General features: G+C 43.4%; 2 protein-coding genes across 4 annotated transcripts; one reads left to right on the forward strand and one right to left on the reverse strand.

Moving 5' to 3' along the window:
* Window positions 1–20,413: 20,413 nt before the first annotated feature.
* On the forward strand, window positions 20,414–28,667 carry LOC139408838 (B-cell CLL/lymphoma 7 protein family member A-like). 2 transcript variants are annotated; one of them, XM_071153208.1, is made up of 6 exons: window positions 20,414–20,692; window positions 23,531–23,615; window positions 23,790–23,886; window positions 25,102–25,251; window positions 26,056–26,186; window positions 26,609–28,667. In XM_071153208.1, exons 1-6 carry the CDS (start codon window positions 20,601–20,603, stop codon window positions 26,675–26,677), a joined length of 624 nt encoding a protein of 207 aa, XP_071009309.1. In that variant the 5' UTR covers window positions 20,414–20,600; the 3' UTR covers window positions 26,678–28,667. The 2 variants fall into 2 exon arrangements, with proteins under 2 accessions (XP_071009309.1, XP_071009308.1); XM_071153207.1 differs by having other exon boundaries at window positions 20,513–20,692; window positions 26,603–28,667.
* A 2,418-nt stretch (window positions 28,668–31,085) lies between these two features.
* Window positions 31,086–60,672, reverse strand: LOC139408839 (CAP-Gly domain-containing linker protein 1-like). Of its 2 annotated transcripts, XM_071153209.1 has the most exons (20): window positions 60,577–60,672; window positions 58,184–58,403; window positions 57,595–58,082; window positions 57,345–57,469; window positions 56,884–57,085; window positions 56,453–56,650; window positions 56,206–56,309; window positions 55,939–55,999; window positions 50,615–50,719; window positions 49,974–50,135; window positions 49,627–49,722; window positions 49,369–49,426; window positions 49,124–49,221; window positions 48,522–48,596; window positions 40,604–40,710; window positions 37,233–37,289; window positions 32,524–32,611; window positions 32,154–32,372; window positions 31,866–31,978; window positions 31,086–31,720 (listed from the first exon to the last, which is right to left on the reverse strand). In XM_071153209.1, the coding sequence occupies exons 2-20, from the start codon at window positions 58,269–58,271 to the stop codon at window positions 31,486–31,488; spliced, it is 2,679 nt and encodes an 892-aa protein (XP_071009310.1). In that variant the 5' UTR covers window positions 58,272–58,403; window positions 60,577–60,672; the 3' UTR covers window positions 31,086–31,485. The 2 variants fall into 2 exon arrangements, with proteins under 2 accessions (XP_071009310.1, XP_071009311.1); XM_071153210.1 differs by lacking the exon at window positions 50,615–50,719.
* Between the last annotated feature and the right edge of the window lie 276 nt (window positions 60,673–60,948).

The raw sequence follows: 60,948 nt of genomic DNA on the forward strand, positions 1-60,948 counted from the left end.
CACAGGTTGTAGGTCTGTGTCCCGTCCCTGGTGCTGCCCCCATTCACGTCGACAGTCAGCAGCTCAGAGCAGACAGGCCCGCTCACCTGACCCACTGAGGCACAGACCCCCTCCTCTGCACACAGCTCTCTCTCACAGCCCTCTCTCGACTCACAGTGACGGCACCCTTCTGCAGTACAGGGCCAAAGGGACATGGCGTTGGAATGGCGTGCCCCTGCCCTGTGCACCACTGTGAGGTCGTACAGCTAAAGCTCTTCCAACCAGCGTACAACCTGCCCCTCTGGCTCTCTGAAAGACATGAGCCACTGGAGAGCAGAGTGGTCATTGCTTACAGTAAAGGGCAGGCCATCCAGGTAGTACTTAAAGTGTTTGATGGAAGCCACAATAGCCAGGAGTTATTGTGTTTGTTGAAGGTTTTTCTGAAGTACGCCATCACTCTCTCCCCCTCTGGCCCCAAATGGGCCAGCATCCCACCCATGCCTACATTGCTCGTGTCTGTGTCCAGGATAAAGGCTAAGGTGAGGTCAAGGGGGGCAAGCACAGGGGCCTTGATCAGTGCACGTTTGATGGTGTTGAAGCCTCCTCGCACTCCACTGTCCAAGTTCAGGGGAGTAGGTACCCTCCTTCCCCACTGGTGGCCCAAGGACACCTCTCTCTTCATGAAGTGGCACTTCTCGGGGTGGAGCTTCAGGCCTGCGGCAGCCACCCTCTCCAGCACACGCCGTAGCTCCCCCAGGACTGCCTGGAAGGATCTGCCATTGGCCAGGATGTCGTTGAGGTATACCAGACACTCCTGTCGGGGGATGCCATCCAGCACCCTGTCCATCAAACACTCAAAAGTAGCTGGAGCGTTGCACAGAACACAGGACCTTGAACTGCCAGTGTCCTCTGTTAGTGGAGAACGCAGTTTTCCAGGCAGTCCACTAGACTGTGGAGGTCTAGTGAGGAGAACCAGGAGGACCCTTTAATAACCAGGTCCAGCGACTCATCAATACGTGGTATGGGGTATGTGTCCTTCCTGGATACCTCATTGAGCCGCCTGTAGTCCGCACAGAATCTCAGCTTGCCCCCCTTCTTAGGAACCATGACGACTGGTGCCACCCAGGGGCTGTCTGAGGGCTCGATGAAGTCTGCCCGCAGCATCTCCAGCACAGCCTTGTCTGCCGTCTCCTGGCGTGCCAGCGAGATACGGCGGGGACGCATCTTGATGGCCCGAGCATCACCTGTGTCAATCTCATGCTGCTCCAGATGAGTCTGATCCACCTCTTCCACACTCAGTACAAAGCGGTCTCAACCGTCTCAACTGCCACAACCGTTCCTGCTGTTCGGGGTCAAGACCAACACAGTTCCTCCCCCATATCTCCCTCACTGCAGACAGTGTCCTCTCCTCTCCCATCTGGGATAGCTGGGCTGGGGGTGCAAGGCCCGGGCTCACGGAAGGATGTGTCATGGAGGTAGCTGGGGGAAAGTAACACACAGCCATAGGTGACAGAGGGGCTGTCACACACAGATTCTCTGTTTCTCACACACAGATGTGAGAAAGGGGGGCAGCCATGAGTCTCTGCTGCTTTAACAGTTGGAGTAAAGGGGTTGTTGGGTTGTGTGAATGTGACATTAGAGGCGGGCCAGGGTGACTGATGGTCCCCACTGGAAGCTCAGTGTGCCCCCATTTAGGTCGAACTGGCAGCCTGTGCACCTAAGAAAGTCCATCCCCAGGATACAAGGGTCCTGCACAGCCGCCACCCACACAGGATGATGCACAGTCCTGCCCCCTACTGTCAGAGTCATTATTCCCTATCAGGGGTGCCAGCTCACCTGTGACTGTACGGATCTGCACAGTTGTGGGCTCAAACTGAGTCCAACCCGGCACAATATCCAGACTCACCAAGGTCACTGTGGACCCAGTGTCCACCAGGGCAGAGCAGGGCACTCCCTCCACAGTGACAGGGACATGACAAAAGTCCCCAACACAGGTCCGGCCCACAACAACAACAGGCTCCATCCGCTTGTCCTCGTCTGCTTCTGGGGGACATGGAGCCTTGCTCACCCGTCCGTGTCGGGGGCTCCTCCTGGAGATGGTGGTGGTTGGGAAAGAGAGCCAGGGATTGTCGTAGAAATATTCGGCCAATAATATTTTGCAGATACTGGAACTTGTGAATTCAAATATACTTTATTAGAAAGTAACAAGCCGAGCTGGTCCATGGACCAACATTCTTCCCAGCTTCGGCACACACTTTTTATACAGTTTTCATCCTTACGTCACACACATAGTATCTCGTTTTTATGTTAATGACTCATCCCCTTTGGTTTTGGCCACCATTATCTTTTTGCCTTGCTGTTTCCTGAAATCCAAGATCATCTCCTCTGTTAAGTTGACGTTGAGTGAGAGAAGGCAGGTTTTGTTTAAGGAAGGCTGCAAGGATTTTTTTTATAATATGGGGTGTCCTTGTTCAGGTACTCTTTATCCTCCAACCAGGACTTCAGACTCTCGTGCTGATTCTGGTTGATGATCCCCTTTTCACTGTAACGATCAAGCATCAGATCGAAGCCAACTTCGTAATAGGACATTGTCCCTTCGGGAAACATATGAAAATATTTTGGGCTTTCCTAGGGGGAAAAAACATAAACAAATGAATATTAAAACTTTCTGTAAGAATGAGAAAAATCGAGTCATAAATGTCCTATATAAGAAGGACAGACAGGACAATAGTCACATGCTTCTTAACAGCTTCTACCCCCAAGTTATAAGACTCCTGAACATCTAATCAAATGGCTACCTTGACTATTTGCATTGTCGTCGTCGTCCCCCCACTTTACCTCTACCTACATGCACATATTACCTCAATTACATTGACTCTGTACTGGTAACCCCTCTATATACCCTCGCTACTGTTATTTTACTTCTGCTCTTTAATTATTTTTATTTATTTGTTCTTAACTGCATTGTTGATGAAGGGGCTTGTAAGTAAGAATTTCACTGTAAGGATTCTGTTGTATTCGGCGTATTTGCATTGTCTCTGAGCTGGTCCGAAGCAATAGGATGAGCCATGATGAAAGAGCACTTCAGTGATAATTCCACATCTCCACTTGCAAGTGTATCCGCCAGCAGCTTCCTATGAGTTGGAAGGCCATGCACAGTGTTGTTAGGAGATTGAAAACATTCTGAATAGGGAAGCAGCATAGATGGTAAGTATTCGATTCCTAATACAGCACAAGAATGGAACCTTTCACATTGTAGCAAAGTTAAAGGTATTTTTTACAAGTGAAAACTCTAAGAAGAAGAGGACCAGGCAGGAACCCTGCTTGAATTAAATCAAAGTAGTTGTCATGCCCTGGCCATAGAGAGGCTTTTATTCTCAATTTTGGTTATGCCAGGGTGTGACTAGGGTGGGCATTCTAGTTTCTTTATTTCTATGTTTTCTACTTCTTTGTTTTTGTCCGAGTGTGGTTCCCATTCAGAGGCAGCTGTCTATCGTTGTCTCTGATTGGGAATCATACTTAGGCAGCCTTTCTCCCACCTGTCTTCTGTGGGTAGTTATTTTCTGTTTAGTGTCTGCACCTGACAGAACTGTTTTGTTTTTTCACTTTGTTTGAGTGTTTTTTACCACGCTGCGTTTTGGTCCATGCCTTCCGACGAGAGCCGTCACAGTAGTTTAGTTTCTGTGTTTTTATTTCAGCCTTGGATGTGTATCACAGGCGGAAGGGAATCTATGGATTGCACCTATAATAATAGAGAATTCACCTGCAGCTTTCAGATGTCTTACTGTTTCCAGTGGTTAGAGCTCTCTTGTGATGCTGTGCGAGAACCCGCATTGTGAACATGTTCTCTCCTTTTTTGGTTCTGATTCAATGCTGTTTATCATATCATTAAGATTTGGATTCTTGTTTTGGAGATTTTCCATCTGAGTTTTTTTGTTGTGGAGTCCCTGCTTCAGGGAACTCTGGTGGGATATGGTCTGACTCCACAGCTCTTTTTATACGTCTTCTTTGGTCTGCCTCTGAATTCACATTTTTATTAAGCCGACGTCTGGTGTTTATGACTGAGAGGATAGAGATGTTGTACAATTCAAGTAAACACATCTATTTATACAATTTGTATGTCAATGCATTATGAATTGTCATATACATTTCTGGTCTTAATGTATTCAAGTGTAAAAACAATGCAGGGTCATTATAATTACATTGGTAGATTTGAACAATACCCATGTAACAAATATTATGCTAAATTACCCTTTGTAAGAACCAACAATTCCAAGGCTGTAGAAAATGGGTATTGCTCAGTTTGATCTGAGTAACTATAATTAATTTCCTTCATGGGACTGATATCATTGATATATTCCCCATCTCTCTTCCTGGCCCTTCCAACTATAGCATATTTTCCATGATTTTTCTCGAGTGCATCATAGGCCTTCTGGGTTTTAACCATTTCACTATAACCATGAAAGTTCCCTTTAATCTATGGGAATAGATAACGGGTATGAATAACTCCAATTACTCCACAACCATGGTTAAAGGTGCAATCTGTTATATTCATTAATTTTATTTAGGGACAGTTTATCAATCATCTTAATTTCCTAGTGTTCCTTCAGATTTTATGAAAATTACATATTTCAGAAAGTGATTTAATTTAAGAATTATTTAAACTATACGTAGACATGAGTAGGTGTACAGTACCTGGTCTTTAACATTGTTTCATAGATTCACAGCTTGACTCGTGATCTCATCCTCTGACCTGTTACATGTTGCCTGTGCTAGGGCATGGTACAGGCAGCTATTGTTCACGGAGCACACAGGAATTACTTTGCCATCTTGGATGATGTCAAAGTGACCACTGTATGGACTTTCCACTCCTTGGATTCTGTCTTTTGCTTTAGAGAGGATTCCTTTCTCACTGAAATAGGATAAATTAAGGTGCACCATTGGTTCTCATTAATGGAGTTCGAATTGGAGAGATCCTAATTTGGGGAAATTTGTACTATTGTTGATAAAGGTCTACCAAACAGTTTAAGACACATACCTCTGCACTTTGGTCAGTCGTAGAGTGATTTGGCCGGCTGAGCTGTTCGTTCCCGGGTAGGACTCCTCTGAGAGCGTTTTCCCATCTTGATCCACCATTTTGAACTGGATGCCTTTACCATGGAGCAGGTCACTGTTTGTGAGGACATAAATGTCCAGGGCCGAGGTTGGTTGATTAACCTCACCAATCTTCTCTGCATAGTCCAGAAGTTCTTTTGTTTCAGTCTCTGACAGAGCTTTCCCAGCCTTCTGACTGGCTGACTTCATATTGTGTTTATGCTGCCAGTCCTGGAAAAAGCCCTCCATTTTGTGTACATTGTCGACAACTTTTCCAGTGACTCCATTGACCTTCTTCTTGAATAGCCCCCCCACAAAAGAAGACATATGACCAGCACAAGCATCTGTGAACGCTTCGGAGACACTTTCCGAAATGGAGCTTAGAAACTGGTCATGTCTGTCTGGTCACATCTGGTCATGTCTGTCATCTTGGTCATACTGCTCCTTATTTTTTTGCTGCTCTTCAATTTCTATTTTTAATTTGTGGATAACTATTTAATTGATAACATGTTCTGTAGGAATTAACTGAATAATTTGGACCAAGGTTATGGTTTATCTATTTCTGCACTTATTTTGACTCGTTTTGCAGGTCAGTTGCATTATTGCATCCCTCAGAGAGTCTGCTGATAACTTCACTGACTTGGGATTTTGTGGCATCAGTCATGAGGCCAAGAATAAGATCTTTTGTCATAACTTTCAGCAAATTTGTTATTTGTTCAAGCTTTGAGTCAATCTTATAGTTGATGTGGTTCTGTAAAGCTCTGCAGTACCTAATGTACTCAGTGAGACTAAGATCTAGTTCGGCATTCTGTTTGACTGACGAAGTGACCGTGTCTTTGAAAGCTTTTTCTAAAAAGAATTTAAAGATGGCCCCAATTTCAGCATCAATGATGTAGTTAATTCCTGCGTTTACACACTGCTTCTCTACCTCATGAAATGTGTACTTTGTTGAGTGTTTTAGAGCCGTCTTCATGTTTGTAGTGATGATTTAATGATTTAATTTGCAACAGATGAGAGTTTCTTAGTACCATTGAGGACTTTATATGCTGTGATGGCAACTTTTTTAATGGCGCTGAACCCTGCGGAGAGCAGAGACATCCCAATGCTGATGCTTTTGGAGATGGCCCAATCGAATGTGCCAGATATCCCTTCAATCATGTCAGAGACTCCTTCACAGATGAGAAATAAGCCAATCTGGGTTGCAGAGCCAAACGACAGGGCACAAACCAGAATTCCAAGGATGACCTGACACATACCGATGAAGAAACAGATCAAAGCGTCAAAGCTGAACTCTGGCTTCTTTTTCACCTCAAACACAATGCTCAGGCCATTGTCATACAAGGCCGCGAGTTCATTTCCTGTGATGTAGTCTTGATTTTCTGAGAGACTGTACACTCAGGATACCTCTGTCATGGCCGGGCCTTCACCCTCAAGCTCTTTAAGTTTATTTACTGCAAGGTCAATGTTAAGTATCCAAGCTTGGTGAATGCTCATCCTGGAATCTATTTGCTTTAGAAAGTTGCGTTCTCCTTCATGATATGGTTCAAAGTTCCCTTTTGTGGCAATCTGAAAAGAAACCATGGTATTTGTGGTTTCTGACAAGTAAACATCCACAGATGTCTTTGCCCTTTCCAGTAATTCCTGTGCTTCTGTTTTGTAGCCATCTTTGCCCATGTTGATGGTGATGAAGGTTTGGTTGTACATTGCCACAGCACTGTAATAAGGGTCACACTCTTCAACATCTTTCCAGTAGGACTTTGCTTCATAGTCACACTTACTTTTGTTGCGGAGGTGCAAGTCTGTTCTGCCGGTAGCCTGCTTAATGTGGTCATAGAGGTTTTGACTTTTTCCATTCAGCAGCATGTTGCCCCTATTTGTGATATGCTCAAGAAGGTCTGCTTTAAGAACACTGATATCTTCGTGCTGACGGATGTGCTCCTCGTGAAGGGTAAGCCACAATGACCATGTTTCTTTCAAAGCATTGAGTGCAGGCTGGTAATCAAACTTTTTCTTTAAAACACTCAGGGACATCATTCGGCCCCATTCCTGACAGGTCATTACTCTCCTGTTTTGTGAAGTTGCCATGAAACTTGTCAAGAAATTCACAAAACGTGCCAAACAGGTCCTCTTTCATTTTTATTTCGAGAAGCTCATCTGTCTCCATATCTTTGATGCGTTGGACTTCGTACTCCTCTCTCAATTGTCTCATGATCTCCACAGGCTGGCCCTGGTATGCTGGGGCAAGGTTATCCCCACAGAGGATCATCTGGACCATGCCCGGGTTTCCCTTCCGACCAGTTCTTCCAAACACCTGTTTCTCCACTCTGCGACTGCCAGGGTAATGTGTCAGGAGGACGAAGAGGCCACCACGTATGTTGACATCCTGATCAACCTTGATATCAGTTCCACGACCTCCTAGGTTTGTGGCTATGATTACATGTCCCCCTCTGAATTTGGTTCTCTCAATGTTGTGTTTCTCACTGATTGTGTATAATGTGATGGGGGGATGTGGATTCTCGCCCTCTATTTTCTTCAGAAGCTCGCTTGCGGTCTTGACATCTTCACATACGACCAAGACAACCTGACCACTTTCTGCCACCCTCATTGCTGTCTTACAGAGGATCTCCATCCACTGGGCTTGCCCAGTGACCTGAATTGCTGGAAGCTCAACAACCTTCTTATGGCGATGAGCTGGTATTATGTAGCTGTCTGTTTCATAGTGCCTTGCAAGGAAATCTTTGTCGGCATCACCCCCTAATGTCCCAGACACACCAAATATCCCATTCCCTTTCAGGTACTTTTGAAAGTAATGGAAGTTTGAAAGGTAATTAGTCACATTGGACAAAGGAGTGGTTGCCAGCTGGTGTTTCATCTCCAGAAACTGCTGCAGGCCGTCCCCCCAGCGTTTGTTCTTCTCCAACACTCCACTGGCCTGGAAGTCCACTGGGATGATAGCATGGTAGAGATGCTTGTCTCCAACAGCTTCCAACGTCTGATCAATCATGTACTCTCTGCCTTGTGTCATCATGATGGCTTTCAGGGCGTTTTCCACAAAGACTGGTAACTGATTCTCAAGGTACTTCTCAAGGAAAGAGGGGATCACAAGAAACTCTGAGTTTGACTGAGAGCTGCCAGAATATTTGATTTTAGACTTCAGCTCAGAGACTGTTGCCTTAATGAGTTTGTCTTCAGGTATGATCTCGCTGGCTCGTCCATTCTCGAGGAAAAGCATTTTGATTTCCAGGATATCAGGGTTGTTGTGCAACTTTTTCTCCTCAACCAGCACGGCTTTATTGTTTGTCACAGAGTAACAGTCAATGGCCACATTATTCTCCAGTGCTTTCTCCATTATGGTGAGCAGATCACACTGTTGAGTAATTCCAACTTTGGCCATGAATGTATCAACAGTTATCCTGTTCTCCGTTGTATCGTCTTTCTCTGTGTTCTCTAGAGCATGCATGAACATGTCAAAATCTTCATCTGAATAGATACCCAACTCCACTCCGGCTTCCAAAATGTGAAATTCAGAGAATTCTTTAGATGTCGCTGGACCGATAACAGCTAACTTTGCAGCCTTGTGAAAATGCTGGATTCCAGTTGCCCACTCAATCTCTCCAGTATCTTCCATCTCAATTGGCTGACACATAGATACCATGGCCCATATGCTAGCAAGGACTTGTCCGAGCTGCCTCAGGCCACTTGCCTCGTGGGATAGAAACGTCACCTGAACTCCATTGTCCAAGGTCATGTAGTCCACTTCATCCACAATCACCATGTCAAACCTCCTCTCCCCACGTGTGGTGTCCTTCTCGAATTCCTGCCTCAATGCGTCTGCTGCAAAGCTGCCAACGGTTCCGTAAACTAATTGTTTCCTGTAAGCCTCCTGTAGCATACTATCCCTGCTTTCAGGGGAGCTTCCCTGTATTTGTGGTGGTGGCACAACAGAGGATGTGACACCAAACATGTCATACAGTTTCTTCCACTCCTCTTGGTCTCGACGAGCAAGGACTGGAGAACTGGTCACAACGTCAACCTTAGTGCCACGGATGGCCTGGATGGTGGCAAACATAGCCAAGATGCAAGATTTTCCTTCACCTGTGCCGATTTCCAGAAGGATACCTTTTTTCCCTGTTAACGTTGGTAGAAGGAGCATGAGCAGTGATGCCAACTGAGTGAGTCGGGGAAAGTAGCCTTCTTTTTCTCAGCAGTGAGCAGTGATTCCAGCGGAGTGATGCTAGGAAAGTAGCCTTCTATGTTCTTACCGTTTTGAGTGTAAATGGTTGAGCAGTCTTGCACAGCAATAGACATCCTTATTAGGACCTCCTTGAGAACAGCAAGGTCAGGGTTAGTAAAATCCAGTGACTTGATCATCTGCTTTGCTTCCTCTATCTTTACCTGATCCAAGTCCTCCTTTGCATGTTTTGGAAGTTCCTCTGTCATATATCCTAGAATTTCCTTCATTATGGACAATATTTTCTCTGGGTACTTTTCATTTTGCATTTCATTCACAATGGTGTCGGCATCCTTGTCCCCTTCTGCCTCAGCATACCATTGTAGAGAGTTGACAGGGTCTTTATCTTTCAGGGCAGAGAGAGTAGAGAGAAGATCCAGCTTGTTTGTCTGCACAGTATGAAGGATTGAGGTTGCTAACTCTTGGTTTATGCCTGAAACACCTTGCAAAAAGAGCAGAATTTCTGAAGGTGTCCAGATCATGTTGAAGAGAATTTGACAAAGGAGCCCCTTGTTTTTCTCTGACACCTCTGTGAACACGTTAAGAGTGCTCAGAACAAGTTGTTGAGCCACTGTGGGATTTGTGCTGTACAGCTGTTCAAGAAGACGGATGAGAAAGTTATACTTCTGGTCCCATTCAGGTAGTTGGTCCTCTTTACTGTCTGTGTCCGAGTCGTTGGTCAACGTTAACTCTGTCACAGCCGTGAGGATGCTAAACTGCTCAGTGAGCGATTGCTCTCCTTGGCTGATAGCACGATCTATGGTCAACTGACACCAGATCGACAGTTGAGGCTCTCCAAAGTATTTAAAGGTTAGTTCACTCTGAAGATTTTTCATTCGGTTTTCAAGCTTGTCCTCTTGCATGCCTTTGTCTTCAGTGATCTCTTATTTCTTCAGAAGATCTTCAAACTTATTTTTCAAGTCCCCTGGCTAGAATGAAATGGTCCCAACACAAAAAAAGTGCAAAGAAAATGAATATTTTAGTACAGATGCACTAAAAGATGTATGTGTCATACTATAAACACTTTTTCTATTAGTGGTGTTTCCATGTAAATTGGCAACTGTATGTAAATATGAAAGAACTGTATTTTCAGAAATATATCATATGTTTATCAATAAGTTAACACAACATTTATGTGAAACACAAAATCATTCATGCGAAATAAAACCCATTCTACAACCATTTATTTAATATCTCTTACCTCATCCCTTCTGATTGCTGCAGGGTCATCTTCTATCATCTGGTGTAGTACCTGTGTACGCTGGTGATGGAGCTGTTGTCCTTTTAGTCTCAGCTTCTGTCTCAGCTTTTCTCGTCCCTTTGACACCTTCTTACCCGAAAGTTCGCTCTCCCTTTCGATTTCTTGCTGGATCGTCCTCTCCCACTCCAGTTTCTCCTGGCGCCTCCTCTCCTCCTGCTGTTGTCTTCGTTGCTCCTCCTGTCTTCGCCGCTCCATCTCCTCCTGCTGCTGACGAATACGGTCTTCCTCTTGCTTCCCTGATGGATGAATAGAAATGACACCATATTCCCTTTGTAATGCACAGCGTTTGGCCAGAGACCATGTGGACATATAAGGTGGCATTTGAGACGTAGTAGCCAACAGCCAATGTTGTTCAAACAAAAATACCGATCAATAAGAAATATAGCAGCCCTGAGCCAATACTGCTATTTTCTGAACCAATACTATATTATTTGTATACTGTTAGGAATAGTCTTTACATTAATTGGCTCAGTTGCAAATGCTAGTTGCTGATATATGATGAATTGGTTTATGGTATATGGGTATATAGGGTATATGGTTTATTTCCAAAAGGAACATTTTGAATATGATAATGTAGCTCAGCAGATTTGTAAGAATTGACTTACCATAGTTTGGACATGTTGGACTATTAGACTCTGTGTCGCACAACAGCTGAATGAGTGAACGGCCACTGGTTTCTATAATAGTGAATGTTTGACTTCCGTCCTGCTTGTGACTGTTGAACTCATATGAGAAGGAGTTCCAACTGTGATTGTCATATCTTAACTTTAGGTAGCAATGGATCCCCCTAGAGTTGAGGTTTTCTTTTACACTACTACCCCTGCCATGCAACGTTCCACTGCCACTGCCACCTCCCTGGAAAAGAGAAAACCATTACCAGATATACATTTTAAATTCATAAATGTGTAAAGATTCATCTTCAGTGATCCAACTTAATGCTCATCAATTTTTGAGATTTGATCTCAAAATAAAATGTCCAGGTCTGATATTACACTGGTTTTCATTTTGACACAGGGACAATATTGATAAGCGCTCTGGCTTTTACTGCCAACAGCCACTTTCAGGTAGTCCACAATACTTAAAGGTAGTCTATACTCAGCAAAATGGCATTATCATACACAATGGGCGGACTTTATTCATTTTAACAAAATCAACAGAATTAAACTCTAACAACACTGCCATTATTAGTTCAGCTCTTCATAATGTTTACCTTCCTTTGTTGCATGCCAGCATTGGGAAGAGACAATTATCTAGGTTTATAAATGTCATGATCAGGTATTTCACAGAGCACCTTACACTCAGCAAAATTACATTACTGCTGTTATCAATTACCTTGCCATATTTAAATTCTATTGATTTTGTTGTCTGTAAGAAAGTTTCCCGTTCGCAACAGAAGTGTCACTACATTACATTACGTTTTTAACTATCATGATTTTACAGTGACTCAGATACTTACGTCTCCGAGAAGTTCATAGTGCCAAGTGTAAGGGGTTTGGTTCCTTATAGACACAGAGGCCCCCATTATTCAGAATCTGTTGGGTAAAAAACAGCCTTACACCAACCAGTTTTACACCGAATCATTTAAAATGTAATGTGTTAATTTATCTGCTGGACCTTTTCTCAAGTTATCATACTAGCAGAGAATATGAAGTAACACTTTAAAATGCACAATGCAGACCTATTACTATTCCTACTTATTCATTGTTTATTCATTCTCATTAATAAAAGTTTTATATATTTATTCATAATTTACAGTGGTTATCGACAGGATTATTTTGAATTTTGCAGAGTACAAAATGCCTCTTATAGGAGACATGAACTATCTAAATTTGTGTAGCTCCCCGCAGTCTCTGTAATCATCATTTTTGGGACATAAACATGTCAAACATAAAGTAGCAATAAATGTTTTCTTGAAAATGCTGTTTTTAGATAACTATGATGTGTAATGATGATATACAGTATATCTAATAGCATGACATTTAATATTGCTAATAGTTGTTAACATTTGAACAAACATGACAAGTATGGATAACTTGTGGTGAAGTCAGCATTAGTGGGACATCAGGTGTAGTGGGACATTTGTGTTTGAGGGTGCTGTACTATAGTAACTTTGCAAACCAATCACAACAAATATTATTGGGTTGTTTCTGCTTGTGTCCTCTGCATAAAACATTTCTGGTGTCAGCGTTACATCACTTTAGCGTGTGGTCAGGTTTCTTAGATCAGGTGACCCGTTGAAAACAAAAAAACCTGCCATTCTATGATACCTTGCGCTAGAATGATAAGTTTGTCATTCTGTCAATTATTATCATTGAACCATCTATCTTTTGGTGTTAAAATGAATAGTGATTTGAAACATAATAACCAGTCATGTAAACAGCTTTTATATTTTATGAAAATGAGATTTATATTACTGTCCCACTTCCCGTGAATGGAGTTTGAATAGTGAAACAGGTACCTTTTTTTAACTATGCACAAAATAAACCTTTAATCATTTAAAATATAAATTCCTTCATTAGATATTCTAAAGTACATTGGAATATGTTGTTGTAGTTGTTCATAATATCTCAATCTAGTCTAACTGCTAAATAGGCCAAGCACATAAACCGCATAGGATGAGTGGAAGGAATTAAAGGGAAATAAAAAGGGGAGGGAAAGAAAGGAAGGACAATGCGGAAATGTATTTGCACCGTAATAATTCGATATTAGGCTAAACTGGTTATTGCAGAAGGCAGATTATGCAGTAGTCATGTAGGCCTAAACACCTTACGCTGTTTATCTTAATCAGGGTTAGGGTGAAGGTTAGGGTTACGTGAAGGGTTAGTTAAAAGGGTTAGGGTTAGGGGAAGGGTTAGCTAACATGCTAAGTAGTTGCAAAGTAGCTAAAAAGTAGTAAGTAGGCTAGTTGAAAAGTTGCATATTAGCTAAATGTTGTCTGGGATGAAATTCGAACTTGCAACCTTTGGGTTGTAACAACTTTTGTTTTTACCTTAAGTTAAACCATCTGTCTTATGTAACCAGACTAAACATAACATATCATACTAATATCAGTGTCCCGGATTTTACATTGACTATGTTAGGCTAGTTTATGAGACCAGGCTGCCTGTAGAGGTGCTATCTTTATCAGCATCATACAAGCTGATAGTATTTCAACCACATTAAATTAGCCTCCAAGTCGAACTGAAATATTATCAGAACCATGTTGAGTCGTTTCTATTTCCATAAGACCAGTCCAACTGATAACTTTTTTTTTAGATGTATTGCATTTTATCCCGGTCCCTAAACGTCTTTGATCCGCGAAAGTAGCAGCAATGACAGAGAACTTTACCGATAGAATAGATTGAAGCTATTATTCTATCGATTTGTGACATTATTCTGGTGAGCAAGGGTTTATATAGTCTTCTAGGTTAACACATATTGACAAAAGAGAAGCTGCATGTATCTAATTATAAGTTAACTAACAAATAGTCTATCAAGATGTAGGAAATTATAGAGAGAAACATCTAAATTAGGCATAGAATCGTTCTGCCATCTCTGACTTTAGCCTACGGGCATTTTCTATATTAGTGGGTTAGGATCGGGCCTCAGATTGTCACTTTATCACATAGAGTCAGGCGGTTGCGGATGTGTACAGTTTGCTCACCTGCGCACCCCCAATGTAAGCACCTTATGCGGCGTTCTAGTGGTGTTTAATCTGCGCATGCGCTAGCACCAGCAGAAATGCCTCCCTCCTTCGTGCAAGTGAAGAGTTCGGCACAACTTAAGTTGTTTTCACATGCAAACTTTATATGTCCGAACTCAGAATCAAATATGCTTCCCAAAAATAACATGTTTTCGGTGGTAGAACGTTTATTTTGATTGGTAATTTTCGGCTGTTATCTGAGCGTCATCAGTTTGCCTGATTTCAGATGTGTCCATGTAAATCGTTTTTCTTGCAATGCATGTTAACGTTTTAACCGAACTACTATATTAATCTGACTATCCACAATAATCGCATTATTGTGTGCATGTAACTGTAGCCTACTCACTGACATGTACATTGAACAAAAATATAAATGCAACAAGCCACAATTTTAATAATTTCAGTTCAGGAAATCAGGAAATTTAAATAAATTCATTAGGTCCTAATCTATGGATTTCACATGACTGGGAATATAGAGTAAGCAGGCCATGGAAGAACTGGGACATTTTCAGCTTCCAGGAATTGTGTGAATTGTACAGATTCTTGTGACATGGGGCCATGCATTATCAAACTGAAACATGAGGTGATGTCAACTGATGAATGGCATGACAATGGGCCTCAGGATCTTGTCACGGTATCTCGCTGCATTCAAATTACCATCGAGTGTGCTTGTTGTCCATAGTTTAACTGCAACCATTGGGCACTCTGTTCACAATGTTGACATCAGCAAACCGCTTGCCCACACGGCTCCATACATGTGGTCTGCGGTTGTGAGGCCGGTTGGACATACTGCAATGTTGGAGGCGGCTTATGGTAGAGAAATTAACATTAAAGTTTCTGGCAACAGCTCTGGTGGATGTTCCTGCAGTCAGCATGCCAGTTACACACTCCCTCAATTTGAGACATCTGTGGCATTGTGTTGTGTGACAAAACTGCACATTTTAGAGTGACCTTTTAATGTCCCCAGCAAAAGGTGCACCTGTGTAATGATCATGCTGTTTAATCAGGTTCTTGATACGCCACACTTTTCTGGTGGATGGATTATCTTGGCAAAGTAGAAATGCTCACTAACAGGGATGTTAACAAACTTGTGGACAAAATTTGAGAGAAATAAGCTTTTTGTGCATGTGGAAAATTTCCTGAATATTGTATTTCAGCTAATGAAACGTGGGACCAACACTTTCCATGTTGTGTTCATATTTTTGTTCAGTGAAACTGAGGAAAGAAAGGAGGCTGAATTCATGAAAGGGGCATTTGGGAAATAATAGGTGTTTCAGGGTCAAGTAAAAGCTGTGCAGACTCCTTAAGTTAGGTTTTAACCCAGACCTTGGAATGTCCCCAAATACATTTCCCAATAGCATGGAGATGGTCTAGTAGAAGGTCATTGACACAAAATGGTAAAAACAGTGTTATCTACAAGCGTCGACAAAGTTACAAGTGCCAGGTGAAGTGGGACACTAATGTATTTCTAATGAGAAAATAGTGTCCCACTTCATCAACTTAATTAAGTGTCCCACTACAACTTAAAGCCACGCTTTAGCAAAAGTATGGGTCTGTTGTTGTTTTAGTGGTTGTACATAATACATGATCAACTTGTTTCATCATAAAAATGCCCAAATGCCCCTTTTTTGAAACTACATTGTTGGTTAGTTTCTCGGAAGTAAGCATTTCCCTGTAAGGTCTACACCAGTTGTATTCGGCGCATGTGACTATTAACATTTGATTTGAGATAAGACCTTAATTAATGAAATAAACATCACTTCAGTAGGGGTAGACTGATTTTGATTGTGTACATAATCATCTACCAGAAAGTGTCCCACTCATGCATATATCACCCTACACATAAATAGCCCATTGAAAACAATCCCGTTTCATCCAGTTAGTTTTCAACATAAATGAAAGCCTAAAAAATGAGTTGTACTTTGTAGAATAGCCTACACAGTGAACAAGATTTGAACTAACCTTTTCCTCTGCCTTCCCTCTTCTCTGTGTTCAGTCAGCGCTCTGAGAAGGTGAAAATAAGAAGGACTAAAAACACCTCTAACACAGTGAACTTTGAGACACTGCACAGCTTTTTATGTACTTTTCTCTGAAGCTGACCTTGACCTGACACAGCCAATAGCCACAGTGGTTTCACTTTCACACTTCAAAGACCAGCATCCTTGTTTTACTTTACCCATATACTTGAAGAGGAGAGATTACTGTATTTTTTACAGCTGTTTATGCCCTCTTGCTCTCACCATATATAAGTTTAAAGGATAACGTTTTATTAGAGGTTGTAAAAGGTATTGTAAATCATAAATTTTGCTCAACTGAGACATTGTGTGTTGGTGATGAAAGAAAGAGTGAGGAAAAAGTGTGATGAGAGTCTGGTGTAATCAATATGATTTTTAAACAATTGGAGAACCTGTATATCTCACTTTTTTTATTCCAAAAGATACTAAATTCAAGTCTGCATTTCACTTCTGTGAAAGGGCCTCTTAAACACACGACGTGCTGAAAGTAAACAGAAGTAAACGGTCCAGAAAGACACTTTAGCACTGTGGTGTAACTTTGTGGTGTAAAACACAGGTGACATGTGACCGTGAACATGTGATGTGATGAGGCCTCAAATAAAAAGCTGTTTAAAATAACCCACTCTGTTCAAATAAATGAGTTGTCAGCAGTTGAACCAATAAGAAAGCTCTCTCCCTGCCACTGTTCAATTAAAAAGTTAAGGGATAGGGCTTGATAAATGTAATCACTCAAACTCAAAGACAAAACTATGGAATAAAACAGGTCATATCTAGCTTTTTGGGAGCCCTAAGCAAGATTTGGTTGCCCACATCTCGTAGGCAAAACGTTTTAGTGGCCCCCCTCTTGGTGGCAGAGAATAAATTGTGCAGTAATAGTTTATGTCCGCCAATTCCACACATTTTGCCATGGGGTGTGGAGAAAATGTTGCAGTTTTAAAGCACATCTTTTGCAATTCTACATATTTTTTCATGGGGCAGAGAGAACATGTCGCAGTTTTAAAACTAATTTCATACGATTCTTCTCATTTTGCCATGACTTATGCCATGTTCATATGATATCTGAGTGACTAACAAGATCAATGTGGGCCCCGTAGAGGTCAGGACCCGTGCCTTGTGTGCCCGGTCAGTAACTGGGCCGTGATTACTACAAGGTTTAGATAACCGGCTAGACTAACTTACCTAGCAAATAGCAATCTGTAAAATGTTACCTGACAAGGGCTAATTGAGTTACTGTCAGTGACTGACTTAATATGAAAACTGCTGATGCACTACCAAATGTTGAAATTACAAGTTGTGTATTCTACTATCCCCCCCAAACAGTAAGCTGAGACCCTGACTGACTTCCTGGAGAGAAAAAATATATATGTTTGGGTTAAGGTATGCAAGGACTGACCATCCATGCTGTCAGTTATAGTTAACCCTTTAAAGCCTAATGTTACATACTGTGTATGCAATATTGTGTTTGAACACATGGTAAAGTGTCTGTACATGATCAATACATAAAAGGAAACCACTCTTCAAGAATAGATTGGAGATTGGCACTGAAAATATTTTTTAAAGAATCTTCTCCTCCGAAGTATTCAGACCCTTTACTCAGTGATTTGTTGAAACACCTTTGGCAGTGATTACAGCCTCGAGTCTTCTTGGGTATGACACTACAAGCTTGGCACACCTGTAACTTGGGGAGTTTCTCCCATTCTTCTCTGCAGATCCTCTCAAGCTCTGTCAGGTTGGACGGGGTGCGTCGCTGCAGTTATTTTGAGGTCTCTCCAGAGATGTTCGATTGGGTTTAAGTCCGGGCTCTGGCTGGGCCACTCAAGGACATTCAGAGACTTGTCCTGAAGCCACTCCTGCATTGTCTTGGCTGTGTACTTAGAGTTGTTGTCCTGTTGGAAGGTGAACCTTCGCCGCAGTCTGAGGTCCTGAATGCTCTAGAGCAGGTTTTCATCAAGGATCTCTCTGCATTTGCTCCGTTCATCTTTCCCTTGATCCTGACTAATCTCCCTGTCCCTGCCACTGAAAAACATCCCCACAGCATGATGCTGTCACCACCATGCTTCACCGTAGGGATGGTGCCAGGTTTCCTCCAGACGTGACGTTTGGTATTCAAGCCAAAGAGTTCAATCTTGGTTTTATCAGACAAGATAATCATGTTTCCCATGGTCTGAGAGTCCTTTAGGTGCCTTTTGGCAAACTCCAAGCGGGCTGTCATGTGCCTTTTACTGGGGAGTGGCTTCCGCATGGCCACTCTACCTTAAAGGTCTGATTGGTGGAGTGCTGCAGAGATGGTTGTCCTTCTGGAAGGTTCTCCCATCTCCACAGAGGGACTCTGGAGCTCTGCCAGAGTGACCATTGGGTTCTTGGTCACCTCCCTGACCATGGCCCTTCTCCCCCGATTGCTCAGTTTGGCTTGGCAGCCAGCTCTAGGAAGAGTATTGGTGGTTCCAAAGTTCTACCATTTAAGAATGATGGTGGCCACTGTGTTGTTGGGAACCTTCAATGCTGCAGAATTTTTTTTGTACACTTCCCCAGATCTGTGCCTCGACACAATCCTGTCTCCACATTCTACAGACAATTCCTTTGGTTTTTGCTCTGAAATGCATTCTCAACAGGTGTGTGCCTTTCCAAATCATGTCCAATCAATTGAATTGACCACAGGTGGACTCCAATCAAGTTGTAGAAACATCTCAAGGATGATCAATGGAAACAGGATGCACCTGAGCTCAATTTCTAGTCTCATAACAAAGGGTCTGAATACTTATGTAAATAAGGTATTTCTGTTTTTGCTTTGTCATTATGGGGTATTGTGTGTAGATTGATGAGAAGAAAAAACAATTTAATACATTTTTGAACAAGGCTGTAACGTTAAAAAAAATTTGGAAAAAGGGAAGGGGTCTGAATACTTTCCGAATGCACTTTTTATGCGTTTTATTTTCCATAAATAAAATAAACATTAAAATATTTTTTGTAGATCGTTGACAAAAAAAATGGCAATGAAATACATTTTAATCCCACGTTGTAACACAACAAAAATATGGAATAAGTGTGAATACTTTCTGAAGGCACTGTATACATTGTATTCTTCAAGATGCAATGGGTACATATCATTAGTTTATAAGTCCAAACATTTTTTGTAGCAACTGCTGATTGGCCCTTTAAACAGTGAGAACCTGCTGAAGTTGACAGCTGTGGTTGTTTGTGTGCTAATGAAGCTGAGGGGAAGTGAGAGGTGAAAAAGGAACACTTCAGTTTTGGGGTGTATGTTGTCATGGAGGTTATGAAAATGAAGAAGCGTAGGACCTTCACATTTGTATGTGCTGTAGACCTGTAGTTGACAGGAGGGTCATTTGTGTTATTATGACCTTATAAGGGAAGTAACAGGAACTTCAGCTGTGTGTTCTTAATGATACTTTGAAGTAAACATGAATGTGTTTCACTTCATGATCTTGATCTCATCTCTGACTTTATTCATTCCTCCATACAATTCTGGAAATTCTAGCCATAAAGAGACGTATGACATAGAAAACAAAATCAACATGAAATAAACTTACTGAATAATGGTCCCTATAACTGTGTACTAAGAAATATGTAAAGTCACAAGGCTGAAATCACATTTTTTCTTTAAAGTCCAAGACATAAAACTTTACTAAACCCCCAATCTTGATCACCAACCCAACCTCAAACCATTTTTTTTTATAACCTTCAATTGCCTTCACATTGTTCACTTTTTTACTATTAACTTTATTTACTACTGTGAGAAAACAGTAAATAGGGAGCGTTGCTTTGATTCTGTGAAAAACATAGGCAATTTGTTTCAAAGGGGTGCTCATTGGGTCCAATAGACTGAGAAGAAAATATTGTGCTGCTTATGTATCAAAAACGGTCTAATGGAATGTCTGCATATAAACCAAGGCACTCATTTGTGATCTATGCAATTTTGTAAAGGATGCCTCAAATAATTGTGGTATTTTTAAGTCTGGAAGACTATTGTGTGTGGTTCAAGTTTAACCTCGTTTATTATCTAGCCTATGCATAGAAACACGTACATTTCGGCATATACCTATATTGCCACAACATGAGATTTACTTTGTTGTTATACCAAGAGTATTTTTTTCCGGCAAATAAGTGTTAGGCATAGTTTTCCGCAGTTGAGTTTGTGTCGCTTTGTTCTCCTGTGTGGATCACAGCGGGGAAACAGAGCGACTCTCTGCAGCTGCGGCCTCTACTCGCACCTCTCCTCTCCACTCGGCGCAGGCGCGCTGGCTCTGTACTGAGCGTTTGCATTGTGTCTGAACTGCCGGTGAGCTTTAAAAACATTCTAGCCTTCCAACCGCGGCAATGTCGGGCAGGTCGGTCCGAGCGGAGACCCGGAGCAGGGCGAAAGATGACATCAAGCGGGTTATGGCCGCGATTGAGAAAGTACGGAAATGGTAAGAAAGAGGGAAAAAACACTCGTTGCCTAACATGAGGAAAAGCCTTGCTTGTTGGGGGTGGGGGTGAGGGGAGAGAACGAGCGAGAATGCAATTGAAAGACGGCAGATATTTTAAGGGAATTTAGGACAGATTCTCTACTCAGGTGCGCTAGGGCGCACTCGTGGTGTGCGCGACTAACTATCTCTAATCGTCTACAAACCAGATCCCAATGATTTTAGAGAATTTTCCACCAAGGTTTAATGTGGGTTGAACCCAGAAGCCATTTCGTTGCAGTCACATGAAGCCATTCCTTTTCCCTGGCCGTTGTAGTAGCAGAGAGAGAAGAGAGTCGACTGTTTCAGAACACCGACTCGACGCAAATCATTCAAAAATATACTTCGGGACTATAGGCTACGACTAGTGCGCTCTAGAGTCGGAGTACTTTTTAGACCGTCTGGAGTTTTAAATGAAGCGCTTCGAGTCGCCCTTTAGGTCAAATAGAGATTGCGCGTCAGGGCTGGGAGAGGGACTACTCATGTTTGACTGAACACGCAATGAGTCAGTCTCAGGGTTTTACAAATAACATTTTCAAAGTTTAGCAATACCACTGGATTACCTTTTTATTTATTTAAAAATAATGTTAATTAATTGCTTAATATCAAGGCACCATTTATTTTCAACAGTGGATTAGATTGAGTCGTTTACTTTCTGAATAAAAATTTAGATTCTGCGCTAGTGTCTCGAGTATTAAGTAAATCTGCTAAACAATTGAAAGCTCACTGTTAAAAAGCGATAGGAACATATTGAAGGCTATTTGCAAATTACAATCATGAAACCTTCAAGATGGAAATAATTAAAACATTCTAATAGCCTACTAAAGTTTGTTTTCATATTTGTTTCAATTGTGTCTGTACCTGTTGAATCAAAATTATTTCGACTTTCAATTGTAATAGGCCCACATTCGTATCGAACCACATACTAGTGCACAAATTCAATTACTGTGTTCTGTGTTCTGTCACTAATGGGGACACTACGTCACCGCCAAGTCTAAGGGTAGAGCTCTATAATTCTAGCCCCTTGGGTGCAGCCATAGAGTTACATTAGAAGTGCCCAGCCAAGAAGGCTCAATGTCATTGGCCACAGATAATTTTATGTCAAATCGCGTTATATCTACAGTAACTTTGATTGGACTGATCATGTCAACATCATACTTTCAAAATCTTAGCTAGCAGACATCATCATGAATCAAGTCGACAATCTACTGGCAAATCCTATTTAATCCTTGTCATATGAAGAGAAATGATAGATAAAACATATCGGTGCTCATCGGCCATTGGACATAAACATTACACAACAAGTTGGAATTCGCAAATTCAACAATGAGTGGTTTGGAAGGAATCAGTGGCTAACTGCAAGCATTGAAAATCAATCATTAGCCTGCTATTCAGTGTATTGTCTCTGTGGTCCCAAGTCTAAGGGTCTCTTTTCCTAGTTTAAAATTATAAACATTCAACATTGACCATGCTGTCAATGAAGCATGATTTGTGCTGCGCTCAAAACAACTGTTAACGCAGAACTGCGAAATCTGACTTTAGTGAGTTCAAGACAACTGGGAACTCGGAAAAAACTAGCTAAAACTAGTCAAATACATTTTAAACTTTCATCCAACTCGGAATTGTAAATCGGGAACTCGGGCCTCTTTCTAGAGCTACGACCTGAAGATCACTGATGTCATCATGATTCAACCTTTTTTTTTCTTCGAGTTCCCAGTTCTCTTGAAAGCACCATAAATCCAGAGAATGCCAGACTTTGATGACAAAGTTTGATGACAAATTTGCCCAGGAAGGACCGCCGTGCCACCTTCCTGTTCAAGTGAGCACAGCACAACAAGGTGAGTCCAAACATGTCTTGTATGCTGCTGCATAAATGATGTAATATGCCAGGGAGATATGTACACTGTAGCAAAGAAAGTAATACTAAGTAATACTTTGTCTCGGGCCTAACAACACCCATGCCAATATATCCAGCAAACACTGGCTTCTCGGGCATTATCACTTAAGTTAGCCTTTAGTAGCCCATGTGCCTCACCCTAATAATTTGGTCTATTTTCACCTCTTAATTTTGCCCACTGTTCTGACTTGGTGGTCCACATGTAGCCTATAACCTGTTTTTGAGAAATGTAATCATCGAATATTGTAAGAGCTTTCATTGTCTGCTTATACGCCCCCTTTATTTATCCTACAGTTCTTACTTGGTGTACAGGGAGAACACTGAAAAAAAACAAATAAGAAAGGCTCATGTTCTGAATTCTGTCGCCGTACATTTCAAAAGTGCTGAACAAATAGTTATATTGACTACGTCCGTCCTAGCTCGCTCATTAATGTCTTAATCGAAATTACGGATTGCCTCTTATCCGCTTGTTGCCCCCTTATGCCATAGTTTGTACATCTCAATTGTCAGTAGAAATCACATTTGTTTAAGCAAGTCAGCAATATCAGCTATGTTTTTTTTAAAAGGCAGTAAATGAAGCTAAATCAACTGTTTCGCTGCCAGACAAGGCTCCGTTGATAGCCAGGTGTAGCAGTGGTATAGTGCAATTAATGTGTTGTTTACCCACCAAGATTTACATGCTAAAATCACCACTGGGAACCGTTATTCTATTAATCAATCAATTAAATTGTATTTACTTTTATTACTATCGTCTGTGACTGTCTCCGTGTTCTTGTTTCTGTCTGGCTTTTTTCTTTATGGTGTTTTGCGTGTACCACTGGTCCAGTTGATATCACTAAAGAAACATTTGAATGTGAATTGAAGTGAACCATTCAATTAATTCTAAACCTGTGTGTGTCAATCAGGGAGAAGAAATGGGTGACCGTAGGAGACACATCCCTGAGGATCTTCAAGTGGGTTCCAGTGACTGTGCCCAAATCAGCAGATGATGTATGTAACCCCTCCTCCCTCCCTCACACACATACACACGTCAGCCGCATTGAAGTTCAGTAGATATGTCTTTTACAGGAATTCTCTAAGCACCTCTTCAAACTTCACAAACTCACATCACGTCACTGTGTTGTATGTAACCAGTATTTCTGCCCCCCGTCTGTTGTCTTGCAGAAGAGTAAGAAGAAGAAGAAGGGGAAGGATGAGAAGTATGGGTCAGAATTGACCACACCTGAGAACAGCTCTTCTCCTGGGATGATGGACATGCATGGTGAGTAATGCTCAATTCAGAGTCCATAGCCGCCATACTCTGACGAACGGTCCATTATTACAGATTTATAAAATGGGTGGGTCTAATCCTGGATGCCGATTGGTTACAAAGGCATTCCAGCTGGTGTCTATTCCACAAGTTTTCACCAGCTTAATCTATGATGTTAAAATGCCTATTTACTCTGTTCCATCTCACTGTGCAATCCATTGTCTCATCAGCCCAGCCAAGCAATTTATAAACTTGATCTCCACTATGAAAATTCTCACATTTCTTTTAGACTAGCATTTGGTTTTCACCACGGCGATTTGTATGAATCTTGCTGTCTGTCTCTCCGACATTTAAAATTCGATCTCTAGCTATCCCATAGTAATGAATGTCGGGATGAGACAGACAGTCAGTCTTCTGAAGTGATTGTGTTAGCTGTGTTGTTGGCTAGCTCCTCTGAACAACAGTGTCCTGACGAGACAGCACATTTTCTATGCCAGGTGAAATCGCGTGTCATTAGCTCATTCTTATGGATGTATCCAAATAAATGTCACTAGAAAGCTTAAACAAAGACAAATGCAGCTACTTTGCTGTTCAAGCTGCACGTGACCGTGAGTTAGCCGTAGTTGGCTGGCTAGCTAGCAAGCAAGGGATAAAAATGTTGCCAGCCAGTATGGCAATGGAACATTTAGAACGTCCATAGATACAGAACAACAAAAAGACTTAACGACTGGGTCGCGTCTCTGGCAACCGAACCAATAGAACAAACGACCAGCCGGCTTGGGTAGGAACCTTTTGTGTCGGGACTATATCTCATGGAAGGATGAAATAGAGTGAATATATTCAGTAAATTAATGTTTTTATGAAAATATGTCAATTATTTTACTATGTTAGTAACCCATCGTATTAAAGTGATAATGCCCAAGAAGCCGGTGTTTGGATGATATATTGGCACGGCTAGACAGCCGTTTCAGGCCTAACTACCCCCGTGCCAATATATCCTCCAAGCACCGGCTTCTTGGGCATTATCACTTAATTACAAACCTCATTTCATTGGCTGATATTTAGTCACGGCTGTATCTCACAATAAACCATGTGGCTCTGCAGCTTTGAACTCTGTGGGACACTTAACACCCGGTGTGTGGGTTGGTGTATATGTCTGTGGACCCAGAATGGAATTGAAAGTTAAACCAAATTAAAAGCCCATCTCTCTCTCCTTCTCTCTCTCAGACGACAACAGTAACCAGAGTTCCATCGCCGACTCCTCCCCCGTCAAACAGGAAACCAGCTGCAGCACTAGCCCCGCCCCTGAACCCTCTGCCGTATCCCATGGCGATAGCAGTGAGGCCAAGAGCGACCAGAGCCCTGGCAGCAAGAGGAGTGAGACTTGCGCACACACACCCACCACTACCAACAGGGGGTATCACGGACAATTGCCAACCCTGAAATCCCCTCCTATTGTGGCCCTTTCCTTAGACACTTCTAATACAACTGGATGGGTGAAGCTGATGGCAGGGTTTAGAAGAACAGTGTATATTCAATTCCTGTTTGGTTAGCTGGTTAGGCCTGAAGTCACAGGGCAGTACTCAGGGACTCAACACGCTGAGAGGGGGAGAGAGAAGGATGTAGAGAGAGAGAGAGAGAGAGAGTTCAGCTGTGACCAGACCCTCGGGGCTTCAACTGCCAACTCTCCATCTTCACCCCCTACTAACAAGGGACCTCTCTCAGCCTGGTGCAAAATAGAACTCTCGCTCTACCCCTCCCTCTTTCTCTCTACCCCTCCCTCTTTCTCTCTACCCCTCCCTCTTTCTCTCTACCCCTCCCTCTTTCTCTCTGCCCCTCTCTCTTTCTCTCTGCCCCTCTCTCTTTCTCTCTGCCCCTCTCTCTTTCTCTCTGCCCCTCTCTCTATCTCGCTACCCCTCTTTCTCTCTATCCCTCTCTAGTATCCCTACATGTAATGCTCCTCCCCAGTTATACCTTGGTTGCTGAACATTTGTAACTACTGCATATTACCAATAAGTGGCATCAATGGGTTTAGAATTCCTTTCCAGTATCCCATTAGACATTAGAATGTCTTGTAGCAGAATGTCTTGTAACTGATGGTCAAACGCAGTCATTCAACAGTACAGATCTGACAGGTTTACCAGGTGATTCATGTCGTGTGTTAATGTGTTTGTGGTGCAGCGACGAGCAACCTGTCCACTGAGGGCTCAGAGAGAGGACAGGGGGACAAGAGAGACAGCAGACCGACGTCCTCAGGAGAAAAGGACACCTCAGGAGACAAGGACACCTCAGACAGCCGCGAAGCCACTCAGGTACTCTGTTCTACTATACTGTATATTCTACTCTTCCTCCATGAAGAAGACGAGTGGCCTGAGGACCTCCAGATTATTCATTTAATTTTTATCCCGTCCACATTTCTAAATAAATAGATGAACCTATAACTTCATCAGCTGTAGTTGTTTGTGGGCGGCAGGTAGCCTGTCTGTTAAGTGTTGGGCCAGCAACCGAAAGCTCGCTGGTTCGAGTCCCTGAGCCGACTAGGTGAAAATACTGTCGATGTGCCCTTAAGCAAGGCACTTAACCCTAATTGATCTTGTAAGTCGCTCTGGAAAAGAGCGTCTGCTAAATGACTAAAATGTAAAAAATATATGTTAGCAGAGACAAGCTGGTACAGCCTTGTTTTAGCTAAAACACCCTTATCTGACTGTGTGTTTGTGTTTCTGGGCAGGAACAGGAGGAAGAGGCTCCTCCCAGTAAGAAGAGCATGCAGGAGTCTCCATCTCAGGACTACGAGGAGAAATAGACGTGCTGCATCCTTTCTATCTTCTTCCTCACCTCCCTTTCTTCCTCCCCCCGTAGCCCCTAACACTCCTCCGAGCAGAGGGAGAAAGGACTTTGTCTCCCTCCACTAAGCCTTCTTCCTTCCCTCCTCCTCTTCTTCCACACTCACTCCCTCACTAATGCCACGAGTAGTTCTATGAACCAGCCTGTTATCCCCTCCATGGCCAGGGGTGGCGCTGTGAGCCCAGCTCTTCCCAGAAGAGAAACACTGACCTGCACCTGTGACACAAACCCACTGACAATATGGGACTTCACATTCTACGCTGGCACCACACGCTAACAGAGTAGGATGGCGTTTCCCCTAGACAGTGATCTAAGGTTTAGTTTCTATGTCGTCGTCGTCCCCCCCCCCCCCCCCCCCTGATGGTTAAAATTAGGATGCAAGGGAAGGTAAACTGATCCCAGATCTGTAGCTCTCATCTTCTAACCCAGGAGCCACGTCAAACCTCCCCCTAACTCACCTTCGGTTGTTCCGGTGTTTGTTTAGGACAGTTTCCAGGTTGTTTAGTTTAGGGGTTGTTGTTTAGCCCAGGAGGGTCAATGCGCTGTTAAGGTATAATGTCACAAAAACGGCACGCTGTGGTTTTACTGCTGCTGTGCTGGGTGTGGATTTCTGTCAGTTTGTTATTTTAGCTTTATTTAACTTGCTTTTTTTTCTAGAGGAAGAACAACAGTGGTTCTGGTCACGTTTATTTTTTCGCGAGGACATGCTTGTAGCATACGTAGGTTTTATCGAAGGGTGTGCTTTGATTATTGTGGTATAACGTACTTGGTAGGTCAAACTGTTTTTAACTACTTTTTTATTGTACCATGTTTTTATTTGCCTTACGGTTTTAACATTGAGCTGACGCTAATGATTTTATTCCGCATTTACATTCAACTATAAACAGTTTCCGTTTCGCATTGGTTACTGTTAGAAAGACAACATGTACTGTACAAAACCGCATTCTGCAAATATCTCGAAAGAAGAATTGACTTTGAGGGAGTCAGCAGCTTCCCACGAGCCTGGGTGTCAGTCAGTTTCTCTTCCCAGCTTCTTTCCTGTCAAAAGGCATGACGACTACGAAAGAGTTGAGGAGTTAAGAGACAGAAACATGTGGGTGTCCGGGCTAAATTCCCACTTGGTCAACAGCAATGACCGTTTTTCTATGAGTCTTCATTGCCATCGCGGTGGTTGAAATGTACTACTACATGTATCACCTTTCATAACCTCCCCTCAGTGTCCAGTCTGTCTTGTAGTTCAAACTGTGGCTCAGATTCTCATTCAAGGTGCTCAGATTCTCATTCAAGGTGCTCTCTGTGGGTCGCAACCTAACTTCAGGATAGAGGAAGGTACGCATATTCGCACAAATCTGTCAACTCCACACACACACACACACACACACACACAAAAAATAAATCAGCCTCAAACCTATTTATGTATGTTTCATGTTCGGGTGACATGATCAATCAATAATCATTGATTCCCCCCCCCCCCCCCCCCCCCCCAAGAGCGTGAGCCTGTCTGACCGACTGTTTATCAGCGGATACACACATCCAAACATCAGTTCAATAGAGAGAAATGAAATGACATTTCAGTGGAGACAGAGGACGGCTTTAGCAAATACCTAATTTACAGTCCAGCAGAGCTGGTACTAGTGATGCTATGTAATTGACAAGAGAAGTATGTACAACATTCTGTTTTTTAGATATCTTTTATTATGTTTTAGCTTTCACTTGATTCTGATTGAACCGGTTAATGCTTCTAGTTTAACTCATATGAACTGTGTATATAAAGAGCTGAGAAAACATGTCAGATGCTTGTTTTCTTGGGACCATATTGTTTCAGTTTAGAATGATCTTGTACAGGTTGATGGTTTGGTTTGACTTATTTATTCCATCGCTAGTGCTCAGATTTGATCATGTCCAATGGTTTTGTTTTATTAATAAAAAGCCCCAAAATATTTATTTTACCCAGTGTGTTTCCTGTTGCCCATTGATTTCAGACGCATTACCTCAAGTACTAGGTTAAAGAACTCTTCGACATAGGTCATTTTCTTCTGTTTGAATTATATGTCAAAAGAACCAGTTCTCCCTACTCATTTATCTTTAATGCATATGCTTTGTTGCACTCCAATGAGAAACACAAAACTTAGAGGGAAGGCAATCTGAGGTAGCAACTGGTTTTCAGTGGGCACTCAACACTTCCCTACAGACTTCCCCTTCTCTTTTAGGGGCCTGTTTTTCAGTGAAACTATTTTCCTTCTGTTGTAGGGGAACTCATGAAAAATGGAGAGGGTTATTTCAGTTCCCCTCGTCCTGTCAGGGGTAATGTATCTGGGGATGAATTAATTATGAGCAGTTCTTGTACTTATTGGTCGGTGAGATGGAAACAGCCTGGTGTGGTTCGTAGGTTTGGGGGCAGGGGGGGCTGGTGGGGCTGAGCAGAGAGGAGTTTTGTCCAGAAACAATCTCTACTACCCACTGGACACACCGTGTAGATCTGAAAGGATGGATTGGATCGGCGTAAGCAATATGGTTGTTTGTTCCAGCCCACAACTCTACTGATTTTTGGACTATGACTTACATCATCAGATGATAAGAGGAAATCAACATTCTACAGGTAGAGTATTTGTTTTTATTGTATTTTTTTTTGTACACAACATAGAAAACCAGTACCGCTTTACAGTAGGGTCCTCATCTGTAAAGGGTTTATAACAGTCTACCGATTGAACAAAGCCTTTATAGACGATGCCTTAACGCTATTTGAAACATAGAAAACAGTGCACTAAACAGTCACGTCACTTAGTAAAGAGTCCACAATGTGCTTATAGAGTTAATAACATTACAAGTGCGTTACGTTTGTTCCCTGGAGTCGGTACATCGTTAACGTCCAACGTGCAGAGCAGAAAAATAAAATGCACGTAAAACATCCTTTTTGTTTCCATGGCACATTGTGCACATTTAGTTTTTCAGAAAACTTCTGATGGTTATTTACAAAGGCCGGTGTCATTGGTTAGTCACATAGATCTATCATACGTAGCTTTGTTACACTGGGCGATTCAATATGATCCAAACTGTGTGCTTCAGTACATAGCTCTAGTACACGTATATCTATTACAGGACAGGTCGTTTTTAAAAAGATAATACATAAAATACACAGGCAGCACATAAAAAGGTGACAGTAACTGGGTAGTTTTCTGTCTCGACATTTCTTATCAAATCAACAAGTTTGTTTTTTCATTTAGCATGGCAGTTTCTAAGTGGGTCCTGGATTCTAAGAGGGAGTTTTAAAGTGAGTAGTGCAACAACAAGTTAAGTGGCTGGCGTTCGGTTGCCTTAGTTCGGATGAGCGCCCGCCACAAGCACCAGGTTGATGTTCAGTAGGCATTAAAACAACGTGCGTTTTTTTGTGGAGAATTTCCCAAAATACCTCCTCAGTTCCAAAATGTCCTCTATCATTTTGTGCCTGCTGAACACAACCTGGTAGTACAGGTAGACTGTGTCCTGTGGTATTACCCTGTTCCCTTTGTGGAGGGGACATCCATAGGGTAACCCCCCCCCCCCCCCCTGTAACTATATTCCCCAGGTTGTTGCTGTAAATGATCAACTCACCTGGTAAAATAAGGATTAAATAAATAAATACACAGGTCAGGGTCTGGACACAGCACACTGACTCGGGAACGTGACATGTGAAAGACAGGAATGTGTTGGAGAAACATTCATCATTAATTGTGCTATTAGCAGTGAACCACTCTGGTGCATCCAGGCCCTTCACCTTCACGTACGTCTGCATCGTCAAATGCCTTCCCTCTTGCCCGGTTACATATAGGAAGTTTATTTCCTGTGAAAACTGAAGTAAAAAAACTAAAGAATTAACTAATAACAGAAGATGATTAGTTTATGAACTAATAACAGGAGATTATTCCTTTATGAACTAATAACAGAATATGATTCCTTCATGAACTAATAACAGGAGAATGATTCCTTTGTGAACTAATAACAGGAGAATGATTCCTTTGTGAACAAATAACAGAAGACTAATTCCTTTAGTTCCTAACATGGATATTACATGTCGGAGAGGGAGTTAGAGAGGAGAGGGAGGGGGGAGAGTTAGAGAGAGGGAGGGGGGAGAGTTAGAGGGAGGGGGGAGAGTTAGAGAGAGGGAGTGGGGGAGAGTTAGAAGGAGGGAGGAGAGTTAGAGAGAGGGAGTGGGGGAGAGTTAGAGGGAGGGGGGAGAGTTAGAGAGCGGGAGGGGGAGAGTTAGAGAGAGGGAGGGGGGAGAGTTAGAGAGAGGGAGGGGGAGAGTTAGAGAGAGGGAGGGGGGAGAGTTGGAGGGGGGAAGAGTTAGAGAGAGGGAGGGGGGAGAGTTGGAGAGTTAGGGAGGGGGAGAGTTAGAGGGAGGGGGGAGAGTTAGAGAGAGGGAGGGGTAGAGTTACAGAGGGGGAGGGGGGAGAGTTGGTGAGGGAGGAGAGTTAGAGAGGAGAGGAGAGTTGGTGAGGAAGGAGAGTTAGAGGAGAGCGAGGAAAGGAGAGTTGGTGAGGGAGGAGAGTTAGAGAGGAGAGGAGAGTTGGTGAGGAAGGAGAGTTGGTGAGGGAGGAGAGAAACGTTTGTGAGAGGAAGTAGTATAAGTAATAGGAGAGTCTTAGGTAGCGGGGGATTTTGAGTTACCTAAGGGGACTATGACAGTGAGTGACATACATAAATACGATATAAAAACCCAGAGGGAGTCTGGTCGGTGTTTGGCGGTCTGTGCAGGGCAGGGGTGGGATACTGTGGATGAGAGCGAGTCTAGAAGGTCTGATCATCTTGGCAGGACTCTGTGGAGTGACCAAAGGCCTCACAGATGTCGCAGTACGGCCGCTGGTCGGCTGGCTTGCCCTTGAAGGAAGAGTGGGGCACTGAGTCAGGGCTCTGGGCCTGGGTCGGACAGTCTTCGGTGTCATGGAGGTCGAAACAGTCACAGATATCACAGAACAGACGAGGAGGAGCCTTCTTGTCCTTCTTAGATCCACACTCTTCCAAACTAGAGAGGGAGAGACCGAGAGAGAGGAAGAGAGAGAGTGATTAGGGAAATGCAAAATATTGCATGTGTGACGGGTCTGTCAACAACTGTAAGTGAGGGCTAAGTTTGGGGTTTGGGTTCAGAGGTTATATGTTATAAGACTGACCCGTCAGTGCCGTCATTGCCATTGAACTCAGCCAGAACCATCTTCTTCAGCTTCACCTTCAACTCCTCGTTCTTCCTCTGCAGGTCCACAATCACACTGTTCAGGAAGTTAATCTAAAGGAGGGAAATAGATGGAGGGAGAGAAGAGAGACCACAGTCAAGTTTATATGAGAAAGAGTGAGGTGGACTGTGAGACAATGGTGGAAGTGCAGATATCTATCTATGCAAATTATATACTGTATAAGTGACAAGCAAATGATGCAATTTGAATACTAATTGCGAATCATACCTGTCCCTCTGCAAACTCCTTCTCTTCTCTCAGCTGGTCCAGAACTGCATCACCTGAGGAAGGCATTCCACTGTCCCCTCCCTCGGAGGCCTGCTGTCCCATGAGCCTCTGCTCCAGGCTGGTGACACATCCCTGTAGTTGGGCCTTGTCTCTCTCCAGCGCCTCAACGGCAGACTGCAGCGTCTTGGCCATGACGTTCTCACCTCGCAGCACCAGAATCTAGAGGGAGACAGAGAGACAGGTTTCAACGAATATAGAGATACAGCCGTTGTATGGCAGCCCAGAGAAAAAGCATAGGACCCAATGCAAGTTTTCTTGAATTTTTCATCAAAAGGCCCACAGTCTGCTAGAGTTGTGTGTGAATGTTTACCTCATTCCTCAGAGTCTCCAGCTCCTTGTCCTTATCTGTCTTCTGGAAGTTTCTCTCCTCCCCTGTCTCCTGGTTGGATAGAGTTTCCCTGGGGGGGGGGGGGGAACAGAGGAAGAGAACCGCTAAATACAGAACTCACAGACCCACACTGGGACTGGCAGGAGCAGTGCAGTACTGTGTGCGCACGCATACATTTCTCTTTGGGTACAGTGAGAAACTTCTGCCTGATGAAGGTCTCTGACTGCAATTTTTTAAACTTTTGATTTACAATAAATAATCAAATACTTCACACAATAGTTGTGATACTCAAGGCGTTGGAACAAGGATCACTAAAGACTAGTGAAGCTAGCCCTTTCTCAATAACAACACTGGGAAGTTTAGGGCCAAAGTTTGAAAGAACATCACAAATCCAGATGTTGAAATCCAACTTGACAAGAAAAGGCATTAGCAGGATTCAGAACACAGTGAATAACCTGTCTGTGGAACCCCAAGGTTGATGGCATTACACTGCCTGGGTCTCATGATCCAATACATCCACATGGAACAACAACCTTAATCACATGCTGACCACACAGCTCGCGTCGCATGCGTTGCAAAATAAATGTATGTTATTCAATCATTTTGCGCACATCAACGAGCATTTGCGTAACCAGGCGCTAAAATAGAACTTGGTTATATTTGTGAAGCTTCACCCGCTGCAAGTCCTGCCTCTCCCATCTCCTCATTGTTTTTTAGGAGCATATACCCACTTGGGAGATTGAACGATGAATTGAGGTCCACACTCCAGTCCAGTTGGTGGTGGTAATGCACCTTAAAGTTGGTTGCCAACCGCCATATAAAGTCCGAAGAAGAAGACGACTGAAGGTGGAGAGATTACTAGAAACTAACTTTTACCCTTTTATCTGTGGATTAATTAACGGAGTAGAGGACCTTGTGCATTTCAGGTAAAATACCATCCCAATGTTTATATCCCAGGACAAATTAGCTAGCAACAGCATGCTAGCTAGCTAAATTGACATACATGTTAAATGCTTTTCAACCTGTCCCCAAATTAATATAGTTGGTTCAGAGTTAGTTTTGATACTTCAACCTGCGTGTCCTGATGGCGTCTGGTGTGGGTGGACAAAATCAACATGCGCGCGAGCTCTCTAGTCAGCATGTTAATCACAAAAGATGTAGCTTGGATGTCTTCCCCTAAACAAAGTCTTTACTACAGATGCTAGTCTAGATATATAGCCTACTTTTCTAGGGATTAGTGCTGCTGAATAACGTCTCTTTTCTGACTGCCTGACTGTGAAACATTCACCTGAAAAGGTAGTTATCCCCTGATCTCTCCTGACTGATTAGTCCTGCTCTACATAACCTTCCTCAGGCTTTCATCATCTCTCTCTTGGTTTAAATAACCTTTCTGATGCCAACCTCCCACCTCTTCTGCTCCTCTCGTCTCCTCCCATTTCCTCTCCTGTCTTCTCCACCCCAACTTCTTCTCCTCTATCTCCTCTCCCCTTCAACATTCCTTTCCTTCCTTCCTTCCCTCCATCTCTCTCCTCTCATTACTAGTGTTAGTAAAGGGATGTACAGTGCTGTGAAAAAGTATTTGCCATTGATTTTCCCTATTTTTTGCTAATTTTTGATACTGAATGTTAGCAGATCTTCAACCAAAACCTAATACTAGATACAGGGAACTTGAGTTTACAAATAACAAATGGACACTTATTTTATTTATTTAATTAACAAAGTTATGCAACACACAATTCCCCTGTGTGAAAAAGTAATTGCCCACTTACACTCTATAACTGGATGTGCCACCTTTAGCTGCAATGACTGCAACCAAACACTTCCTGTAGTTGATGATCAGTCTCTCACATCGCTGTGGAGGAATTTCTGCTTTAACTCAGCAACATTTGTTGGTTTCCAAGCATGATTGGCTCGTTTCAAGTTATGCCACAACATCTCAATTGGGATTAGGTCTGGATTTTGACTAGGCCTGTCACGCCTGCGCTCGAGGGCGCCGGGCTACCCAGCATTGCGCACTCCTGCCACTATCATTACGCACACCTGCCTCGTCACACACATCAGCGATTATTAGACTCAATCACCTGTTTATTACCTATAATATTATTATATTTGTCAGTTCCCCAGCTCTGTTCCCTGCTGCTGTGATTGTTGTTTGTCATTGTGTATCCGTGTGCTGACGCTGTTTCTGACTTGCTCTCCCTGTACCTGCTTCTCGTCTCCGGTGTCGGTCCTTACAAGGCCATTACAAAACTTCTAATTTGTTGCTTTTTTAGCCATTTTCATGTAGACTTGATTGTGTGTTTTGGATCATTGTCTTGCTGCATGACCCAGCTGCGCTTCAGCTTCAGCAGGACAATGGTTCTGTTCTAAAATAGATTAAATTGTTTTTTTCTTAATCAATCTACACACAATACCCCATAATGACAAAGCGAAAACAGATTTTTTTTTAATGTTTTGAAATAACAGAAATACCCTATTTAAATAAGTATTCAGACCCTTTTCTATGAGACTTGAAATTGAGCTCAGGTGCATCCTGTTTCCATTGATCATCCTTGAGATGTTTCTACAACTTGATTGGAGTCTACCTGTGGTAAATTCAATTGATTGGACATGATTTGGAAAGGCACACACCTGTCTATATAAGGTCCCACAGTTGACGGTGCATGTCAGAGCAAAAACCAACCCATGAGGTCGAACAAATTGTTAGTAGAGCTCGAAGACAGGATTGTGTCGAGGCACAGATCTGGGGAAAGGTAACAAAAAATGTCTGCAGCATTGAAGGTCCCCAAGAATACAGTGGCCGCCATCATTCTTAATTGGAAGAAGTTTGGAAACACCAATACACTTCCTAGAAGTGTCCGCCAGGCCAAACTGAGCAATCGGGAGAGAAGGGCCTTGGTCAGGGAGGTGACCAAGAACCCAATGGTCACTCTGACAGAGCTCAAGAGTTCCTCTGTGGAGATGGGAGAACCTTCCAGAAGGACAACCATCTCTGCAGCACTCCACCAATCAGGCCTTTATGGTAGAGTGGTCAGACGGAAGCCACTCCTCAGTAAAAGGCACATGATAGCCCACTTGGAGTTTGCCAAAAGGTACCTAAAGGACTCTTAGACCATGAGAAACAATATTATCTGGTCTGATGAAACCACGATTGAACTCTTTAGCCTGAATGTCAAGCGTCAGGTCTGGAGGAAACCTTGCACCATCCCTACAGCGAAGCATGGTGGTGGCAGCATCATGTTGTGGTGACCAGTCAGGATTGAGGGAAAGATGAACGGAGCAAAGTACACAGAGATCCTTGATGAAAACCTGCTCCAAAGCTCTTAGGACCTCAGACTGAGGCGAAGGGTCACCTACCAACAGGACAACGACCCTAAGCACACAGCCAAGACAACACAGGAGTGGCTTCGGGACAAGTCTCTGAATGTCCTTGAGTGGCCCAGCCGGAGACAGGACTTGAACCCGATTGAACATCTCTGGAGAGAGCTGAAAATAGCTGTGCAGCGACACTCCCCATCCAACCTGACAGAGCTTAAGAGGATCTGCAGAGAAGAATGGGAGAAACTCCCTAAATACAGATGTGCCAAGTTTGTAGAGTCATACCCAAGAAGACTCAAGGCTGTAATCACTGACAAAGGTGCTTTAACAAAGTACTGAGTAAAAGGTCTGAATACTTATGTAAATGTGATATCTCAGTTTTGCATAAAAAAATAGATTTTCAAACATTTCTAAAAACCTGTTTTTGCTTTATCATTTTGGGGTATTTTTTAACAAGGCTGTAACGTAACAAAACGTGGAAAAAGTCAAGGGGTCTGAATACTTTCTGAATGCACTGTATACACTATCCAGACACACTGAAGTCAATCATTAATGGATATGGAAAAGAAACTGTACCAAGGCAGCAGATGCATGGTGCAATATGTTTACACTCAGTTATCTTCCCAAGGCAGCAGATGCATGGTGCAATATGTTTACACTCAGCTATCTTCCCAAGGCAGCAGATGCATGGTGCAATATGTTTACACTCAGCTATCTTCCCAAGGCAGCAGATGCATGGTGCAATATGTTTACATGCAGCTATCTTCCCAAGGCAGCAGATGCATGGTGCAATATGTTTACATGCAGCTATCTTCCCAAGGCAGCAGATGCATGGTGCAATATGTTTACACTCAGCTATCTTCCCAAGGCAGCAGATGCATGGTGCAATATGTTTACATGCAGCTATCTTCAAGGCAGCAGATGCAGGCAGCAGATGTATGGTGCAATATGTTTGCATGGTGCAATATGTTTACACTCAGTTATCTTCCCAAGGCAGCAGATGCATGGTGCAATATGTTTACACTCAGCTATCTTCCCAAGGCAGCAGATGCATGGTGCAATATGTTTACATGCAGCTATCTTCCCAAGGCAGCAGATGCATGGTGCAATATGTTTACATGCAGCTATCTTCCCAAGGCAGCAGATGCATGGTGCAATATGTTTTCATGCAGCTATCTTCCCAAGGCAGCAGATGCATGGTGCAATATGTTTACACTCCGCTATCTTCCCAAGGCAGCAGATGTATGGTGCAATATGTTTACACTCAGCTATCTTCCCAAGGCAGCAGCGAATAAATTGTGTTATAAATACTATAATGAATGTGTAATAAATGTGTTATAAATACTATAATGAATGTGTAATAAATGTTTTACCTGTCTTTCATGTCTTGCTGGTACTGAGACTTATGACTGTTCAGCTTCAGTTCCTCACTGAGAGAGATGGAAGGAGAGCAAGAGAGAGAGGGGGGAGAGAGAGAGAGAAAGAGAAGGGAGAGCGAGAGAAGAAGAAGGGCGAGAGAGGGAGAAAGAGAGAAGGGCGAGGGTGAGTTGCTTTTCAGTGTCAAGTCACCATTTGTGAGACTCAATAACAATCAACATGATTCATGTGTAGAGGCACTTTCTAATAAAGGACAATCAGAATGTGTGTTCAACATCAATGACAACAAATGTATACATAAATAAAAAATACATTTATAGCACACAGTATCTCTGCTTGGCTGTGATGTTGGTATGGGTATAAAGTAAAGGTTGTCATGGCTAAGTAGTGATGAGTGTAAAGGTCATGTCCAACTCTCAGTATGTGTGGCAAATGGGCCAGTCTAAATCACCTTCTGTGTGTCCAACTGAGGCATAATCACATTGACCACACTCTAAAGCATCAGTAACAGACACACACACACATTTAAAAATAATTGATTTGAATCCAGAAATAACATCACATCATAAAGGATTCAAATATTTCAAAGGTTGTTGATGCAAGGACACTTAAGGAAACTAAACACAGCTAGGCTGCCCATATCAGCTGAAACAGAGCAGTACCTTCTCCACACAGCTAGGCTGCCCATATCAGCTGAAACAGAGCAGTATCTTCACCTCCACACAGCTAGGCTGCCCATATCAGCTGAAACAGAGCAGTACCTTCTCCACACAGCTAGGCTGCCCATATCAGCTGAAACAGAGCAGTATCTTCACCTCCACACAGCTAGGCTGCCCATATCAGCTGAATCAGAGCAGTACCTTCACCTCCACACAGCTAGGCTGCCCATATCAGCTGAAACAGAGCAGTACCTTCTCCACACAGCTAGGCTGCCCATATCAGCTGAAACAGAGCAGTACCTTCTCCTCCACACAGCTAGGCTGCCCATATCAGCTGAAACAGAGCAGTACCTTCTCCACACAGCTAGGCTGCCCATATCAGCTGAAACAGAGCAGTATCTTCACCTCCACACAGCTAGGCTGCCCATATCAGCTGAATCAGAGCAGTACCTTCACCTCCACACAGCTAGGCTGCCCATAACGGCTGAAACAGAGCAGTACCTTCTCCTGCACACAGCTAGGCTGCCCATATCAGCTGAAACAGAGCAGTACCTTCACCTCCACACAGCTAGGCTGCCCATATCAGCTGAAACAGAGCAGTACCTTCTCCTCCACACAGCTAGGCTGCCCATATCAGCTGAAACAGAACAGTACCTTCTCCTCCACACAGCTAGGCTGCCCATAATGGCTGAAACAGAGCAGTACCTTCTCCTCCACACAGCTAGGCTGCCCATAATGGCTGAAACAGAGCAGTACCTTCTCCTCCACACAGCTAGGCTGCCCATATCAGCTGAAACAGGGCAGTACCTTCTCCTCCACACAGCTAGGCTGCCCATATCAGCTGAACCAGAGCAGTACCTTCTCCTCCACACAGCTAGGCTGCCCATATCAGCTGAAACAGAGCAGTACCTTCTCCTCCACACAGCTAGGCTGTCCATATCAGCTGAAACAGAGCAGTACCTTCTCCTCCACACAGCTAGGCTGCCCATATCAGCTGAAACAGAACAGTACCATCTCCTCCACACAGCTAGGCTGCCCATAATGGCTGAAACAGAGCAGTACCTTCTCCTCCACACAGCTAGGCTGCCCATATCAGCTGAAACAGAGCAGTACCTTCTCCTCCACACAGCTAGGCTGCCCATAATGGCTGAAACAGAGCAGTACCTTCTTCTCCACACAGCTAGGCTGCCCATAACAGCTGAAACAGAGCAGTACCTTCTCCTCCACACAGCTAGGCTGCCCATATCAGCTGAAACAGAGTAGTACCTAGCCAGTTGTTTTGCTATACTCTTGCAGGCCTGCAATCTGAAGGCCACGTACCGTAAGCCTATGTACGTGGCCCAGACTGCCAAATATCAAGCATGATATGAGAGGCTGATATTTAACACGTCCACACACACACTCCCAAAGGTTGTAACCTGGGAGAAGTGAAAAGGCACTCTACTCCTTAGAGAGTATACAATAAAATAACCATAGACTATATAATACAGACCAATCCAGTCAAAACACACACAAAGAGATCAGAGAACTGACTGGGTCGGATGCAGCTGTTCTCCCAGACGAGATGTCTCCGGCAGCACAAAGCTGCTCCCGCTCTCACACACACACACACACACACACACCAGCATACTCGCTCTTGCAGACACGCGCGAATGCACACGTCATGGAGGTTATGAGACCCATGGAGTGGCCATGTTGGAGGCAAGCGGTTCGAGGAGAAGAGGCTGTGATTATGTAACACTCCCTAGTCTCTGATGGACGGAAGGAAAGAGGAACACTTGTGTCTAAAAGGATGGAGGAAGATGAGTGAAGAAGAGGAGAGAATAGTGAAATCAGAACAAAGTGAATAATAAAGTAGTTGCTGTCATTCAGCCTGTCACGTCAATCCGACGTCAGAGACCGATGCTTTGATGACTCACAGGGGGGGGGTCATAGCACACACAAGTTAAACATGAAGGCATGCACACGCACATGTACACACATACACGTCCACTCATGCACACACACACAGACCTATAAATAGAACCCTAGGTCATGCATGACGCTCACCATAACAAAGAGAGGAGCCCAGTCTTTCTCCCGACATACTGCAGCTGTACTTAGCATACTGCTGTCTAATAAGAGGGACGTATTTCATCATCACTGGCTACTGGGTTTTAGGGATACATCAACAACCATTCTAATACCAGAAGACTACACTTTGCATATCATGATCCCACACAGGTGTCACAAACTGGCTTTAAGAGTGAACTGTACCCCCCACTCTCTCTCTCTCTCTCTCTCTGTTTGACTAAGCGGCATGAGCGAGTTAAATATATAAGTCTATGTCTTATTTGAGTAAGACTTTGATATGAGCCTCTCTCACGTTTCCCTGCACAGGCTTCTGATGTGCTCGTCTTTACGCTCACGCTGAAGCACCACAGAGCCACAGAGCATACAATCCTCCTGTGTCTTCTGGATCCAAAGAAGCTGACATGTTGGTCGACTGTCTATTTCGCGGGTCAGATTGTAGTCAATGCATAATTTGAACGCTGAATACCACGGTATCAGCTGAGGAACCAACCATCAGCCATACTCACATCCATGCATGGAATTCCCATTTTCCCTTGAACATTCCCTTGAACATTCCAATATGCTGGTTTCAGCCATTCACACACAGATTAGATCACCCCCGGAGAGCAAGCATAATAACCTTCGGTCGCACTCACATTTCCTTGCACAGATTTCCGATGCGCTGGTTTTGCGTGCTGCTCCGCTCCTGCGAGAGACTGAGTTCTTCCTGGAATTTGGAATTCTGCTGTTTCAGCACCTCGAGCTGGGAAATGATACACGGGTGGAAAAGAAGGATGAAAGGAGGGAGAGAGAGAGAAAAGAGAGAGACTTAGACACACAGTAAACAGTAAACAGATAAAGCCGTCTCCTCTTCACGCCTCTCTAACAGTCTTAGTCGCGAACATTAACAGGAAGACACACTGCCTTGTTACACTGCTCCACTGAAACAGCCGTTTCCTCGGTGCACAAAGACCAACACCATTACTCATCGTATAAAACTGTCTGCCAAACCTACGCACAGAGACATAAGTGTGTGAGGGATTAAATCACTTCGCCTGGGCGGCAGGTAGCCTAGAAGTTAAGAGGGTTGGGTCAGTAACCGAATGGTCACTGGTTTGAATCCCCAAGCTGGAAAAATAGTCCGTTCTGCCCTTGAGCAAGGCAGTTAACCCCCAAAACAACTGCTCCCAGATGTTGATTAAGGCAGTCCCCCGTGCCTCTCTGATTCAGAGGAGTTGGGTTAAATGTGTTAGACACATTTCGGTTGAATGCATGCAGCTAACTAGATATCTCCGTTTCCCTACTTCTAGCGCCAATGTCCATGACTAAGTATTATTTCGTTTCTTAATTTCCAGCTCATCAGAAAAAAATCATGTGTAGATAAACTGTATGTGAGACTTGGCATCGCCACTTAAATCACCATTTGGGAAGAGATGGATCCTCTGAGGCATTAGAGACCATGCAGAGATGATGATAATGACTGAAAAGATAATGTTCATTTCTAAAGGGACAGCAGCGGGGGGGGGGGGGATGAAACGATGAGCGTCCAAATCATGAGTCAAACTTTAAATCCTTTTAAGCATTCTGTTTGTTCTTACTCCCACTCCTATTTCTAAACAATATGGCATAAAAATAGCTAATGGGATGCGAAATCTTTGTTTCTAGGATTTTTATTCAAATGAACTATTGTACTTGTCAAGGCCAACATATCACAGAAAAAAATTTGGGCATCGTGACATCCAAAGGGGATGTTAGGTAAACAAGTGGAAACTTCCACCAGAGAAGGGAGGACATGTTGACGAGCAATAAACAACCCCTCTTCTGTTGCTATGCTTCCCCTGGACTAGAGTCCCATTGTGGCAGTGTACAGTATGTGTGTGCGTGTGACCATGTCAATAATTAATTTACTGGACATAAACACGGCTTCGGAATCAATGTTTTTCTTTGCTACAGTACTGCTGCCGGCACGGAATAAAAAAGTTCCCTGATGGATTGCCATGGTAAGTCATGTGCTCACGTGCTGTCTGTTCGATTGCCTTCTAACATAAAGTAGATATATTTCTAGTGTATTTTTTGTTTTTAATCTCCAATCATCTGGCTTTACATGTGAGTAACCGATCCATGGCAGATGCAGCGCAATCCTGAATGCAATCTCTTACTGTAAGTCATGTGCTGTGTGTCGTGTTGCATGTTAACATTTTGCCAAAGTTATTATCATCTCTACAGTATCTGTATCTGGTTGACATGTGAGTAACTGATCCAGGATGCTTTAAGAGTACAGATCTTCTCGGGTCCAAAAAGTTGACTCGGACCCGAACGGACCCGACGACAACCAGACCTAGACACAACCCGATTGGACCCAAGTGCCAAAAAAAATCATGTTTATCAGCCAAGTTGCTCTTCTGGTTAAGAAATAGGTTTTTATATGTTGACTAGGCCTTCTGTAAGTCAATAAATTCACCTTATTAGCATAAAATAAATATGCTAAAGTCTACGCAGAGCCGTGGTCGGGAGCTGTACTCCATGTCAATCTAACAGGACACGACCCGGACCGGAGAGAAAAGCTATTTGAAGACCTCTACCTTAAAGTGAGTCGGTTTACATGACAGAACCCTGAACTAGTCCACGGAGGTGTCACATACTAACAAACGCACACAACACGCAGAGAAGTAGACCTCCGTACTCTGTAGCCTGATTTGAAGCAGTCAGATTGAGGATGCTGCTCTGACACTGGGACATTTCACAGTTTGTTTGTGTTTGTGACAGATGTTCAACTAGTATCCTCAGAGGATAAGAGCACAGCAATGTTAGACCGGATAATCTAATAACATCCGTCTGAAGACAGACTCCATATCCATAGCATACTAGCATACACGCACACACGCAGACACACACACAGCCGACAGCATATAAACAACCAGACAGCAAACTTAAGCGCGCATCCTCAGTCCCAAAGGCCGCAAACGACCATCTCTCTTCCTGAAAATGCAACCATCTAAATCAGTAACCTCCTGCACTTTCAGATTCAAATCGTCCTCACTCATCCTCCCTCAATTACCACTCAAGAACAAATCCTCCCCGAACAGCTGGAATACAGCTTGAAATACAGGCTCAAAAAGAAAATCAGCTAAAACATCCCCAGTCCATTTGAAAGATGACACAAACATGTAAGAAACCTGCTGTGCGAGGAACAGAACAGCTGTGTTTACCTGGTAGTGAGAGTAGATTGTGCCTGGATAGCCCCGGTGCAGAGCAGCCACATCCACTGCTCTACCCTACAGCATGGTCCCTCTGTCAGAGTTCTCGCTCTCTCCCAGTACTGGTCTCTAGCCTGTCTGTCCCAGTGGCAGAGCAGTCCCTATCTCTCCTAGTGTCAATACTGTACCCTATCTTTCCCCAGTGGTCTCTCCCAGTAGCACACACACTAACGCAGACTCCCCATCAATAAACCATCAGCTCCCACCCCCTACAGTGCACACCAGAGAGAGAGAGAGAAAGAGAGCGAGGGGGAGAGGGAGGAGAGAGCGAGGGCGTGTGTGTGTTGCCTGGGCACACGCTCACTAGCTAGCTCACACACATGTGGCCGAGTGTACTAAAGTGAGGAGCAGCGCCTTCATTATGTAAATCCCAACAGGTTCCTCCTCCCTCACCCACCCTCTGCTGCTCTCTCTCTGACACGCACACACACACACACACAGTCACACACACACTAGGGTTGGGCGGTATCCAGATTTTCATACCGTCATACTGTTTCTGTAACATACCGGAAGTGCACAACAGGGCAATATTTATTTAAACTATACAGTACCAGTCAAAAGTTTGGACACACCTACTCATTCCAGGGTTTTACTTCATTTTTGACTATTTTCTATAAGCAAAGAGAAATGACAGTCCGTCATTACTTTAAGACATGAAGGTCAGTCAATCCGGAACATTTCAAAAACGTTGAAAGTTTCTTCAAGTGAAGTCGCAAAAACCATCAAGCGCCATGATGAAACAGGCTCTCATGAGGACCGCCACAGGAAAGGTAGACCCAGAGTTACCTTTGCTGCAGAGGATAAGTTCATTAGAGATACCAGCCTCAGAAATTGCAGCCCAAATAAATGCTTCACAGAGTTCAAGTAACAGACACATTTCAACATCAACTGTTCAGAGGAGACTGCGTGAATCAGGCCTTCATGGTTGAATTATTGCAAAGAAACCACTTCTAAAGGACACCAATAAGAAGAAGAGACTTGCTTGGGCCAAGAAACACGAGCAATGGACATTAGACCGGTGGAAATCTGTCTTTTGGTATGTGTGACGGAGAAGTCCGTCACTGGCCGTGGGCAGCGTTTGGTACACTAACACACACACACTCATCGCGCCTCCCTGCTCCATTATCAGCTATGTTAACTTGTGTGTCGACCCACATTGTTACCGTAGCTGATAACGGAGCAGGGAGGCACATTACCTTCCTCCTCTCCTGAAGCAACCAGGTTCGGGATAGGTAGTCCGCCGCAAAATTGTATTTTCCTGCCTCGTGACGGAAACAGAACCTGAAGGGCTGGAGCTCAAGATACCACCTGGTCATGCGAGAATTCCGGTCCTTCATGGTCTGGATCCAGGTCAGGGCTCTGTGGTCCGTGTGCAGGTTAAATTCCCTCCCAAGAGAAGCTTAATTAATTAGTGCTTGGTATGTTCTGATGGGAGGAGTTAACCCACTGTTCCCCGGGTGCCAAAGAAGTGGATGTCGATTATGGTAGCCCCCAGCACCTCTCGGATTCAAAGGGGTTGGGTTAAATGCGGAAGACACATTTCAATTGAAGGCATTCGGTGTTGCAACTGACTAGGTATCCTCCTTCATAAAGTTTCCCTCTCAGATATCAGCCAATCACAAAGGTTTCTTTTCAAAGCGATAAAATAGCCACCACTGGGTCTGTATGTTCAGACCAATACTGTTGTTTCATATAACTGACAAGCACATGCAGTATCCTACTAGGGCTGTGACAGTAATTGAATAACCGTGTAACTGACAGTTATGGTTGAAGCCCATCATGAAAATAAAATAACCATCAAAACCGTTTAAATAAGCCTACATTCATTTTAGGATTTAAAAAAAAAAGTGTTTTATTTTCTTTATTTTAATGTGGATAAACTTGACTAATGTTTATGGACAATTGTTTTGCTAACTTAGTCTGTGTATTAAATGTTATACATCTCCTTTTCTTTCCTACTGTCCTTTAATGCTCGAGCAGCTAAACTGCTACATGTGGGGGGGTGTGGAGCGCTATAGGCTTTGGCACTTAGAGAGTTAACTTAAGAGCTATAGAACGCACCCCATAACTGCAATGATGAGATCGATGTTCTTCTTTGTTTTTTGTTTCATTATCTCGCTGTCATACTGTGTTCAACCATGTACGATCTTTACCTAGCCACCTTGTTCCAAGAGGACCACAATGGAAACAAGACCCAGACTTTATGGTGTGTTATCCTCTATGATTTGACCAATTTACACATATGGTTTTTTGACGTTTTATGTGCGCTTGTGGTCGAATTTATAAACTAAACACTTCAGTAAAAAAATATTTTACTTTATTTTATACAATGCACATTTTCAGGCCTTTAATTAGCTAATGTTGTGTAAAATGGCCGCCAATCCTCTTCAACCTGGCATGGTATAATTTAATAAGGAATCTTTTCTCAATTTATAGACTAATCAACCCTAATCAGGCCCGGCCGTAGCCGAAATGCCGCCATAAGCAAGACCCCAAAAATGGCCTGCTCCTATCCCTGCAAAGTAGAACAGTAGCCTAGGCTATACAGTTTCAGCCTCCAATGCACTTTTGTGAATGCCCATGTGGTAGCCTACCATTTGTAAAACAGGCAATTTACAGTGTATCTCTGTCATTTGGTCACATGCATTTCTGTTGAGGCATGTATTAATTACAGTAATTTACCGTTCTCATTCTTAGAGTGGAAATGTTGTCTGCAGAGTTCACAACCTGCTACACTTGTGAGAAACACCTTCTGGTTTATTTCATACTATTATTTACGTGTTCCACGTGAGCAATGAGCATGTGTCTGGTTTCTCTGTCCTTGTTGTTGACGTAGCGCGCGCGCAAGCGTTGAAGTACCTGGCCTGCTTCTCGCAAATGTCAAATGTAGGAAAGTACCCAGCTGTGCTTTTCAGTCATTTTTTCTTCACCTCACACAGTAAATCAGCGAAGTTTTTTTCTTCTTCATCCATTCAAATTATAATAGTTCCTCACAGTATTTAAAAACATCTTTCCAACACTCTCCCCCTCGATAATCAGTGTCGCCGATGACTAGGTTATGGACATGATGCGTGTATTGGTTTCTATTTGAATGATTGTACATTTAATCTTCATACTATAACATAGCTGTGCCTGTCATACTTTCCTTGTCAATTCATTATATTATAGCCTACTTTCAGTAATCCATAAAGTAGGTCTAGTTTTTTAATACGTTTTAAGGAAATTTGAATATTTGCTAATGTCTGGCTTTGATTGACGAGTGCTTTTACGTGAGTTTCCAGAAAGTTTCCTAAAGTAGCATGTCTGGACTCCATCTCTTGAGTAAGTATCAAATGCTGTCATGATTTAATATTGTAAAAAGGCCTGTTTTCAGTAGGCTACATTATTTCTCTCATTACGGCGCCCTCTCTTTGAAGAATATATTCCAATGCTACGTTTTAGCAAAAACGTCGGGTAAAGTGGTATGAAACCCATAGGACTTCGTTTGAATGGTTTTGTGCATCGAAATAGGATCTGTATTAACTGTTTTTATATGCAGAAAATCCAACAGACAAGAACAAGGTAGGCTTATACTTTATTTTGACTCCGTTCATGTCTCAATATGAAAATGTGACAGATCCTCTCCAACCTGGCATTTCTTAATTGAATGATTAATATTTACCTTGAATAATTATACTGTAATACCATGATCATAAGGAAGTGTAATGACTTGTTTCAAATAGGTTTTATTAATAAGCATATCCATGTAAACAAGTGTACAAACAGAATTGATGACCTCCCCTTTTCTGAATAGTTATATCAGTGACGTGCACATTGGCCTGGCCAATTACCATAACCTTAAATTCCAAGACGTCACAGCCCCAAATCCTACATATGAGTGTGTACAAGTAATGTAATGTTCTGGTCAGCCATGCATGGTCAACACACACCCAAACTGACGCTGTGACTCACACTAACATGTGCATGATTACATCACAGCCTGCGGGTGCAGAGGAGAGGGAGGGGAGGAGAGGCAGGAAGAGCATCGCAGCACTTAGAACAGTGTGTGTTAGAATAACATTGACTGTGAGTTTGAGTTTGAGAGAGTGCGCGCTTGTGTGCGCTTGTGTGTGTGTGTGTGTGTGTGCGTGGCTAAGCACCCTCCACAAAACTAAAACCACTCCACCAGCGTCTCTATTCAAAGTGATTTTTAGAACATTTTTATAATCTCATTACATTGTAGCAGATGCTCTTATCCAGAGCGACTTATATGCATATATTTTCTTACTGGTACACCATGGGAATCAAACCCACAACCCTGGCATTGCAGGTCGCAAATTCTACCAACTGAGCTACGGAAGCACCTCATCTGAGCCCTCTTCATGAAGGACCTGTTTAACTTCTCCTTTTAGCCTCTGCCCGCCTTGCTAGACATCCCACCCTGCCTGGGTAGTTTTATTGGTATGGCAAACACTAAGTGTGAGCGATAGGAATTAGGGAGGGTTACTAAGGGTTCATTACTAGATTAGGACAGTAGAACAGTAGGAATGGCTCAGTTCAGATCTAACTGGAAATTATACCCACAGTCACTCACACTCACAAAGCAATTCACTCCACAGATTAAGTGTGTGTGTGCCCCTCTAATCTGTTTCCCTACAGTCATCAGACTGACCATCTGGAGCATACAGACACAGCTTGCCTGGCTGGGTCACTATGTCCAGAGAGAAGGGGGGGGGGAGCCAAAGGATGACAAAAAAAAAGAGAGCTACATCGACAGAGAGAGAAAGAGGGGATGGATGAAGAGAGCGATGAAGAAGAGAGCGGTAAATACCAGAGATGTCCTGAAAGAGGGCAGTAGAGAGCAATGGATCGATTGGAAGAAAGAGAGTGAAACAGAGAGAGATGAATGAAGAGTAAACAGAGAAAGAGAGAGAGCAACAGAGGGACAGAGGTAGATGGATGGAGAGAGGGAAGAGTCCAACAAAGTGACCAAGGTACTGAGAAAAATATGTAAGAGAGAGAGAGAGAACAAGAGATGACCAGGAGTATTTTATGCATAACTGGGTCTATGTGGTGACCAGTACTCAAACATCCATGCTGTAATACTCAAGTGAATATGAAGTACAAAACCCTTGGGCTATGCACGCACACACACACACACACACACACACACACACACACACACACACACACACACACACACACACACACACACACACACACACACACACACACACAGAGCTTAGATAAGCACACGTTATGACCACATTAAAGCCTGCTTTGCATCGGCGACATGACAAGCTGACTTTTCACCTGAGCCCTGCCCCCTTTTCCTCACCTGAGCCTCCAGCGATGTCTTCTCATTGGTCAGCTGCTCCACGGAGTGGGTGGTCCTCTCTGACGACTCAGCAGTCTGGGGGAGGGGACATGTTTAGTAAACATATAAAAATTCTAGAATTTATTTTGATCGATAACTAACTTTTGATTAAAACTATCATTTCACATCTAAAATATGACTAAATCCACAAGAACGACTTTTCAAAAATGTTACGAAAATGGAATTAAATAATGTGTCGGTGTTAATTAATTAAGCATTTTGGTATGTTAACGTATTTAATCACGTAAACGTTACATGAAAGAGACGCCCTGCTGCATTTTAAAGCCACACGGGTAAAAGTTAGGGACGTTCGTGTGCGTGTGTGTGTGTGTTAGTCATATATATATTCATACAGCTTCAGCCTCAGAGATGTAGCTCGGGTTCAGCGGGCCTGGATGAAAGAACATACTGTGGCCTTTGCATGTCGCAGCTGCAGTTTTCATGCATACGTCACGCTACAAACATTGCATACACACGTTTCTTTACCTGTTCACATACAGGCACACACACATTGGACAGAAACACCATCATCATTATACACTCGAAAATACACACACACACACCTGCGTCAGTCTATCCTGAAGCTCTTTCTCTTTGCGTTGGTTCTCTTCTCTCTGTGCCTCCCTCTCTTTTCCCGCCTGCTCCACTCTCTTCTCCAGCTCTGCAACAAAAGCCGTAGAGATAGTTTCACTTTTCGTAATGAATCTTTACCAGCACCTCTCATAGGATTAAGCCTACTCCCAGATTAAGCCTACTCCTTCATTCAACATAACTTTCAGTGGAAAGTTTCCATTGTATGTCTGTTTACCATGCATGGTTTGTGCCATCGTCTTGTTGTCTTTCTCTGCAGCGTCCAGTTTCTGTCTCTGAAATGGTCAAACAAACAAACAACTTCACAACAAACTTCACTAGAGAGCAATAACATTCTTTCTCCATGAGCTACACAGGGAAGGATAATGACTCTCATCATCATGACTGTGTGTGTGTGCGTGTGTGTGTGTGTGTGTGTGTGTGTGTGTGTGTGTGTGTGTGTGTGTGTGTGTGTGTGTGCGTGCACGTGTCTCACCAGGCTGGTTAGCTGCTGTCCAAGGGAGATTTTGTCCTCCTCCACAGAGCGAAGCTGTTCCTGCCTGTTGTCCAGCTCCACACTAATTTCGCTGATCTGGAAAGGGGAAGACAGATGGGAGACAATTCTAATGTCAAAAGGGATGCAAAACCAGAAAAACCAGAGGACTGTAAATGCAAAGACTATGGGTATGACCGGGCTGGAACAAATGCCTGCACAGACAGGCTGGAACCAAGGCCGGGCTGCAATCTAAAGCCTGGACAAACAGCAGGCCAAAACTGAAGTCGCCCATCCCTGGGAGAGGGGTTAAGGGGATGTTTTTTAACCAGTACTATAAGACGCCCTACCTTCTTCTCCTGGGACTGGGACCGGGCCTTGAGGTCGCTGAGCTCCTCTGGTGACAGCGACACAGCGCCCTCTGTCTGCTGGGAGGACTGTAGTCTCAACTGCAGCTCCACTACCTCTCTCTCCAGCTCCATGATCCTAGACCGCTCAGACACTGTGGCCACCTAGGGAGGGAGGGAAGAGAGGAGGGAGAATGAAATTGGGGAATGAAGGGGGGAGAGAGTGGAGAGAGGGCCAGCCCTAGCCCCTCCAGCTTCTTTGATGTAGGACTGGGCAATACAGACAAAAATACATATCAAAATCAATCCAAATCTAATTTAGTTACGATATGAAAAACAGTATCAAGGCAATGTAAGAGTGTGCAGTTGAGACTCAGGCATTAGTGCAGCAGCATGAGAACAGCGTTTTGTTCCAGAGGGTTTGGGGCTTGCAGGAGAAACATTGTGGAATGCTGTGGCCAGACGATTGTGGACATCGATATCGCAAAATAACTAGACAATATATCGCGCACAGCCATATCGCGATTAATGACTAACCCACACTACATATCACCCAACCCTACAGTGTCCAGAACGTAAAATACCGTTAGATCCAGAAGTATTACCCGATGATGTCGGATATATGATGCCTATGATGGTATTACCCTAGTGTCCTCTAAGTCCCTCTGCAGTTTGTCAGCTTTGGTCTTTTCAAACAGAAGGCTCTGCTCAAGCTCCTTAATGTGGGCATGCTCCAGTTTGGTCTGCGTCTGTTAGTCAGAGAGAGGAAGAGGAGAACACACCAACACCAGCATCACATGCCAGCTCCATGCCACACACAAGGATAGCAAACGATGATGTCATAGCAGAGACCAGAAAGTAGGAAGTGCATATGAGAGCCAAATGTTTTATTCCAGTGGGTTCTATTCTATTCCAATGATTCTATTAAGCCAAATCCTCAATGACCAGACCCATATAAAACGAGACATACAGGGAATAAGGTGCCATTTGAGACCGCCTGAATCTTGTAAAAGGACTCTAACCCTCTAAAGTTCACCTCTATGAGACTGAGCCCCACCCTAACTACCTCTGTTCGGGTCTTTGGTTGGATGAGTCACAGAAGTACAGAGTTTTGCTAACTAGCCTCCATTGTGGCTCCACAGGTTACATGAAGATAATGTTCTAATCATTCTAAGCATTTGTCTGGCAACTATGGATCCATTGAGTTTGCCAAACTCTGTCCAGTGTATTTATGGATCTGCCTGGATCTATTTTAAGGACCGCTCCATCTGGTGGATTCGGTTCTCTTCCCTTTGGTTCCCAGTGCTCGAACACTTTCTTGACAAGGTCTTGCAATCAGTGACATCATCGCTTTATCCTTCTTTCTCTTCTGTAAGCGCCAGAGGGAGGTAGAAAGAGAGAGAGAGAGAGAGAGAGAGAGAGATGAAGGCTTTGTGACATCACCCTCTTCATGAGCAAGGGGAAGAGAGGGTGCGGAGGCGAGAGACAAGATGAAAGGATGTGAAAAGTGAAAAGGCGTGCCAAGAAGAGATGAGAGAGCTCTTAATAAGAAGGCGATGGATGGGGGGAAAAAATGAAGTAAAAACAAGAAAGTAAAAATCGAATCAAATTTGATTGGTTGCGTAGACATATTTTTTGCAGATGTTATCGCGGGTGCAGCGAAACGCTTTTGTTCCTAGCTCCAACAGTGCAGTGATACCAAACAATAAACCAAAATCAAAACAATTTAAAGAAAGGAATTAAATATTACAATGAGCAATATCAGCATAGCCGCGGGAAGTAAGGGTTATATATATATATATAAATATATATATATATATATACACACACACACTACATGACCAAAAGTATGTGGACGCCTGCTCGTGGAACATTCCAATTCGGCATTCCAATTCATCTCAAAGGTGTTCGATGGGGTTGATGTCAGGGCTCTGTGCAGGCCTGTGAAGTTCTTCCACACTGATCTCGACAAACTATTTCTGTATGAACCTCGCTTTGAACACGGGGGCATTTTCATGCTGAAACTGCTGCCACGAAGTTGGAAGCACAGAGTCGTCTAGAATGTCATTGTATGCTGTAGCTTTAAGATTTCCCTTCACTGGAACTAAGGAGCCCGAACCATGAAAAACAGCCCCAGACCATTATTCCTCTTCCACCAAGCTTTACAGTTGGCACTACGCATTGGGGCAGGTAGCGTTCTCTTGGCATCCGCCAAACACAGATTTGTCCGTCGGATTGCCAGATGGTGTAGCGTGATTCATCACTCCAGAGAACGCGTTTCCTCTGCTCCAGAGTCCAAATGCTGACATTGCTTCCAGAGGCAGTTTGAAACTCGGTAGTAAGTGTTGCAACCGAGGACAGGCAATTTTTAAGCGCTTACGGTCCCATTCTGTGAGCTTGTGTGGCCTACCACTTCGCGTCTGAGACGTTGTTGCTCCTAGACGTTTCCACTTCACAATAACAGCACTTACAGTTGACCCCTGCAGCTCTAGCAGGGCAGAAATTTGACGAACTGACTTGTTGGAAAGGTGGCATCCAGGTTGAAAGTCACTGAGCTCTTCAGTAAGGCCATTCTACTGCCAATGTTTGTCTATGGAGATTACATGGCTGTGTGCTCGATTTTCTACACCTGTCAGCAACGGGTGTAGCTGAAATAGCCGAATCCACTAATTTTAAGGGGTGTCCACATACTTTTCTAAATAGCGTATATATATATATATATATATATATATATATATATATATATATATACACATATTTTATTTTACAAAATTAGTGAACTGGGCCTTTATTACTCCTGTATGAGCGGACAGAAATAGTCGTCAGCAGCACGGGGAGAAAAGATTGTCTCATGAATGTCAGAGTCCAGAATATAAATATAGATGTATATGATGGTGTGTATAGACATTATGGACAGTATATGAATAGAAAAGGTGTGTACAGCAGTAGTTATATAGGATGAGCCTTGACTAGAATACAGAATATACAGTGCTTTCAGAAAGTATTCACACCCCTTGACTTTTTCCACATTTTGTTGTGTTACAGCCTGAATTTAAAAGTGATTGAATTGAGATATTGTTTCACTGGCCTACACACAATACCCCATAATGTCAAAGTGGAATGATGTTTTTTTATTTTTTTAATACAAATGAAAAGCTGAAATATCTCGAGTCAATAAGTATTCAACACCTTTGTTATGGCAAGCCTAAATCATTTCAGGAATACACATTTGCTTAACAAGTCACATAATAAGTTGCATAGACTCACTCTGTGCGCAATGTTTTTTGAACGACTACCTCATCTCTGTACCCCACACATACAGATAATTGTAAGGTCTCTCAGTCGAGCAGTGAATTTCAAATACAGATTCAACCACAAAGACCTGGGAGGTTTTCCAATGCTTCGCATAGAAGGGCACCTATTGGAAGATGAGTAATAAAAAAAAATCTGAGATTGAATATCCCTTTGAGCATGGTGAAGTTATTAATTACACTTTGGATGGTGTATCAATACAACCAGTCACTACAAAGATAAAGACGTCCTTCCTAACTCAGTAGCCGGAGATGGATCAACAACATTGTAGTTACTCCACAATACTAACCTAATTGACAGAGTGAAAAGAAGCAAGCATATATGCATCCTTTTTGCAACAAGGCACTAAAATAATAAATACTGTACCAAATTTGGCAAAGCAATTCACTTTTTGTCTTGAATACAACGTGTTATGTTTGGGGAAAAAATAATACAACACAAAACAACACATTACTGAGTACCACTCTCCATATTGTCAAGCATAGTGGTGGCTGCCTCATGTTATCCGCATGCTTGGGGAGTTTTTCCGGATAAAAAGGAAGTGGAATAGAGCAAGTACAGGCAAAATCCTAGAGGAAAACCTGGTTCGGTCTGCTTTCCACCAGACACTGGGAGATGAATTCACCTTTCAGTAGGACAATAACCTAAAACACAAGGCCAAATCTAAACTGGAGTTTCTTACTGAGAAGACAGTGAATGTTCCTGAGTGGCAAAGTTACAGCTTTGAATTAAATCTGCTTGATAATCTATGGTAAGACCTGAAAATGGTTGTCTAGAAATGATCAACATCTAATTTGACAGAGCTTGAAGAATTTTGAAAATAATAATGGGCAAATGTTGCACAATCCAGGTGTGGAAATCTCTTAAGAGACTTACCCAGAAAGACTCACAGCTGTAATCGCTGCCAAAGGTCATTCTAACGTATTGACCCAGGGGGTTGAATACTTATCTAATTAAGATATATTAGTGTTTTGTTTTTCATGATTTCTGTTCCAAATTTTAGAATGTGTCTTCCACTTCGACAGTACAGAGTATTTTGTGTAGATCGTTGACGGAAAAATGACAATTAAATCCCTTTTAATCCCACTTTGCAACAACAACATTGGCATAATAAGTGGGTAGGCATACAAAGTGGGTAAAACAGTATGTAAACATTATTCAAGTGACGAGTGTTGAATAACTATGTACACAGGGCAGCAGTCTCTAAGGTGCAGGGTTGAGTACCAGGTGTCTAGTAACAGTGGCTAAAGTTCAGGGTAGGGTACTGGGCGGAGGAAAGTGGCTGAAGAAATGATAATTGAGAAAATGAAATAGCAAAAGAAAAAAAATGAATGAACTCATGAATGAGTGAATTAATGAGAGCTGAGAAATGAAAGACATTAAAGAAATATATGATCAGATGAATAATTGAATTTAATGAATGAATGAAATGAAAGAAAGAAAGAAAGAATGTGTGGATAACAAAAATAATATCATCAGGCCCACATGAATACTTGTATTAATGCAGCAGCAAAAGCCAATCAAAAGCAGAGTTTTGTGAGGACATAGAACTCACCACCATGCCAACATATACACTGTAGTGGGTAGAGAATAAGGGTAAAAACAAAAAGCACATCCCCAAACTGCTGGAGCTACTGAACCAGAACTTTGACAGAGTAGAGGAAATTTACCAAGTAGCTATATTGAGGAGAGACTATGAAAAAGATTTTCAGCTAACCAATCGACTGGTGAAACTGGTGAAACTATATTTTATACTGATGGATTCTGGGTTCTGACTCCTAATCTTGGAATAGTGTTAATTATCAGGTATCCTATTGAAATATTGAGTGCTTATGGTCTTGAGAGGGTCTACACCAGAAGTGAATGTTTATCTGTAGGAGGAATGTATGTGGTGGCAGCAACTAAGCTTGGAATGTACTGAGTGAAGGAAAGACGTTGGCAGGCACAGATAAGGGTGGAGAGCTGTGGATTAGTAAGGAAGGGGGTTGAGGTCAGGTCACATCAAGGGAGAAGGAACCGTTTATTGCCCGTATCACTTAACTTCCTGCCTAGCAATAAAGATGTAATGTTTAGAGAGAAGGAGGAGACTCCACCCAAATTGGGCTATATATACTACCACTGGTGGAAATATGTCTTTGTCTTATGCAGCTGTATTGACCCAATGGGTGAATAAACTTGGTTTAAGCTTTACTAGTTGTCCTTGATGTTAATAGGTTCATTTATAACCTAACAATACACACCCAGCATTGTATTCTGAGTGTATAAAGGGTGTGGCATAGAACAAAACGTTGAGTCATGACAGTACAGATGAGGGAATGATGTATATGACGGACCAAATGAAGTAGCTGATATGAAAGAATTCTGCATCAGTGTTTAATTCGGGGTTGAAATATGAAAGGTGTAACAACGGTGTAACACCATCACATCAGCTCTACGTGGTATTTCACCATCTCAAATAACACTGTCTGGATTCTGTTAGCAGGTGTGTGTGTGTGTGTGTGTGTGTGTGTGTGTGTGTGTGTGTGTGTGTGTGTGTGTGTGTGTGTGTGTGTGTGTGTGTGTGTGTGTGTGTGTATGTGTGTGTGTGTCTGTGTCTGTGTCTGTGTCTGTGTCTGTGAGAGAGAGAGAGCATCAGAGTACTGGGTCATTTGTTTACCTCTAGGTCACCTTTAGTGATGCAAGCTTCCTCCACAGTGAACTGGAGGTCTTCCACTTTCCTGTCAGACAGATAGAAAGAGTCATCTTCTTCTCCTCTCCTCCAACATCCCATGCTCTATCCCATAACAGCAATGCTTTCCAAACGATGCACTTAAAAATACTAACATAGAGAACAATATTGACATAACCAGCCCATAAAACCCCTCCATCTACTACAATTCTCATTTACCCTCCCTCCCTCACGCACGCATACACACACACCCACCTCTTCTCTTCCTCCAGTTGGTTCAGCAGCTCCACCTTGTCTCTGTCTGCTGTCTCCACCAGTTCACGCAGTTGATCTAGTTTAGCCTCCATCTCCATAGCATACTAACACACACACGTGCCATATCAATGCATTGACATGGTTTGCTATAGGTCAACAACATAAAGCATGTGTGGGAAACGGATATTCCACATGTATTGTATTTTTCTGTGTGTGTGTGTGTGTTGTCTGTGCTTTCTCCCCTCACCTGCCCCTGTACCTTCGTGAGCAGTGACAGTTCCTGCTGCACCTCCCCAGCATGGCTGGTTGCCTTGGCGACCTCCCCGCGTTCCATGTCCCTCTCGGCCAATAGCTGCTCGATGTGCTGCTGCTTCTCCTTCAGGGCTTCCTGTAGCGCTGTAGTGCCAGAGATCTTACGAGCATACCGCGACGAGGTCTCGGTCAGCTAGGGGGGGAAGAGATAGAGAGGACACATTCAGATAAGATGGACACAAGTGGAGAGAAGAGAGAGCAGGGAGAAGATAAAGAATGCTGTGTGTGTGTGTGTGTGTGTGTGTGTGTGTGTGTGTGTGTGTGTGTGTGTGTGTGTGTGTGTGTGTGTGTGTGTGTGTGTGTGTGTGTGTGTGTGTGTGTGCGTGTGCGTGTGTATTTTCAGTAGCGTGTTTGTGTGTGTCTCACCAGGCCAGTGCGGCTGGGTTTCCCACTGACAGAGGAGGTGACAGAGCTCAGGGAGCTCAAGGAGGAGGCGCTGGGACTCCTCTTCATGGTGGAGCGTCTCCGTGAGGAGTCCTTGGCTTTAGCCAGGGTGCTGGGGAAGCCGATACGACTCACCTTGTGGACCGGCGCAAACAGGCCGTACCGCGGCAGACACTGGAAATACCTGGAGACATTTGAAAGGGATATCAGAGGATGTCAAAAATCCAGAACACACCTGAAACATATGAGAAGGACATATTCTTAATACGTATCATTTTTAAGACTTTCTCTATACGGGTCAAACTTTAAAAACCACTGAATTTCATGACACTTGACTATTTAGAGAAGGACATTTTTTTAATCGTTATCGTTGTTTTTCAAATACTTTTTCTACAGGTACAGCTTTAACCACTGATAATAAACCTGTGTGTCACATATCTAACCTGGATCCAGCCACGGCTCCATCATTCTTCCCAAGTGGTTCGTCCAGCTCCACTCCACACCACTCCCCCTTGGCAAACTCTGTCTCCCCCATGAACCTCACCGCCCCCGACTTATTACCCCCCACCTGGAGAGAGAGAGAGAGAATGACGGAGAGACAGATAGAGAGGGAGGTAGTAGAGAAGGAACAAGAGCTGTGAGCTGACACACACACACGCGCACACAAACACACACACACACACACAAACTCACCAGCACGCGGTCTCCCAGTCTCAATTCTCTTCTGGTCTTCTTGGCTGAGTCTGTCTCAGAGAGGTTGGACACTGACCCACTGCCCGTCATGGTTCTGCTCAGCGGTGTCTTGGTGCTGTTACCAGTGGTATTAGCAGCCCCAGCAACAGCAGCGGTAGGGGAGTTTGCCCCTGTCTCGCCAGGGTTAGACTGCCCACAGTTGGCCTCCATCTCTGGCATAGCCGTCTTGGTCAGCTTGGAGGGGCGTGTGAATATTCCTCTGCCATCCTCGCACTGGAAGTACTGGACCCCCGCCACCGACCCGTCATTCTTTCCGATGGCCTCATCCAGGACGATGCCAGCCCATTGGCCTGGGGCAAACTGCGTTCCCCCCAGGAAGTGGACATATCCTGGCTTGTTGCCGTTGACCCACACCTTCTCCCCCACCTGGTAGTCCATTTCTCCATCCTGGGTGGGAGACTTCTCAGGAGGAACAGGCTTTGGAGCAGCTGGAAAAACAATCATCATCAGCAGTAGCAGCAACAACACACACACACACACAAAAATACACACACACACACACACAATGAGCCCTGCGGCTGATTCTTACTAGAGGAAGGGGAGGTGCGTGTCGGTAATCCAGTTGGCCTGCTTATCTTGCTGGGAGGCTTGATTCCACTGGGTTTGCCTGTGCTCATGGTCCCTGCTTGCTCCTCAAGAGGCTATGGGCTACTGGAGCAGAAGCTGGGGCTGGCCTCTTGTCAGGATGGGGGGGCTAGGCCTTCCTGCCCCACCACCTACTTTGTTCTGCCCCACCTTGAGGCCGAGGCCTGAGAGACACAAGGCACGGAATAGTTCTTAATAGATTTCATTTGTATTCCATTAAGTTCATCATGAAGTAGTATAGAAAGAAAGAAAGAAAGAAAGAAAGAAAGAAAGAAAGAAAGAAAGACAGAGACAGACAGACAGACAGACAGACAGACAGACAGACAGACGTGAGAGAGAAAGAGAACAAGAGACAGAAAGAAAGAGGGTGAGAGCAAGAGAGGGGGAGAGGGGGTGTGAGAGAGAGAGAAAGAGAGAGAGAGAGAGAGAGTGAGAGGAAGAAATTGAGAGACCCCTGGCCTCTAGCTAGGAAGCAGCAAGTCAGTTTAGGGCCAAATACACAGTTGACAGGAAGTCAAGACATTCCAAACCCACCCAGCAGCACTTCACACGTACAGTGTACACACACACAGGACACAGCATCATTATAACTCCATTATAATTCAAGACTGGTGCTTGTTTCTGGACAGGCCTGACTAGTGACTAAGAGCTCCAGAATGACATGACTAAATGGTCAATAAAAGAGCAGAGAAGAACAGCCATCCTCTATGTAGAGATACTCCCGCCCCATCCCTCATCCAGTCAGGGTGTAGCTGGGAAACATTGGCTACTTGTTCGTTGTCTTCCCTATGGGCGGGGACACACGATAGGAATGGTGTGAATTTTTGGACGCAGTTCAACACGAGTTCAACCATCGTCACATCCAGTGGTGTAGAGGTTTTAGAAAAATGGAGGGTAAATTGATCGTCGTTCGCGATGAACAAAGTAACCTTGTACTTTCTAGGCCTTTTTCCACAAAAGGTGGGTAAACCCTTGCCAAAGTAAAAAAAGGTGCATCAACTTTTATTATCAAGTTATCCATCCATCTTCTAATGAACAGCACTCATTTGGTGCCAGAACACTCATCACACATCAGCTATGACTGTGGCGGGTGTGTGACTATGTGTGAAGAGGGTGTGAAAGGAGTGACGGTGCACTTAATGGGGCCACATTATTCATTAATTATTACCCAGCCAGTATTACATGGCCATGGATGGTAGAATAAGGGAACAGCGGGAGACTCTAGGGACAGAATTGCCATGGGTACTTTCTGAATATTATCACAAAGTCTAGGTCTACGGGGTCTTTTGAACTGGCCCAAAAAATTCAATTAATTTCTAAATTCAAGTCCTAATATCAAAATGCAGGTCGAACAACAAGGCCAGTCTGATCTGGAGCCAGCCAGGTAAAAAAGAAGGCCTTGCCAGATGCGTGGTGACGTGCCCAGGGACGCTCCTCCCCCTCGGGGTGTCAGAACACAACAATGCGAGCATGATGCTGTCTCTGGCTGCTAATAACTCTGTAAAAACGACTCTTTCCAGATCGTAATAAACATATTATAACACATTAATATAGAAACGATGCCAAGTTAACTGTTGCTTTTAAGCGAATCTTGCTGATGACCATAAATAGTATAGGTGTCTAAATCAAATAGATAGACCGGTTCAAGTAATGACTGAGGATTAAGGAATAGTTGCTATTATTGCTCGTCAAATATCTAGCTAGCTGACTAAAGCATCCGTTACAGGACAGCTTTACTGAGGATAAATGCAGCTTGCCTTTGCTGAGCTCACCTTTACACGAGTCAGTCTCTCCAAGTAGATGAATTTCTCCACATCCCTGGCTTCCATAATACGATTAGTAAACCAGTCTTCATGGCTGGAAGCTATCAAGCTATATGGCTCTTGACTGATATAGCAGAAAGGATACTTCTAATAGTTTTCTATTAGCTGGTTAGTTGCTGCTGGCTAACCAGCTGGTTAGAACAGGGGAGTAATGACAGATCCTGGTCTGAATGTGAAGCTTGCTTGTCTAGCTGAGCTCTGGCAAAATCAATTAAACTGACTCGCAGCAACTTGAACAGTTTAGCTTTATTGAAAGGACGTGATATGTTCTCATCCACTTATGTAATTGTAATAGAGAATAAGAACGTAATTAGAGATAATAACCAGCTAGCTACCAAACCCGCTACGCATTTCTGCTTTGGACCAGTGGGTGTAATTCCCGATGTCTTCATTCCCTGCTGTCCCTCCCTGTCGGAATTTCAGATAGTGACTAGCTATCTAGGTAGCTTTCTCTTGCATAAAAATAAAAACAAATGGGGATATGAGTGGTATATATAAAACAAATATTGCTTACCTGAAGTGTAGTCGATAAATCACTGTTTTGATCGAAGCGATTAAAATAACTGCAACAGTACGCCCGTTAATTCCCAAACCCTGCCCAGCACACTGATGTATATAAGAACGGCCTAGCATTGTGAACATAGCAGCATTAAGGCCAGGTGATCATAGGGCTAATTTCCAAAATAAAAGTTCCCCTGAAAATGGTTATACTTATTAACTGCATTTAAAATCACAAACAATATTGTTGGAACGCCCACTCCAGTAGAAATTCACTTTTTCTAGTAGAAAGACGATGGCCAGGTTTACTCATGCCATTGTTTTAGTCAAAGTAAACGTATGATATATTTGGGCTTTTAGTGATATATCCAAACTGCCTACTTCCTGC

Source organism: Oncorhynchus clarkii, chromosome 5 (genome assembly GCF_045791955.1).
Source record: "Oncorhynchus clarkii lewisi isolate Uvic-CL-2024 chromosome 5, UVic_Ocla_1.0, whole genome shotgun sequence".
NCBI classification, from domain to species: Eukaryota; Metazoa; Chordata; class Actinopteri; order Salmoniformes; family Salmonidae; genus Oncorhynchus; species Oncorhynchus clarkii.

Excerpts from the sequence above, each read along its gene's own strand:
- LOC139408838 (XM_071153207.1), top strand. The coding sequence starts at position 20,601 with ATGTCGGGCAGGTCGGTCCGAGCGGAGACCCGGAGCAGGGCGAAAGAT. Across the intron at positions 20,693-23,530 it reads ATTGAGAAAGTACGGAAATG|GGAGAAGAAATGGGTGACCG; the intron begins GTAAGAAAGAGG and ends TGTGTCAATCAG. Across the intron at positions 25,252-26,055 it reads GAGCCCTGGCAGCAAGAGGA|CGACGAGCAACCTGTCCACT; the intron begins GTGAGACTTGCG and ends TTTGTGGTGCAG.
- LOC139408839 (XM_071153209.1), bottom strand. The coding sequence starts at position 58,271 with ATGAGCACAGGCAAACCCAGTGGAATCAAGCCTCCCAGCAAGATAAGC. Across the intron at positions 48,597-49,123 it reads TTCAGGATAGACTGACGCAG|ACTGCTGAGTCGTCAGAGAG; the intron begins GTGTGTGTGTGT and ends CCCCTCCCCCAG. Across the intron at positions 32,612-37,232 it reads CAGCAAGACATGAAAGACAG|GGAAACTCTATCCAACCAGG; the intron begins GTAAAACATTTA and ends CCCCCCCCCCAG.